Below are 72,089 nucleotides of genomic sequence, written 5' to 3'. Positions count from 1 at the left end.
CAGTTGGACAGAGGTGCTGTCATCACTGTGGGCCTCTTCTGTTGGTGGTGTGGACATGTGTGGACCCTCCTGTCCGGTGACGTTGGGTAGGGGTCCTGCAGGGGTATAAAAGGATGGTTATTACATCTGTATGTGTCATGGTGTGCAATGGGTGGGTGACTGTGTACCCCAGTGCTTGCATTCCTGTGTGGGAGCTTGTGTGATGGTGGTTTAGGGGATTGTATGGGTATGTGCAGTGGTCATGCTTTAGTGATGGGTGTCCATGCTTTGTTGTTGCATGCAGGGCTTGGTGTTGGGATGGGTGGTTTGTGATGTTGGGACATATGTGAGGAGTTGGGGTGCTGGGGGTGAGGGTGGTGGTATGTGATAGCATGCAGGTAGGGTGGGGGATGTAATAGTTAAGATTTGACTTACCAGAGTCCATTCCTCCACCTACTCCTGCGAGGCCCTCAGGATGCAGAATCGCCAAGACCTGCTCCTCCCATGTTGTTAGTTGTGGGGGAGGAAGTGGGGGTCCGCCGCCAGTCCGCTGAACCGCCTGGTGGTGTCTTGAGACCACGGAACGCACCTTCCCCCGTAGGTCGTTCCACCTCTTCCTGATGTCCTCCTGATTTCTTGGGTGCTGTCCCACTGCGTTGACCCTGTCCACTATTCTTCGCCATAGCTCCATCTTCCTTGCAATTGAGGTGTGCTGCACCTGTGATCCGAATAGCTGTGGCTCTACCCGGACGATTTCCTCCACCATGACCCTGAGCTCCTCCTCCAAGAACCTGGGGTGTCTTTGCCGTGCCATGGGGTGGTGTAGGTGATGTGTGGGGTGGATTGTGTGGTGATAAGTGTGCTGATATGTAGTGGTGTGTTGTGTGAGGTGCGTGGAAGTTGTGTGGGTGATGGTGTTGTGTGCCTGTGGATGCTGTTGTTCTCGCTGGTGGTGTCTCTCTCTGGCCTTCTCTCAGAATTTTTTGTCATGGGGGTTTGTGGGTGATGTCGGTGTGTGTTTTATATTGTAATGGGTGTGTGGGAGTGGTGTGTGTATGTGTATCAGGTGTGTGTTTTTAAAATTGTCCAATGTGGTAGTGTTTTGTAAATGTATGTGTATTTTGAGCGCAGCGGTGTGTACCGCCAATGGAATACCGCAGTTGAAAGACCACCGCATGGATTCGTGTGTCGTGATAGTGTGGGCGTATTTCTGTTGGCGTGACGGTGGAGGATTTGTTTTCGCCAGTTTATCACTGACCTTTGGTGTGGCGGACTTGTGTGGGTGCCTGAATTTTGGCGGATTCTGAAATGTGGGTCATAATAGCTGTGGCGGTTTTCCGCGGCGGTGTATTGGCGGTCTTCTGCACGGCGGTAAGCGGCTTTTACCGCCAATGTTGTAATGAGGGCCATATTGTTGCCAGAACTGAAGCAGCAGGGAACTGTGTGCACCAGAACCTATTCTAATTTAATCTATTTTTTAATTGGCTTAACATGTTGGTCCCACATTTAGCAAGGAAGGGATCTGAACTAAAATAAGGTGATGTGGGGAGTGCCAGATGTTTTCCCCACACCTTAGAGAAAGGTGAGATTGATAGCATTCTCAGCTTACTATCACAATGGGTATGTGGGCTGTAGTAGAAAGCTCACCTCACAAGATTCCTTGTAATAGTTGTAGATGACCACCTGTTAGAACTAACAGCCTTTGGGTGCTCTTCCCCCAATTTTTTGTCACCTCCCTCCATTTTTCTGATCTCATTTGTGCTGGTTTTAGGACTCTGCACACTTTGCCACTGCTGACCAAAGCGTTCTCTCCCCTAAACATGGTAACATTGGCTCATACCCAATTGCCTTATTTAATTTACTTATATATCCCTAATAAAGTGCATTACATATGCCCAAGGCAGAACATATACTTGTATGTTTTACATGTCCTGGTAGTGAAAAACACTCAAAGTTGTTTTTTACTTCTGTGAAGCCTGCTCCTCGCATAGGCCAGCAACGAAAATTCCCTTATACACTTTTAAGTGGTCATTTCTGATCTGAGAGAAGTGGAATTGTCATGTTTGGTATGGTTAGAATGGAAGTTAGAAATCCTGCTTACTGGGGAAGTTGGATTCAATATTACTACTTTAGAAATGCCTCCACATTTTTGCCTGTCTCCCTCCATTTTTCTGATCTCATTTTTGCTGGTTTTAGGACACACTTTACCACTTCTTACCAGTACTAAAGTACGTGTGCTCTCTCCCCTAAACATGGTAACTTTGGCTCTTATCCATTTGGCATATTTAATTTACGTATAAGTCCCTACTAAAGTGTACTATGTGTGCTCAGGGCCTGTAAATTAACTGCTACTAGTAGGCCTGCAGCACTGATTGTGCCACCCACATAAGTAGCCCCTTAACCATGTCTCAGGACTGCCATTGCAAGGCCTGTATGTGCAGTTTCATTGCCACTTCGATTTGACATTTAAAACCACTTGCCAAGCCTTAAATTCCCCATTATTACATAATAAGCCACCCCTAAGGTAGGCCCTCAGTAGCCCATAGGAAAGGGTGCTATGTAATTAAAAGCCAGGACATGTACTTGTACGTATTACATGTATTAGTAGTGAAAAACATCCAAAGTTATTTTTCACTATTGTGCAGCCTGCTGCTTAAATAGGCCAGCATTTGAAATTCCCTAATATACTTTTAAGTGGTAATTTTGTTAACACTACTATTTAAGAAATGTCACTTTTATAAAGTAGGCATTTCTCTGCCCTTGCTCTCTGTGCCTTACAGCCTGTCTCCAATCCACGTCTCGTCTGTGCTGGTTGACAGCTCCCCTTGTGCATTCCACCTAGACAGTCATAAACGCAGGCCAATCACCTGCATCATCTTTCATCTGCAAATTGATGGGTCTTCCTTCAAAGGCTAGTGGACGGACCTCACACAAAGGATTGATAACCCCCTCAGATCTTGTGGCAGTCAGGACTGCGTTGAAAGGGTACCTGGTGCACTGCAAGACCACAGGCTGAAGTTTTCCTCCACTTCAAATGCACATTTGGGTATATGTACTGGGTCTGTGACTCCCTAAAATCAGACACATCTGGACCTACAACTGGACTCTGTCAGTGTCAGAGGGACAGCCATTCTGCCCAAGGGACTCATCACAATTGCTTTTCTGGAAGGACTGCTCTCCTGCTTGTTGCCCTGCTGCCTGCTGCCCCGTCTCTGCTGGAAGGACTCTGCCTTCCCCACAAGTGGTCACCAAGGACTGAGCCCTGTTCCGAAGTCTCAGGATCATCAAAGACTTCATCTGGAGAAGAAAATCCACAGCGCTTGAGAAAATGACAACGCCTACAAAATGTGACACAACGCCTACAGAATCAACGCAGCACCTGTCTTGCGGCTAACAAATCACTGCATCTCCTGCTGGATTGAGAAAGCACCATTTATAATTTTACGCACATTGTCCCTGGTTGTCAAAATATCCCCGCATCGCAATGAGGAATCAAGACTGCGCTCCCAGAAATCAACACATCATCTTGCTGTGTGGAAAGAAACAACACATCACCTTTGCCGCACCAGTAAAAATAACACATTGCTTTACTTTCCGAGGCATCCCCTCCTCTGCTGCCCTCTGCATCATTGTTTTTGACCCAGCCCAGGTACTGTGTGTTAAAGGGATACGACCACTGATTCTTAAGGATTGAGACTCATCTAAACCTTTAGAAAGTAATGTCTTGATTTGTGCATATTGAATTTTTGTTGTTTTGCTCTTATTGCATTCAGATCAATATAATCTATTTTCCTACACTGGTGTGGAGTACTTTTTGTGGCGTTTTCACTGTGTTACTGTATGAGTTATTGCACAAATACTTCACCCATTGCCTTCTAAGTTAAGCCTGCCTGCTCTGTGCCAAGCTACCTAAGGGTGTGCACAGGATATTTTAGGCTGTGTTGTGAGTTACCCTGATCAGGATTGTGGTCCCTACTTGGACAGGGTCTATATCTCTGTCAACTAGAAACCCATTTACTAACACCAAACCAAGTCTTAGCTCAACGATGATAGTGTAGGGTTCAGTGGGGTACAACACAGTAATTACAGTTTTAAAAAAAAGAGAATTTTCAGCTAAAGGCTTATAATTATAATACTTTCTTAATATGTAAATATATGTACTTTAAAAACAAATGTCAAGTAGTGAAACACATACAACAAATACACAACAAAAAGGTAAAGAAGTAACAATACAGTGGCAAATCACCGCAGCTAGATATAGGTGGTCATTCTGACCTCGGCGGTAAAAGGCGCCTACCGCCGGTCAGAAATCCTCCATAATTCCGCCGCGGTCGCGGTAACCCGCCACGGTCATTCTGACCCGCAGCAGCCAAACCTCCGAAAATCCGACAGCCACAACAGACCGCCAGACCAGCGGTCGGCGGAAAAGTGGAGGTGACCAAACCTCCACCGTCACGCCAACAGAAATACGCCCATGCCATTACGACCCACGAATCCACGCGGCGGTCTTTCAAACGCGGTTTTCCATTGGCGGTACACACCGCCGCGGTCAGAATACACACAAACGAAAAAAACTCAGCCACATTGGCCGATTTGAATTCCACACACCTGATACACATACACACACCACTCCCACACACACAATACAATATAAAACACACACCCACATCACCCACAAACCCCTTCGACCAAAATACTAAAAGAAGCACTGAGAGACACATCAGCGATCACAGAATACCATCACACAGAGGCACACTACACCATCACCCACACAATATCCACACACAAAACAACACACACCACCACACTCAACACACTTAACTACACATACTCCACCCCACCCATCATACACACCACTCCATGGCACCCCAAAGACACCCCCGCTTCTCAGACGAAGAACTCAGGGTCATGGTGGAGGAAATCGTTCGGGTAGAGCCCCAGCTCTTCGGCACACAGATCCAATACACCAGCATTGCCCGGAGGACGGAGCTATGGCAGAGGATTGTCGACAGGGTCAACGCTGTGGGACAGCACCCCAGAAATCGGGAAGACATCAGGAAGCGATGGAACGACCTACGGGGGAAGGTGCGTTCCATGGTATCCAGGCACAACATCGCCGTGCAGAAGACTGGCGGAGGACCCCCACCTCAACCCCCACAATTTACAACATGGGAGGAGGAAGTCTTGAACATCCTGCATCCTGACGGCCTCGCAGGAGTCGGCGGAGGAATGGATTCTGGTAAGCTGAAGCTTCACTACTGCTTCCCCCCCACCTGCATGCCAAATCATACCCCAACCCTCACCCCCATCCTCGAACCCCACCCTCACCCCCACCCCCATCCCCATCCTCACCCCCACCCTCACCCCCACCACCAACCTCACCCCCACCACCATCCTCACCCCCACCACCATCCTCACCCCCACCCCCGGCACACCTATTCCCTGCCAATGTCTCACCATCACAACCCACACATCCCAAAACCTAGGCCTGCATGCGTCCACTAAGCATGGACACCCATCACCAAAGCATGCCCAATGCATATACACATCCCCCCCACAAGCCACCCTCACCAAAGCCCCCACACACGAATGCCAGCACTTGGGGACACGGGAACCCACAGATACACCCATATGCCACACATTGTAACTATAACCATACCTCTATACCCCTGCAGGACCCGACCGTCAACACACCGCCACGGAGGGCCCAGAATTCTCCACACCTCCCACCCAAGAGGCCGTCAGCGATGACAGCAGCTCTGTCGACCTGGACACTGATGACCAGCCCGGACCATCGGGGACCTCTGGACAGTCGGTTCCCCTCACACAGGCACAGGCCACTACAGACCCAAACCCCTCTGGGAACACCAGCACAGCTCCCACCCAGCGGGCCCATGCCTCTGTCTCCAGGGCGCGTCAATCTGCGGTGTGTCTACCACTACAGGGCACCCAGGATAACCCACCACCCCAACAACAACAGGGACCTGGGGGCAGTGGTAGTGGGCACACCGGCCAGGGGGCAGAGGCCCAGGGAAACAGGGCAACTCGGAGGGCAGCTGTGCGACAGGGGGGGGACGGGCCCAGGGAACCCACTCTCCACGAGGCCCTCACCACCATCATGGGAGCATACAACCGCTCCCAGGAGACGATGGCGACGGTACTGGCCCGGTTCCAGGAGATCCAGGTACTGCAGGAGGAACACTATCGGGGGTACAGGGAGGACATCAGAGCCCTCACCTCCACCCTGGTTACCATGGTAGGGCTGCTGCAGGAACTCATCAACACCAGGACGGACACTCAACAACAACAAAGGGCCCCTGCCACTAGCCTGGACCAAGAACAGCCAACCACCTCCGCCGGCGCTAGTGGACAGGAGGCCCCCGCACAACAGCAGCCCACCAGACCCCCACCTCCTGCAGGAGAAGAACCACCCCGCAAGAGGGCCCTGAGATCTCGCAAGAAGACAGAGTAGGATGTCAAGACCCCCGCCAGCAAAGGATACCACCTGATGTCATCCCACTGTCCCACATTGTCACCCTGTCCATCCTTGAACTGCCCATGCTCCATCTCTCCACAGGCCTATGGACAATGCACCTGTGTGACTGTTACTCTGGACTCTGCCATGGACATTCCTTCACCATAGCCCCCACCCACTTGAAACCACCCATCCCATTTTGAGCACTGAAATAAACACCTATTTTGCACAAAACTATCTGGAGTCTGGCTGTGATTTCAAAATATTGTAATTGACATGACAGTGCAAATATGTCCTTGTACATAGTGAAGTCAACAAACAGCTGCCACAAAGCTGTAGTCCATGGGGAAACGAAGCACAGGACTTGTAGTGGGGACCCCAGATCTGAAATAGGGAGAGAAAAGCCACAACTCAGTCATCATACACTGGGGCAAATAGACAGGCAGCAGAGATGCAGGAGAGTAGTTCACATTTACTAAATTATGTTTGAATTGTTACCTGTGTCCTATTGGAAGTACTGTTCAATGATTCTGTCCCTGTTGTCTGTTTCAGCCCCGTCGTCTTCCTCCTCGTCACTCTCCACAGGTTCCACAGCTGCCACAACACCACCGTCTCGACCATCCTCCTGCAGGAAAGGCACCTGGCGGCGCAAAGCCAGGTTGTGAAGCATGCAGCAGGCCACGATGATGTGACACACCTTCTTAGGTGAGTACATTAGGGATCCACCTGTCATATGCAGGCACCGAAACCTGGCCTTTAGGAGGCCGAAGGTGCGTTCGATCACCCTCCTAGTACGCCCATGGGCCTCATTGTACCGTTCCTCTGCCCTGGTCCGGGGATTCCTTACTGGGGTCAGTAGCCACGACAGGTTGGGGTACCCAGAGTCCCCCAATAGCCATACACGGTGTCTCTCTAGCTGTTCCATCACGTAAGGGATGCTGCTATTCCTTAGGATGTAGGCGTCATGCACTGACCCTGGGAATTTGGCATTTACATGCGAGATGTACTAGTCAGCCAAACACACCACCTGGATGTTCATGGAATGGTAACTTTTTCTGTTCCTGTACACCTGCTCCCTGTCTCTTGGGGGAACCAAAGCCACATGGGCCCCATCAATGGCACCAATGACGTTGGGAATATGTCCAAGGGCATAGAAATCACCCTTCACTGCAGCCAATTCGCCCACCTCAGGGAAAAGGATGTAGCTCCTCATGTATTTCATCAGGGCCGACAACACTCTGGATAACACCTTCGAAAACATGGGCTGAGACATCCCAGAAGCAATTCCCACTGTTGTCTGAAATGACCCACTTGCCAAGAAGTGGAGTACTGACAGGACCTGCACCAGAGGGGGAATCCCTGTGGGTTGGCGGATGGGGGACATCAGGTCGGGCTCCAGCTGGGCACACAGTTCATGTATAGTGGCACGGTCAAGCCGGTAGGTCAGGATAATGTGGCGTGCTTCCATTGTCGACAGGTCCACCAGCGGCCTGTACACGGGAGGATTCATCCGTCTCCTCGCCAAACCCAGCGGACGGTGCCTAGGAAGGACAACATGGAGCACACAGTCAAGCAACCCACAGGTACGTACTCACAGCTTGCACAGTAAACGATTCTCTATGCAGTGAATGGCGTGTCTGAGTGGCTATGCAAGGCCTAGGCCTGTGTGACGCAGTTGAAATTGAGCCATGTGGACCCTCGAAATGGCGGCTGCCTGACCTGTGAAGTGTGACAATGGGATGTGAGGTCAATGCGCTGGCGTGGCACACCGCGGCGGTCGGCGGTCGAAGACCGCGGCGCGAAGCCGCATTGGTTAACATTGAAGCCTATGGGTTGCAGGAGCCAATGGCGAAGGGCGCCGGCGGTGGCGGTACGCACCGCCGCGGTACGCACCGCCGCGGACGTGACCGCCATTTTCTATCTACTTATTCACTTGCGACTTGAACTTTCACAGGAGAGGACCTATACTGCAAGTGTTGCTGTGACCTCGGTCTGGAAGGGACAATGGCTGCTGCGCCTGGGGAAAGGGCCCCTGCCTTCACTGGAGAAGAGTTGGAGAAACTTGTGGATGGGGTCCTCCCCCAGTATGCGCTACTCTACGGTCCTCCAGACCAACAAGTGAGTTTAATTCAATATGGATTTGGGGCCACTGGCTGGCTTGGGGGCCTGGCGGGGATGGGGGGCATATTGGGCCTGGCGGGGGGCATGGCGGGGATGGGGGGCATGTTGGGCCTGGCGGGGGGCATGGCGGGGGGCCTGGCGGGGATGGGGGGCATGTTGGGCCTGGCGGGGGCATGGCGGGGGGCCTGGCGGGGATGGGGGGCATGTTGGGCCTGGCGGGGGGCATGGCGGGGGGCCTGGCGGGGATGGGGGGCATGTTGGGCCTGGCGGGGGGCATGGCGGGGGGCCTGGCGGGGATGGGGGGCATGTTGGGCCTGGCGGGGGGCATGGCGGGGGGCCTGGCGGGGATGGGGGGCATGTTGGGCCTGGCGGGGGCATGGCGGGGGGCCTGGCGGGGATGGGGGGCATGTTGGGCCTGGTGGGGGGCCTGGCGGGGGGCCTGGCGGGGATGGGGGGCGTTGGGCCACTGGCAACGAAAATGCAGACAAACTTGAACGTGGTATTTCTCACTCCCTGTACGTGTCACATAGGTCCGCGCCCATGAGAAGATCGGGATTTGGCGTGCCATCGCCAAGGAAGTCCGGACCCTGGGGGTCCACCATCGACGGGGCACCCACTGCCGCAAGAGGTGGGAGGACATCCGCCGCCGGACCAAGAAGACTGCCGAGTCTCTGCTGGGGATGGCCTCCCAACGTAGGCAGGGTGCCTGCCGTCAACTGACCCCCCTGATGTTCCGGATCCTGGCGGTGGCCTACCCTGATTTGGATGGGCGCGTGAGGGCAGCACAGCAGACACAAGGGGGTGAGTACAAGCATTATCTACTCTGTTGTCGCGCAGTGGAGGTGTCTGGGTGGGGGAGGAGGGCTGTGGGTCCCCCTAGGCCAGGGCGATATCTGTAGGCTGGGCACCCCCGTAAGCCCCTGTGTCCCCAGCCACCACCCTCAGTAGTGTGCCAGTACAGCCATCCCTGGGGCGTGTCATCCATGGGTGCAGTTGTCAACTCTAGGCGTGTAGGGCATGTTCCACGGAATGCGTAGGGGACCCCAAGTGCGCAACTTAGTGCAGGGGGCATCTGTGTCTGTCATGTCCGCTAACTGTACCGGTGATCCATGTACTCAAAATCTCTTTATTTCTCTCCCCCCACCCCTTTTTGTTTGTCTTTCTGTGCTTGTGTGCATCAGCATCATCAGGCGGAGGAGAAGTGGCATCGGGGCAGGAGGGAGCTGCATCTCACATGGCCCAGGAGGGCCATGCCACAGAGTCTGACTGGACCAGTGAGATGGAAGGCGAGGGGAGCTCCACAACGGGGACGACTGGACCCTGCAGCGACACGGACACGTCCTCGGAAGGGAGCTCCCTTGCGGGGGTGGCACCATCCGTGCACCCCGCCATTACAGGTACAGCCGCCCTCCCAGCAGCCCCTCAGCGTTCGCCCCGTGCCCGCTCTGCCAGGAAGCCGGGCATCTCCTTCGCCCCAGGCACCTCAGGCCCTGCCCCTGTTACCCCCGCTGCCCTCAGTGAGGAGGTCATTGACCTCCTCCGAACGCTCATTGTTGGGCAGACTACCCTTTTGAATGCCATCCAGGGGGTGGAGAGGGAGGTTCATCGCAGCAATGCGTACCTGGAGGGCATTCATTCGGGTCAGGCTGCCCATCAGCGATCGTTCCAGGCTCTGGCCTCAGCACTGACGGCAGCCATTGTCCCTGTCTCCTGCCTCCCTCTACTAACTCCCTCCTCCCAGTCTCCTGTTCCTCTGCCTGTCCCACCCACACCATCAGACCAGCCTGCACACACCTCAACACCCAAGAGCAGCTCATCCAAACATAAGCACCACAGATCACGCAGACATTCACACAAGCAACATTCCGATGCAGACATGCCAACAGTCACTACCACCTCTGTGACCCCCACCTCCTCGTCTCCCTCCTCCCTCCCTATGACGTCTACACTCACACCTTCATTCACCTCACCATCAGCCAGTGTTTCCATCACCAGCACACCCTCCAGTCCAGTCCGCACATGTGCAGTCACCACCCCCACTGCCATTTACACGTCCCCTGTGTCCTCTCCCACTGTGTCTGTCACCCCCTCTTCCACACCACACAAACGCAGCCACCCACCCACCCAACAGCCATCCACCTCACGACAGCCTCCCGCTCCTGCACCTGCACCCAAAGACAGCAAACTTGTCTCACCTACAACCACATCCTCTCCCTCCACTCCCATTCCCACTGTACCTACCACTATCCATTGTCCCAGGAAAATCTATCTCTCTACTGCTACCTTCTTTCCTGACCCTGAGCCCCCCCTCCTTCTCGTCGGGGTAAGAAGAGCACCTCAGCCACCACCAGCCCTGCAGCCCCCTTGACAAGGGTGCAGGGGTATTGGAGCCCACCAGCCCGCAGGTCTGGATCTTCGCCCAGCAGCAAGGGGACAGCCAGCCCACCCCCTGGGAAGAGGAGCAGAAGGCGGAAGGGCCGCCGCCGGAGCCCGGGTTCTATATCCCCCCAGGACACTAGCCAGCCACCGTCAACAGCCACAGCTCCAAAGGGAGGAAAGGGCCACAGACTCCCGACTAAGGAGGGCAAGGGCAGCAAGGCGGAGAAGTCAGGCAGCAGGCCTGCTGCCCATGGAGGACCCGTCACAGCTGCCCAGGAGGAGCCCGCAACCCCCATAGCCGCTGCCCAGGGAGGAACCGGCACAGCTGCCCCGGGAGAGCCCACCACCCCCATAGCCGCTGCCCAGGGAGGACCCAGCCCAGCTGGCCAGGAGGGCCCCACCACCCACAGCCCAGGTGGGCATTGAAGGAGCACCATCCCCGCTGCCCAAGAGGGCACCACCAGGCAATGAGCAGTTGGCCATAGAATGGCCGCCGTCTCAGCACTGCTCCGCTGGGGACCGCCGTCTCAAGAACCGCTGAACTGGGCCCTTCAAGGCAAGTACCGCTGAACTGGGCCCCGCCGTCTCCAGCACCGCTCCGCTGGGGACCGCCGTCTCAAGAACCGCTGAACTGGGCCCTTCAAGGCAAGAACCGCTGAACTGGACCACACCGTCTCCAGCACCGCTCCGCTGGGGACCGCCATCTCAAGAACCGCTGAACTGGGCCCCGCCGTCTCCAGCACCGCTCCGCTGGGGACCGCCGTCTCAAGAACCGCTGAACTGGGCCCCGCCGTCTCCAGCACCGCTCCGCTGGGGACCGCCGTCTCAAGAACCGCTGAACTGGGCCCTTCAAGGCAAGGACTGCTGAACTGGGCCCTTCAAGGCAAGGACCGCTGAACTGGGCCCTTCAAGGCAAGGACCGCTGAACTGGGCCCTTCAAGGCAAGAACCGCTGAACTGGGCCCTTCAAGGCAAGAACCGCTGAACTGGACCTCGCCGTCTCCAGCACCGCTCCGCTGGGGACCGCCGTCTCAAGAACCGCTGAACTGGGCCCTTCAAGGCAAGAACCGCTGAACTGGGCCCTTCCAGGCAGGAACCGCTGGCCCTTTGGCAGACGTGGCAGGGCAGGATCTGTCTCGGGCAGGGCTGCAGGATGTCCTCTGGCCAACATGCCTCCTCCAGTGGCAGTGGAGTCTGTTATGGACTGTTTGGACTGTGGCTTTGCACTCCCCAGGATGGCCCAGTGGGCAGGCCACCCACTGTATGGACTGTATGGACTGTGGCTTTGCTCTCCCCAGGATGGCCCAGTGGGCAGGCCACCCACTGTATGGACTGTTTGGACTGTGGCTTTGCTCTCCCCAGGATGGCCCAGTGGGCAGGCCACCCACTGTATGGACTGTTTGGACTGTGGCTTTGCTCTCCCCAGGATGGCCCAGTGGGCAGGCCACCCACTGTATGGACTGTTTGGACTGTGGCTTTGCTCTCCCCAGGATGGCCCAGTGGGCAGGCCACCCACTGTATGGACTGTATGGACTGTGGCTTTGCTCTCCCCAGGATGGCCCAGTGGGCAGGCCACCCACTGTATGGACTGTATGGACTGTGGCTTTGCTCTCCCCAGGATGGCCCAGTGGGCAGGCCACCCACTGTATGGACTGTATGGACTGTGGCTTTGCACTCCCCAGGATGGCCCAGTGGGCAGGCCACCCACTGTATGGACTGTGGCTTTGCTCTCCCCAGGATGGCCCAGTGGGCAGGCCACCCACTGTATGGACTGTTTGGACTATGGCTTTGCTCTCCCCAGGATGGCCCAGTGGGCAGGCCACCCACTGTATGGACTGTATGGACTGTGGCTTTGCTCTCCCCAGGATGGCCCTGTGGGCAGGCCCCCCACTGTATGGACTGTATGGACTGTGGCTTTGCTCTCCCCAGGATGGCCCAGTGGGCAGGCCACCCACTGTATGGACTGTTTGGACTGTGGCTTTGCTCTCCCCAGGATGGCCCAGTGGGCAGGCCACCCACTGTATGGACTGTATGGACTGTGGCTTTGCTCTCCCCAGGATGGCCCAGTGGGCAGGCCACCCACTGTATGGACTGTGGCTTTGCTCTCCCCAGGATGGGCCAGTGGTCATGGAGTCCCCTCGTGGATCTGGCGTTGTGTACTCAAGTGGCTGAGGTGCCCCTCCTTCCCTTCCCCCTGAGGTGCCTGTCCTTTTTTCTTTCTGATGCCCCTGCAGTGTTCTCTCCGTGGAGTTCTTGTCGTGGGACTGGGCCTTGCCCCTTTGCTCAGGACCCCTGTGGTCCACGGACAGTGGTTGGACTACATTTAGTAGATGTATATATTTTGTACATAGTTTATTTATTTATTGGGATTACTGCTGTCCATTTTTCAATATATCTGCCCGTTTAAGATCTCTTCTTTTGGTCTTTGCATTATTTCGGAGGGGGGGGTTTGTGGGTTGTGACAGTGATCTGTGGGAATGCATTGATGTGTGTGTTGTAGTGGGTGTGGGTGGGTGTGTGCCGGTAATCTTTTCCCTCCCCTGTGTCGTAGGTGCAGTACTCACCGATGTCTTCCGCGCCGCCGGGCGTGCTCCTGGTACAGGAGCAGGTATAGGAGTGCGGGGATGACCTGCAACTCGGGTTCCATACTGCCGGAATCTCGCGTGGAGTATGTGGAGGTGAGCGTTTTCCCGTTCGTAGTCTGTTTCCGCCGTGTTTTTATCGGCGGTGCTCCCGCCCCGGAAAAGGTGGCGGATTGGTGGGTCGTGATAGGGTGGGCGGTACATTGTCTGCCGCCTGGCTGTTGGCGGGGACCACCGCGCTGTTTGTTTGTTCCGCCGTGGCGGGCGGAGTGTTAATGCGGCGGGCTGTGTTGGCGGTTCCCGCCAGGGTCAGAATTGCATATTTTGGACCGCCGGCCTGTTGGCGGGTTGGCCGCCGCTTTATCACCGACCGCCAGGGTCAGAATGAGGGCCATAATCTCTATATGCCATTTAAGATCACTTGATCTTGAAAACTGAAACATTCCTGAAATATAACACAATATTTCACAATGCAGTTAATCAAAAGATGGTTCATACAGGGTCTGATTCACAAAGGTAAACGTAGACCTTTGCATAAGTGTTCTCTTTTTCGATATTCACAAACTGTGATTTATTAGTAACTTGAGTGAGGAGACTCTGCATTCAGGACAGAGAACTCTGCACATAAAAAGATAGGCCAGGCCTATTGTTTTATGTGTGGAGTTCTCCACCCAAACTGCAGGCCCACTGCGTTCACAAACACATACCACTTATAATTGTGAAAAGGTGGATGCCAGTTCTGCCAAAACCTGTTTATTTTTCTGTGTGGTTTATCAATACTTATCCTTTTTGATCCTGCTAATCATAAATCGTTAAAACTAGCTAGAAACAGCATTATGGGTAGAATTAAGAAGTTACTTCAACACAAGCATTCCATGCTAAACGTTATGCCATTACTTTAGCTCAAAGTATTAAATAGCTGATCTAGACTTTGACAGACCACATGCCATATTTAGAGCTATCTATGTGCTTCGCTGGGATCTCTGTGCCTAAAGTGCACCCACAGTGTGACAGAGGTACTATTGACACAGCTGCATGCCAAGTGTGCACCCTTTTTTTTTGGTTCACTCTATATTCTCCAACAGCTTTTCTTAGTTTTCCTTGGTAAGTTTGGCAATACCTCACTTAACTAGAGCGATGTAAAATGCCACTGTGATGCAGTAGCGGTGTGGCAGATGAGCTGCTACATCAAAGGGTCCCCTTAGCGGCACTAGCTGGATCTAGCTGAAATTGTTCTGGAAGAAACCCATCAAATTCCACCCTCTAAATCAGGTGTCTCCAATGAGTAGCTTGTGAGCTACTGGTAGCTCTCTACCTACCTATAAGTAGCTCGCCTGTGTGCAAACCAGCCTACGAAATTACAAACGTTTGCTTGGCTAAAATAAGATAGGTGTTCTAAAATTGAAACATGTTTAGTTGAACTAACAAGTAAGTATTTGCAGAACTCATAAGCTGGTGTTTCTAGAAAAATGGTTACATTTCTAAAATATATTTAAATCTGATATTTGAGTGGTAAATCATGCTGGGTTTTGGAAGCCTCATTATTTATAGTATTATCTTGGCCCTGGGGAATTGCAGCTATGGTTATGCCTTACACACGTAGAGGCATTCCATAATGACAAAGCCTTTATACATTACTGATGGTAATTTTGCCTTCTGAACTGAGGTGATCACTGCTGGTAATCTTGCATATGGTAAGCCACTAATGCCATTTATCTGAAGTGGCCTCTATTACAACACTAATAATATTATCAGGATGATTTACATTGAATATAATAGTTTTCATCACAGAAATGGTTGGAGACTCCTGCTCTAAATGGTCTGCAGGAACTGCAAGCTGGAGCTCTAATTCTGCTTAATCAAGCGATTACAGAATACTATTTTGAGTTAGTAATTAAGCCAAAACCTCATAAATATTATTATTCCTGGTTGAAGTACTAACTGGCTGTAGTAAATGCCTTTTATTCCGAGTTTGTTGATGGAAGTGAGCGGAATCAGTACTTATCCCCCGTCTTCCACTTTCTATATATTTTGCATTTTTCTAGCACCTATTGGTTATAAAAATATCAAGAGTATTGAAGGACAAAGTATCAAGGGTACATTTCCAAACATTACATATGCCTATTTCCCCTTGTATGTATCTTGGTGATATAAATACCTTCAAAGTATGTAGACGTGGAGTTAAGAATAGCAAATCCTTACCTCCCTCTGTGCGCTTCGACATTGTTGAAGCACACACCAACATGTGTTAGAAAAATAAATAATGATATCCTGTCACGTCGATATTCCGCATTCAATATTATCTACTACAATCCACATGTTCTATTGATAAATTTAGCTGGATTTCTCCCATCAAAATTTGTCAGGGGAACATTATCAGGGTCTGGCATTTACAATAAAACTCACAATTTGCACAGGGATCAGAATTAAATGGCTTTCTTGATATTGAGGTCTTCAGTGCTCATTCCGAATTTGGTGGTAACAGAACCGCCACGCCGATGGCGGTCTTGTGACCGCCAGCAGGGTGGCAGTGCAGACCACCAAATAACGAGTAAGGTGGTGAATCCAATGCAATACAGACAGCTCACTGCCAGCCCCGCCATTGCCGACGAGCAGCATCCGCTGGCAAAAGACAACTTAAGGCAGGAGGCAGCCAATGTCCTGCGCTCCATATTCCGAGTAACCACTCCACCAGGATATCCGGTGGGGCCATACTGCCATCAAAAACCTGGCGGAAACAGAAATTATAACTGGAAACACCCACCTCCAGACACAGAGACACCGCCGCTGCCGCCATGGCAAATGAACTGCTAGTCTTCCCAGCATTGTATCTCGCATTACACCTTCAGGACCACCGACCACGACGAAGACGACAACAGTAAGTATACCTAGCACAGAGGGGAGGGAAATGGCAGTGATATACTCCCACACAGAACACACACACCCCACACACACCGAAGGCCACGCACACGCAACATATACATCAATGCCAAATACCCAATACACACACAAAGCCATGCGGATACATGCCAAAGATACAGCACAACACACAACAACAACACCAACATACCCCACAACCACACAATGACAACTACCCCACAAACACCTCAACAATGGCATAGACGGGCACGTTGTGTGACACCACACATACATACACACCACGAACTCCATGTAGAAATAACACACAATCAATAGCTGTGAACACACATCCAGATAATCATACAGGTGACACAACACGTACAACCGAAAATCAAGGAAATACACTCATCCAGCACTAGACAAACAAACGCACACAACACCCCATACAAACAAACAAGCAAGCAAACACACACATCACAACATCACCATGGCCCAAACCATCTACCAAGCGCATGCAACAACACGGACACAATCCACACACAGACACCGCACACCTTTGTATACAGATGTCATACCACAATGTAGAAGGAAACCAGGACGAGCATCTCATCCTGCCAACCACAGCAATGTGGGCAGTTGTATTGAAACAATCAACTATATACAAATGTACCAATGGCAAGTTCAAATGTCCAATTTTTCAGGACACATTGTTCATCAAGAATGGCCCACCGTGACTCCTGACTGAAGCTAGGCCTCCAATTCATAGGGGCAGCAATGGGACAGGCAGACACCTCAGGGGTGTGGGGGTGTTGGGGAGGCTTGGAAGTGGAAGAGGCATGTTTTGGCTTGGGCTTGGGAGGGATGACCTTGGCACTGGGAGGGGTGGATGTTTCTCTGGGTGGAGGAGGCGGGGAAACACTAGAGGGAGTACGCAAGGAATGGGAGGTTGTAGGGCCTGAGAGGGGCAGAGGGACACACTGTTTACAGGGAAGACGGGGTGGGAGAGGAGTAGGGAAGAGGGCAATGAAGACTCTCTTAGGTACACGGGGCGGTCACATGATTGAGGGAGAGGAGTGGAGGAAGAGGGAGTGGTCGTCTGACATGTCTATGTGCTGTACGTGGATGCTGGTGTGTGCAGTGTCTGGATGTGTATGGTGGCTGAATGTTGGGTAGGTGAGTGGGTATGTATCCATTTCTTGGGAGGGGCAGAGATGCAGGGAGAGGGAATGGGTGATGTGTGCGTGAATGTTGAGGTGGTGTGTGCAAGTGAGGTGGATGTGCTGCAGGTGGTAGATACGGTAGTCGCTGTGAGTGCCGATGTGGTGTGTGGGGTGTGTGAATGTGAGTCTGCTGTTATGGTGTTTGTGGGGATGACAGGAATGACAGCAGGAACAGTGTGTGATGATGCTGTGCTGGCAGGTATGAGTGGAGATGTGACTGTACGGGAGGAGGTGGTGGGAGAAGTGTCTGTTGTTTTGTCTGCAGCTGAGTGTTTTGTGTCTGCATGCCTGTGTGAACGTTTGTGATGCCCATGTCTGTCTTTGTGCACCTTGTCTGTTGTACTGGGTGTATGCATGTGTGTTGGTGTGCCATGGATGGGTGTAGAGAGAGGGCTTGTGGATTAGGAACAGGTAGCTGGAGGGGGGATGGAAAACGAAGGGACACAGGCTGCCATAAGCAAGGAGGCCAGAGCCTGAAACAATCACTGGAAGCCAGACAAGGCACAATGAATGCCAGGAACAATGCCAGGAGCACAGGATGCCCGTCCCTGGATGGCATTCATGATCGTTGTCTGCCCCACAGAGATGGATCTCAGGAGGTCCTCCTCATTGAGGGCAACAGGGCTGATTGGGGCAGGGCAGAGGTGCCTGTGGCAAAGGAGACCCCCACCCTCCTGGGTGAGCGGGCACGGGCAACTGGGTGGGGTGCTAAAGGGAGGGCAGTGCTAGAAAGGTTGGTGGTGGACAATAATGGTGTTGGTGTGGCACCAGAAGGGTCCGCCACTCCCAGGGAGCCACCATCGGAGGAGGATTCTGAGTCAGATGTTGTGGTAGCTCCAGTCTCCACCGTGGTGCTCCCCTCACCCTTTGTCTCACTGGTCCATTTGGCTTCACTGTTGGTCGCCACCTGGGTCCCGTGGTCTGCAGCATCCCCAGACACAGGTGCCCTTCCTCCCTCTCCAGATGATGCTAATGCACACATAGACAGAGGAGGATAGAGAAAATGAGGGTGGCAGAAATAGAAAGGGAGGAAAATATTAGAACCCACACATCCACTTCACATACAAACAATGCAGATAACAGTCCCTATCTGCCAAACATTGTACAATTTAGCAGTGTTTGCCAAAAAGAGTCATGCAAGCTATGTCCGAACCCATTACAACCCTGCAGACCAAACTCCTGCATGAAGGCACCTACATGCCCATCAATGCCAAAATGACTACTCCTAGAATCAAGCCCTGGACTATAACCAATCACATATCATGCACTTCAGGATGATATAAATCTAAGCAGAGAGGGACTCAGGACACTAACTAACTGATAGGAATGTGAGGAGTACATATTGTACAGAGGATCCATTGATGTAGGAAGTGATGCAACTGCAACCCTCATGTAACATGGCTGTCATTACCCATATACTGTGCCATCATGACCACTTCAAACTACTACAGTACACACAGTGATGGAGGATGCAGCCATTGACATGATAACAGACTTGAGAGACCCATACCTACAGCTGAACATATGTCACTGTTCCACCACTACTCACCCTACATGGCTCAACATAGCGTCCATCACACACTCCTACCTGATGGGTGTGGCAACAAGGACTGTACATTCCCTATATCACATCTGACTACATTCATTCCAAGTCCAAGGAGTGTGACAATGCACAACTATGCAGTAGTGACCTGACAGTCAACACTTGGGGCCAGATGTAGGAACCGTTTTGCATGGCGCAAACTGTGAAATTCGCAGTTTGCGTCATGCAAAACGGGCATCACGAAGCACATTCCTATTTTGCGAGTCGGTAGCAGCTCGCAAAATGGGAATGTGAATCGCAAATAGGAAGGGGTGTTCCCTTCCTATTTGCGATTCGCACCGCAATGCAGAATTGCAAGCGCGGTCACAAAGCAATTTGCAGTTAGCATCCATTTTAAATCCCTTTAAGGAAAACAGGCTGCAATACAAAAAAAAACTGCTTTATTAAAAAAGCAGTCACAGACATGGAGGTCTGCTGTCTCCAGCAGGCCACCATCCCTGTGAGTGCAGGGAATCGCAAGGGGGTCGCAAATTGCGACCCACCTCATTAACATTAATGAGGTGGGTCTTTGCAACCTCCTTGCGATTCGCAGAGGGTGTCATGTACACCATTCTGCATATGATTTTGTAACTCGCAAAGTGCGAGTCGCTCCGACTCGCAATTTCCAAGTCGCAAAATCATATATACCTACATCTGGCACTTACCCCCTTGTGGCTGCTGTGCTGCCTTCAAGAACCCATCCAAATCAGGCTATTTGACTGCCAGTATGCGGGCCATTAGTGGGGTCAGGGTCCAATGTGCACCCCTCCCACGTTGGTAGGCCATCCCAAGCTGGGCTTCTGCGGTTTTCCGTGCCCAGCAACACAGGTCCTCCCACCGCTTCCTGCAGTGGGTGATCCGCCAGCAATGGACCCCCAAGGTCTGCACTTCCTTGGCGATGGCTCGCCACAGCCCTTTCTTCTGGTGGGCGCTGACCTGATTGGGAAACAATGAGAAAATGGGGGAGCATGATGTAAATGATGACAATCCAGCAGTGAGTATAGGCGACGCACAACGAACACTGCTCATGCACACTGGCAATGTCACACACATATCATGTGCATGCTACACACCTGGTCAGTCATGACATGTGAATGAGCACACACATGCATCGTCAAACAACATACAACTTGTGGGACCATGGATGTTGTACTGACCTGTTGTCCTGGAGCTCCATACAGCCGCTCATCTAGGGGTAGGACCCCTTCCACCAGTTTTTCCAGTTCCTCTGTTGAGAAAGCTGGGGCCCTTTCCCCTGCAGTGTGTGCCATAGTTGCTCCAAGAGACAGGACACAGCAGTTCACAAAGTGGAGGTCTGTATCGCCCGAATGCCAGGAGTCAAGTGAGCTGTCTCACACAGAATGGCAGTTACGACCGCAGCGGTCATGACCGTCACCGTCATGATTCCTACATCCTGAGGAACTGCAGTATCCCTGCAATAATGTCTCAGCTACAGGGCGAAAGGGCCTGGCTCATAGGTATGTGTACTGCTCTCCATGTCAGACGTCTATACCCCTCATGACACAATCAGCACTCCGCCTAACAATGTTACCCATGGCCATGTTTCCTTTCCCACACACGTGACTCTAGATACCCCAACCTGTCCTGGCTCCTGACACCTGTGAGACATACAACTATATTAGGGGAGAACAGGTACAATGAGGCACATGGCCGGATTAGGCATGTGATTGAAAGCCAGATTTCGTTGTCTCCATGTGTCGGGTAGTGTACTACAGTACGATCCAGCGAATGTCTGCAAGATCATTGTTGCATGCTGCATGCTCCATAATCTGGCCGTCAGAAGGCACATCCCACTGTTGGAGGAGGGGGATGTTACTGCTGGAGCTGTGTTTGTGGCCCGTGACTCTGCTGCTGAGGGGGAGGCAGATGAGGATGAGGCACATGACAACAGGACAGAAATGATTTGTCACTACTTTCCTTGATATACAGGGATGTCTGCATTACATATCATCTGCGCATGGGAGATGTATTGTTGAAGGCAGTCTGTAGGCAGTATTTGCATGCATCAATGTATGTGTGGGGACTGGAACCTTACATATTGGTTAACGACCTTGAAGGGTACGTGATTTACCATGAGAGGTAGTGGAAATGCAAAGCTGCTAAGTTCATTTGTGGTATGCTGGTGCTATTGCAGTACAGCCTTCAAGTTGTTGAGACGGTTTGGGGACCTCAGTCTGCCTATTTGAGCTTATGTTTGGGGGACTTCTCACTCTTGTCCTGCTGCGTAGGCATATCATGCTTTGACATCTGCTAGGTGTCAGGTACCGGTTCATGACTACTCAGGGAGTTGTGCAATTGAGGATGTTACCTATGTATCATCTTTTCTGTACCACACGTGTGTGAATGCCAATGCAGTCCCTTACTTATGGTGCAACATAGCTGCTGGGACACTCATCCTGTGTTTGTGGTCAACTGCTATTGATGTATGACTGTAGATTACATTCCTTACCACCTTGTACCTCATTCCATTTATTTATCCCTCTTCAGGTGACATCTCTGTTTGCAGTCTGCTTGCTGATTTGTCTGTTGGTGTAGTTGACAGTGGATGGTAAAACAACATAGCGGTACTCACACACCTGCTGGAGTTTCACAATACATATATAACTTGGACATCTGTGTTTTGTAGACCCTTGTATTACTTTGTTGTTCTTCAACATATTTTCCAATACTAACAATAAAGAGACATGCACCATGACTCGTGATTATAGGTGTTTATTTAGTGTAGCATTTCACAGTCCAGAGGAGTGGGGTAGTGGTCTAGGTGATTAACAGAGTGGGTGGTCCAGCTGTTAGGTTCATAGGTCCTGTGACCATTAGCCTCGGAATTATGTGACCTTGGTGTTGGACAGGCAACAGGGTGTTACAGTGGCACACAAGGGTGACATTTCAGACGATGGTTCACTTCCTCGTGGGGGGATTGGTCTTGGCCTGGGGTCCTGCAGGATGTCTGGATAGGCGACCTCTTTTACAGCGGGGTTCCTCATCTGCAGGGGTAGGCATGCTGTTGTCCTGTGGGTCCTCCTGCTGTGCCTCCATTCCAGGAGCAGGTGCTGATGTTGAGGGCAGTGGTGTTGACTGACTTCTGGATGGGGCCTGCTGTTGGGTGGAGAATGACAGAAGGATGCAGTTGAGTTCCTTGAACTCCCCTAATATGGAGGCCATGGTGGCATTGTGTGCCTGCCACTGCTGTCTGGCCTCCTGGTGGTATTCCTCCTGCAGCCTTTGTGTGTCTTGCATGGTGGTGAGTATCTGGCCCAACTGGTCCTGGGTTTGCTGGTAGGCTCCCAGGACCCTGGAGACGGCCTCCTGGCCAGTCGTGTCCTGGACCTGCCTCATCCCTTGTCAAACGATTGTCCTCCCACTGGCCCTTGCCCCCTGTGCCCCTGGTGCAATGTGCCCCCGCCGACTGACACCAGAACCGTCACTGTCTTGGGTTTGCACCGTTGATTCCTGCTCCTGTCCTGTGGGGCACACTGATGATTGATGTGACCTTGGGACACAGGTATGGGAAGGTGGGCTCTGCTATGCACTGGCTGCCAACGGGGAGATGGTTTGAGTTGTGGGCAGGGTGAGGCTGGTGGTGGTGGACAGACCACTCATGCCTGATGGGCCAGGTTCATTGTCTGAATCCAGACTTGCATGTGGATCCTCCCCTATTGGTGCTACAACCAGGCCTGGGCTTCGTGTCACTGGGCTCCACTGTTGTGTGTCAGTACTTGGGAGACCTGTGAGATGAGAGGTATTGTGTCAGATGATGTTATTTGTGCGGTGACACACATTGTTGTATGCCGTCATTTACTGTATTTGAAGGGAAGTAATGTCATTGACAGATTCCTGTCCACTGCTTGTGTTCCCATCAGTGGAAGGTTGCAATGGCCCTAATTTGCAGTACAGTTTACATTTGTCTTGCTACTGTCATTGCCATGTACTGATGTGCATTCCTACCACATATTGGTGATGGGGAGTGCCATGGTTTAACTTGCAATTGCAGAGATGTGATATGGACGTAGCAGTCATGCAAGGGTATGGAGTGTTGTATTGTGGTAGTTGTGGTACTTTCTACTGTGTGAGGCATACATTCACTAGGTTGGGCTGTGAGGGAATGGCGTCAGTGGGGAGATGTGACATGCAAGTGTGGGTATAGGGCCAATGATGGGATTGTGCACATTCGGATGGTTTGAGGGGGTTAGAAGTTGGTGGGGGTACATGCTGTGCACAGTGACATGGTGGCCAGTTAGTACAGTGGACTTACCAGTGTCCAATCCAGAGCAATTCCTGTCAGCCCTTCCAGGTGTAGTATGGCCAGGACGATCTCATCTCATGCTGCCATTTCTGGGGGAGGTGGTGGTGGTCCGCCACCAGTCATCATGAAGGTCAATTGGTGCCTGGAAGCCATGGCCCGTACCTTTCTCTTAAGGTCCTTCCACCTCTCACTAATGTCCTCCCTTGTGTGTGAATGGTTCCCCACTGCATTCACCGTGTTGACTATCCTCTGCCATAAGTCGTTCTTCCAGGCTCTGGATGTCTGCTGGACCAGTGCTCCAAACAGTCTCTGCTCCACTTTGACAATTTCTTCGACCATTACCCTGATCTCCTCTTCTGTGAATCTGGGTTTTTTTGTGGTGCCATGGTGGTTGTGTAGTGGGTCGGGGTGTATGGTGTGAAGGGATTGTGGGTGTGCTGATTGTAGTTGTGAATATGCGTAATGATATATGTGTGTGCTCTGTGGTGTTTGTGTGCAGTGGTGTGTTGTGTGCTTTGTGCTTAGTATGAGTTGCTGTGGTATCTAGATGCAGTGCCTCCTTTTGGTGTGTCCCTCTCTTGCTCTGTCAGGGTTTCGTTCGTTCTGGGTATGTGTGGGAGGGTGTTGTAGTGCTGTGGATAGGTGTGTGTATGTGTTTCAGGTGATGCTATTGATGTTATGTTAACTGGTGCAGTGTTGCTGCGGTAGTGGCTACATATTTTCCCGCCACGGTTTGGACCGCCAATGGATTACTGCTGTGATGGTTTCCGCATTGCTGATTTGTGCATTGGAATTTGGCAGGGGTCATTTTCTCGGCGTGGCGGTGGTGCAACCGCCTCCTTCTTTCCGTTGTTTGGGCCGACGGTGTTGTTTTTACGATCAAAATTTGGCAGTGTTGTGTTGGTCACTCGTAATGCGGCGGTCTTCACTCTGCCATCGCTGGCAGTGTATCGGCGGCCTTTTGCACAGCTGTCTTTGGGTATGACTGCCAAACTCAGAATGAGCACCTTTGTGTCTTGAACATAACACAATTAAAAGTTGTTCTGTTATTCAAGAAAATCACATGCTTAGCTACCACACATAATAAAATAACTAATGGTGATATGTAAAAAAACACACTGCGGGCCTGATTCTAACTTTGGAGGACGGTGTTAAACCGTCCCAAAAGTGGCGGATATACCACCTACCGTATTACGAGTTCCATAGGATATAATGGACTCGTAATACGGTAGGTGGTATATCCGCCACTTTTGGGACGGTTTAACACCGTCCTCCAAAGTTAGAATCAGGCCCTGCGTCTCAAAGAAAATCACAGATTAGCTATGTTTCTAGTTTAGGGACAGTAGTGCTCAGTTCCACAAACGTGAATATTTTCTGAGCTTGGGGCATAAAATAAATCTGGGTCAATGGCTCGACTTTTAGGGGAGAACTAAAAATTTATGATGAATGTAGGCAGACCCAAATCTGACCTGCATGTACTCAGGAGTATATTTATGAGCCCCATGCGCCACCGAAGCGTCACTTTTTTTGATGCTCCAGCAGCACAGAGAACATAACAATATCTATGAGGCCACGGAAAGCCACTTTGATTGATTTTGCTTGGCCTCATGCATATGAAGTAAGTCAAGGTGGTGCAAGTCACTCCGTTGCCTTAGTCTGCACCAGGGAGGCACGCTCCTTGGGCACTGCAGTGGGTTTTCCCGCCAACATCCATGGATTTTAATGATGCCTCAGATTTACAAAATCACATAAACCTGGGGAAGTGCCAAAACCTTACAATCCTGCAGGCAACGGGGGCACCCTAGGTTGCTTGTCTTAGCGCTAGTCTGCTGAAAAGGCACCAGGACAGGGGAGAAGGACAGGAATGCACCCTATTGCATAAATAAGGTGATTTCCTGCCCTTTCACTTTGACATAGGGTAGCGCATTAAGATGGCGTGCTGTGCTACCCTATGGGAAATCCCCATTATTTTGCTCCCCAATTTGCAAGTCTACAAGGATCAAAGGGTAAAAACTGGGACATTTCAGCCATTCTGAATCTGACTAGTATGCAGGATGACATGGCAGTACTTAGTCAAAATTCTGAGTTGTAAATATTGAGAGACAGAAATATTAAAAAATTAAATATTGTGATACAAAAATAACGTGATGAAGAAATATTGTTATTAAGAAAATCATCTTTTAAGAAAAGTAATACTGTTAAGAGTAATGTTGTGGTTAATATCGTTTTCAATAACATAGTTGTACAAATAATCATCCTGTAATTATTTTAATGTGTTTTCATTCCTCTACTAACTTTCTGTGTTAGTACTGTTTGTAAAATTAATATTTCTTTATATAGTTTGTATTTTAAGTGATTTAGAAACTTAATGTAATTGCTAATAGTAATTTATAGTGTGGTGCCGGTTGTTCGGTATGTAGGGGTATCAGATGGGAAGTTAATTAAGTAATAATTAATTATTAATTATCAATTTTAAAGTAAGTATGTGATCGATTTTTATTATGCACATTTTGTAATACTGATTTACTCTACTCATATTTTAGGTGTGGGTTGCTACATTTGTAGGGATACTGGGTGAGAAGTTAAGTAGGAAATAATTCATTAATGATTGATGTTTAATTTATTATTAATTATTTGATTAATAACTTTCTTCATTGTGTAATGGTCATATATTTTAGTTATATTTTAGGCATGTGCTGCTGTGTTTGTAGGGGTATTCGATAGGAAGTTAAGTAATAGTTAAATAATTATTAATTTATCATCATTATTGAATTGATTATGAATTATCTATATTATGTAATACTGACTTATTTTAGGTATATTTTAGTTGTGGGTTGCTTGGTTTCTAGGGGTATAGACTGGGAAGTAATAACTGAAAAATAATAATTATTAATGCACAATTAAATATTTGTTTATTAATTATGTAATAATTATGTATTTGTTATATTTTAGGTGTGGGCTGTTGGGTTTGTGAGGTTATACGGTGGGAAGTTAATTGAGTAATAATTAACAATTACCTATTAACTGGTAATTAATTATGTAATTGATTATAAATTATATAAATTGTGTTAAACTTGCTTGTTTTAGGTGTATTTTAGGCATGGGTTACGTTTGTAGGGGTTTAGGGTGGCAAGTTAATTAAGTAATAATTAAATAACCATTATTGCTTAACTGTTGTAATTGAAAATGAATTATGACATCATTCATGAATTTTGTAATTTTGAATTTTGTAATCATATATATAGTTTATGTTAAGGATTACAGATTAGATTAGAAGTTTTATATTTTCTCTAAATCAACAGTGCTATACAAACCTGAAATGTGTCTGATGTGAAGGACATTACCTACAGTTGCTTAGACTGGAATAGGAATAGTACATCTTACCGCACCGAAGGGCAACTCTTTCCCTACTGTTGAACAGCCTGGAGTGGGAATAGAAAATTGTACCCCACCAAAGTCCAACTCATTTCTTACTGTTGCCAGACTACAATGGTAATAGTAATTTTAAGCCTTCCAAAGTCCAATGCCTTCCCTACTGTAGCAGAGACTGGAGTGGGAATAGTAAATTGCACCTCTCCGAAGTCCAACGCTTTCCCTACTGTTGTGCTGTTTGGAGTGGGAAGAATATATTTAACCCCTCCGAAGTCCTACACTTTCTCTAGAGTTGCATAAATTGGAGTGGGAATAGTATATAATTCCCAGATTCATTACATTTCCTAAAATTGGTTGCGTATTGTTATCATTAATATTTGCTTATAATATTATTTTTATAGTATTTTTATAATGATATTTGTTGTAAAATGTTTATAATATTTTTTGGAAATGTTTTCTTTAGTTTTTTATTTAAAAAAAATATATATACACATTATCTATCTATCTACATCTATATCTATCTATCCATCTAACTTTATATATTATATACATATATATATATATATATATATATATAATATACTATAACTTACGTTCCCGCAATGCACTGCTTATGATCTCACATATTACATCACTCACGACATGGTCAGTGACATCACTGATGACATCTCAAATGTCTTCACTGATGACATCACTGATGACATCATCCATTGAACGTGTTTTATAAAAGTGTATGAAATTTAAAATTTATAATTAGCTACATTGAAATTGAAAGTACTTTTTTAAAAATTAAATGAATAGTAACTTTTTTGTATCACTGGTTAAAGGGATTTGTGAGTAGCTTTACAGGTTTGAAACTGGGTTTGTAAGTGGGTCTGTATGTATATTTCTGAATGTGTGAGTTACTGTATAGGTCTGTGAATGGTTGTGTGAGTAGTGTTTTAGGTGTGTGACTGCTGTGTCTATTGTTGTGTGAGTATGTCAGTGGATTTTTGATTGATGGCATGGGTGTGTGCATTGTTGCATGTATGTTTTTATGGGTGTACGAGTTGAGTATTAGTGCTCATGGGCATATGTAAGTATCATTATCAGTGTGTGAGTGGGTGTTTAAGTGTCTGAGTGGGTGTGTGATGAGGTGTGTAAGTGGTTGTACAAGTGTGTAAGTGGTTGTCTCAGTGGTTGTGTGAATGTGTGAGTGTGTCTGTAAGTGGCTCTATGGGTGTGTAAGTGGTTCTGTTAGGGGCTGTACTGGTGTGTGGATGAATGTGTTAGTGGTTGATTGGGTCTGGAAATGGATGTCTGAGTGCTGGTGCGGGTGTGTAAGTGGGTATTTGAGTGTTTATGTGTGTGTGTGTGTCACTTGCTTCATGGGTAGTTGTCTGTCTCAGTATTTGTGTTGGTATGTTATTAGGCATACAAGAGTTTGTGTTGGTTTGTCAGTGACTGTATGGGAGTGTGAGTAGGTTTGTTAGTGGTTGCATGTTTTTTTGAGTGTTTGTGCCAGTGGTACTGTGGATGATATCATCAGTGATGTCTTCACTGATGTCATTTGAGATGTCATCAATGATATCACTGACCATGTCACAAGTGATGTAATATGTGAGGGCATTAGCAGTGCATTGTGGGGGCATAAGTTATAGTTAGGTGAGGTAACTATAACTTTTGAAGTCCCTACTAACCTTGGGTTTTTCAGTGAATTCTAAAGATTTTTTAATTGTACTTCCTAACTATAACATCCATGTAACGTTTAGTTTTTTCAGTGAATTTCTATGTTTTTTAATGGTATTTGCTAACTTCGAAGTCCCTGTTACATACGTCTACATGGTACATTTTAAAGGCCACTCCTTAAAGATTACTTGTGAAACTTCCCATTAAAAAGAGTATATTGAAAGATTTTTTTAAACTAACACAATGGTAATTCTGTATTACCTGTTGATGCAGGACATTTGATTTTTTTTCTGGGACCATTAAGAATTTTGACATGGACTTATTTACCTACGTCAAGTTGTCTTCCTCAAACGCAAACTTTTAAGAAAACAGCACCCATCCACAGAAGCCCCCGGGTAAGCCGTCATAAATTAGAGAGGCCTGTCACACACATTAGGCAACCTAGGAGATGAGAAAGAGATGCATACTGGTGAGTAATGTTTGCAAGACACCTGCTTCACGGATTGATGTGAAGAGTTCAAAGCAGTGCGTCCTTACCGAGTCTGTCTGTGACACGTTTTTCAGAGGGGAAGTAGGCAATGGTCATATAAGCAAGTAATAGTGATTTATTTTGAGTTTTTTTTAGTAAATTTCTTTTGCATTCTTGGACCCATCACGACCCCTCCTATCACATATTTCTGGAGCCGCAGGAGGTTCGCAAATCTGGCATGTTCTTTTGCCAGTACCTAAAAACATAGAGAGACCTAATAACAATCGTTTGAGGTTAGTAGTTTACTTGAACGTATAAGATTCAAGTAAAAAAAACATTTTAAGGCTTGTTTAATACTTTTCCTGGATTCACGATGACGTCACAACATCATTGTGAAACCCATGTCACACAAAAACAGATGGCAAAAACAAATGGATTTTACTGGTTGAAACACTTCTCAATCAGTTTAACTGGAAGTACCCTCCTTCATTTTTCAGCATTTGGGTGTGGTTGTGATTTTTTACTCTTTTTTATACCCAGCTTCAGTTTTCTTGTTTTCTTGTTTTTTTACTTTGTTTTCTCTATTGCAGATTATGGCATCTGCTGCAGATAACCCTCCAACGTCTTCTGCAACTTAGAATCCTCCTCTGGTCGGTGATAGCTCTTCCTCTGATAAAGATCGTACGCCGAAAAAAGAAAGCATAGCATGGCAGTGTTTTCCCATTCCTTCAGGGGAAAAAGTACTGGCGCATATAGTAAAATTTATGCTGTGCAACAAGGTGTTATCTTAAGGAACTGTGAAGAAATACTCCTCCGGTACTTTGAGCATGTTAAAGACTTTAAAGACCATGCACCCCAGACACCTTGCTTGGACTGAGAGGATGCGTGACACCAGCAATGTACCATCATCTTCAGTGGGAGAAGCAGTTCCTGCTACTTTATCATCTGCGACAGTGCCATTTGATGTGCTGGCACAAGTACCACAGTTTGGCATGTTGGGCCAGTTTGGTTTGAAATGCAAAAAGGTTCTGAGTATAAGTCAATCCCTGCTCTTGTTGCAATGTAAGACAACCACAAATGTTAGTTTTTGTCATTGTTTCACCAGTTGCTGCACATTTTTCTGCTTTTTGTTTTGAAAGTCAATGTTTTTTAGTTTTTTTTTAAAAATTAAAAAAAATTTAAAATACAAAAAATACTCTTGAAAACACCACCTATTCAGGTTTAAGAAGGAAAAGATATATAGTTTGTAAAAATGTGAATACATTTTGTTATCTGTCTCTGTGTGATTGTGAGTAGATGAGTAAGTATATACTTCATTGTGTGCTGGTGTACCAGTGTATGTGTGAGTGTGTGCATGGGTGTGTCAGTGTATGTGCTGTGTTCCTGGTTGTGTCAGTGTATGTGTCAGAGTGTGCCACATATTTGAATGTATGCCTCAGTGAGTGAGTGCCTGGGTATGTCAATGTAAATATCAGTGAGTGCCTGGGCATGTCAGTGTATGCACGAGTGTCTGCCTCAGGGTGTTAATGTTTGCATGAGTGGGTGCCTGGGTGTGTCAGTGAATGCAACAGTGTGTACCTTGCTATGTCAGTCTGTGCATCAGTGTGAGCTTGGGTGTGTCAATATATGCATCAGTGTGAGCTTGGGTGTGTCAATATATGCATGAATGTGTGCCTGGGTATGTCAGTGTATGTGTCAGTGTGTGTCTGAGTATGTCAGTGCATGTTAGTGTGTATGCCTGGGTTTCAGTATATGCATCAATGTGTGTCTGGGTTTGTTAGTGTATGTATGAGTGTATGACTGGGTATGTTAGTGTCAGCATCAGTGTGTGCCTAGGTATGTCAGTGCATGCACGAGTGCGGGCTGTATGTGTCAGTGTATGCACCAATGTGTGACTGGGTGTGTTAGTGTCTGTACCAGTGTGTGCCTAGGTGTGACAGTGTATGTAGTAGTGTGTGCCTGGGTATGTGAGTGTATGCATAAGTGTGTCCCTGGGTATGTAAGTGCCTGTATCAGTGTGCGCCTGGGTGTGTCAATCTATGTGTCAATGTGTGCCTCAATGTGTCAGTGTCTGTATCAGAGTGTATGCTTGAGTGTGTATCTGGGTGTGTCTTTGTCTATATCAGTGTTTGTCTAGGTGTAATAATGTATATAGTAGTGTGTGCCTGGACATGTCAGTACCTGCATACATGTGTGTGTGTTTCTATCAGTGTGTGCATGGGAGGGTCCGTATATATTTCAGTGTGTTCCTGAATGTGCAAGTGTCTGTATCAGTGTGTGCATGGGTCTGTAAGTGCGTGCATCAGGGTATGCCAAGGTGTCTCAGTGCATGTATCAGTGTGTGTGGGGGAGGGTGTCAGAGTTTGTATGAGTGTGTGCCTGGGTATTTGAATATATGCATGACTACCTGTATGGGTGTGTCAGTATCTGTATCAGTGTGCGCTTGGGTCTCTCAGTCTATTTGTCAGTGTGTGCCTGGATGTGTCAGTGCTTGCATCAGTGTGTGCTTGGGTGTGTTAGTGTATGCATGAGTATGTGTCCGGGTATGTAAATGTATTGATGAGTATCTCCATGGGTGTGTCAGGATCTGTATCAGTGTGTGCCTGGATGTGTCAGTGCCTGTGTCTGTGAGTGCCTGGGAGTGATAGTGTTTGTGTTGGTTAGTGTGTGCCTGGGTATAAGAGCGTATGCATGAGAGTGTGCCTGGGTATGTTAGTGTACGCATGAGTGCATTCCTGGGTATGTCAGTGTGTATGTGAGTGTGCCTGGTTGTGTTAGTGTATGTGTCAGAGTGTGCCTGGATGTATGAGTGTCTGCATCAGTGTGTGCATGGGTGTGTCAGTACGTGCATTAGGGTTTGGTTGAGTCTCTTTCTGTGTGTCTCAGTGTATACCTAGGTATGAGTTAAATTCCTGTTTAGCTGGTTGTGTTTGTAGCTAAATCATTGTGTACCTGGGTGTGTCACTCCCTGCATCAGTGTGCTTGGGAGTGTTGGTGCCTGCATAAGTGCTTCACCAGGTGTATCGGTGTGTCCATTTGTATATTCATGAGTGTTTACTGGGTGTGTCAGTCTCTGTCTTGTTGTGCACGGGGTTATGTCAGTATCAGTGTTTGCATTGATTTGTCAGTGCCTGCATTAGTACCTGCCTGGGTGTCTCAGTAGCTGAAAATGTGTTTATGTGAGAGTGTCAGTGGCTGTATCAGTGTATACGTAGGTGTGTCAATGTCTTAATATCATTGATTGTGTCACTGCTTGTGTTGGTATGTTACTAGGTGTCTCAGTTGCTGCACCAGAGTATGCCTGTGTGCCAGTGGCTGAATTAGTGTTTGGCTGAATGTATCAGTATTGACATGAGAATGGGCATGAGTGTGTGATGTCTCCATTAGTGTTTGGATGTGTGTGTGAGTGTCTGCAGTAGTATCTGTTTCAGTATCCCACTAGCTCTATTAGTGTTTCGTGGGTGCGGCAGTAGCTGTATCAATGTATACCTTGGTGTGTCACTAACTGCATTAGTTTGTGTGTGCACTGGTGCCTTAGTGAATACATCAGTGTGTGCCTGGGTGTGTGAGTGTATGCATCACTGTGTATCTGGGTTTGTTAGTATATGCATAAGTGTCATTGGGTTGTTAGTAAATGTGTTACTGTGTGTCTGATAGTGTTAGTTTATGCATAAGAGTATGCTTGGGTATGTTAGTGTATTCTTCAGTATGTCTGCTTGTGTTGGCGATTGCATGAGTGGGTGTTTGAGTACATCAGAATATGCTTCAGTGTGCTTCTGGGTATCTCAGTGTAAGAATCAGTGTGTGCCTGGCTGCGTTTGTGTACACATGGCATGAGCGTCTTAGTGCACGCATCAGTATCTGTCTGGATGTGTCACTGTAGGCATCATTGTGTACTTGGCTCTGTTAGTGTATACATGAGTGTGTCCATGGGTCTGTTAGTCTATGTATAGGTATATGTCTGTGTGTGTTAGTGTGTGCATTAGTAAGTCCATGGGTTTGTCAGTGTAACCATCAGTGTGTGCCTGGGTGTGTCAGTGTATGCATCTGTGTGTCTGAGTGTATCAGCATATGCATCAGTATGTGACTGGGTATGTTACTGAATTCATAAATGTGCGCCTGGGTGTATCAGTGTGTGAATCATTGAGTGCCATGCTGTGCCATGCTGTCTGAGTGTATGCATCAATCTGTGCCTGGATATGTTAGTGTATATATCAGTGTATGCCTGGGTGTCTCAGTGTATGCATCAGAGTACATGTCGGTGTCTCAGTGTATAAATGATGGAATGTCTGGGTATGTTATCGAATGCATTAGCTTTTCAATGTTTGTGTCAGTGTCTGCATTGGTGTATGCCTGGGTGTTGTTACTCTCTGCAATTATTTTCCCTCCTTTACTGATCACTGTACTTTTCCTTATTTTCATTACACATCCTATTCGCCTCCATCCATCTTATATAAACTCATGCCTTTTCTAACACATTTTACCTAAACTACACCTTAATTTACATACCTGTTAAATGGTCTAACTTGTTTTCTCTCAGTATCTGCTAACAGAATGTCATAAGTTCACAACACTTTCTGAGAGCAGCATGCTAGCTTCTAAATCAACTGTAGCAAATGTGGTTGAGTGTTTGGAATTATAACCCTATCCCAAACACCATTACTTTTTGTTATTTCTCCAAAACTAATCAAATCTATACTTACTTTTCTATCACTACCTACTTTTAAGTCCTAGCATATTTAAAACACTCAATCAAATTTCTTCTTTCAAATTTTAGTTTCTAGGCTCCATTTCAACTGCCTTTCTTTTCAAATCAATCTCATTCAGTTGCAGCCTTCTCCTGTGTGGTACTTCAGTTTCCATCCAAAATGCTCAGAGTGTGGATTGTTGGTCATAGCTTTGTGTTTTGGGCCAGAGAGAGTGCTAGAAAGGGTGGCATTGACATGGACCTGGGTTTGCCTCATGTGGATATTACTTGGGTTGGCCAGAAAGGATTAAAGAGGGATCATTTGCTGCTCCTAGGTGAGACTGCCGGTTTACGGATGACAACACTTTTGTTTCTAGGCGACTAAGCCATTCTTACAACAAGTCACAACTGTCAGCCCAACCCTCCCGGCTCACAAGCAGTACCAACCCAAAAACCCAAACAGTAAAAGGTGATTTCTGGCAGTCTTACGCATGGACTCTAGAGTGTGACATCTTAGGGGAATCGTGGTGGATCAGAGCTTATCCTTTTCTCACGTTAACAATAAGTTACTGAAAAGGCTGTAATCTACAATAAAATGCATGAGCTGCACTTGTTAGGCTAATGCATAGTAAAAAAGAACATGATTGTAAATATTGGAGTCGTGAATACAAAGACCCCCACCATATTGAAATAAACATGAAATGTAAAATCCCTTCCACAAATAACCTAATCTCTAACCTAATTAGAGCTAGGTGTGATAAACCTAATCTGCCAGTACCATGTCCATGAGAAGCACCCCCACCTTGGAATGAGGTCTAAGTCGGACTTTGTGGTGACACGAAGGCTAAGTTGGCATCAAGGTGGCATGCAGCATAGATGGTGTCAATAGCATCTGGTAGGAATCCCTCTGATAACCTTGTCTGTGTGAGATGTATTTATACACATCTTGTAGGACTCCTGATACAGGTATGTTCCCAAACAATAGATACGGGGTCAGGCTTGTGGTGGCAGTTATGTAAACAATTCCCACAAAAAGTACATTATGTTACTGTCACTCATAAGTGGGAAAGGAACATGATGTGAATACCTATGTACATAATTTAATTTTGACGCTGATAGTGATGCCTTCACAGAGTGGCACAGATAACATACATCAAAACATTGCTCTAACTCTAAACAAAGGCAGCCATCTTAAAAGAAATAATACAATAAATAGGTTCAGACAGAGCAGGCTAAGTAGGTTAAACGTCACTAGGTGACGGGATCCACTACAGTTGAAAGCATCATGGATTGCCAACATCCAGACCTCATGATTGTGAACTGTGGTGGCAATTACCTGGGTAGGACTAGAAATCCATTTGGAAAATTAATGACAGTTTTCCCACATACTGAAGTGGAAGTTGTCTTGTGAATTCTGTCCACAGATAAGCAAACCCAGGAAACATGTAGATAAAACTTTTTCAAAGAAAGCACAATCAAATGTGACTGCTACAACAGAGAAGCCCAATTTTGATTCTCATTTCAAAAGAGCCTCCACTTGAGGTCTAGACACAGGGTGTTAGGCCACAGGGGTGTCAATCTTTTTATGAAAGAGGAAGGCTCACACAGCTAATAGTGTCATGCTTCATCATCAGCTTCCTCTCCCTATCCTTGTGAGACAATGCCACCAGGACAGACTCAACCACCTGATGGACCATGTGCAGGAGGGAGGTCTTAATTAGTAAACTACTGGATAAAAATTAGGATCCAGATGAACTAAAAATATCTTGTATAACTCCGTCTTTTCACCTTTATTAGTGGGGAACACAGGTATTGTTAAAAACAGCAAAAGGTGATAGCTCAAGAACTATGGTTCGAGTCACCTAATGTAAGGCCAACATGTTTCTGCCCATTTTTGTAAGCTCAGACAGGTCTCGGGCATTCTTCAGGGCCATGGATCCCTACTCAACCTTGCAGACTATTCTGCCTTATTTAATCTTATTTAGTGCAAGGAAACTATGTGCAAGAAAATCCTACCTGAATAAGGGCCTAATTATGAGTTTTGCGGTCGGACTGCCAGAACGCCATAGTGGCCGCTGCAAAAAGACCACCATGTTGGGGGTCACACAGACCCTCGTATCACTCGTATTACGAGTTACTCAGGCAGGTCCGACAACAGTCAGCTAAAAACTCAAGACCAGCAGTCCTGTGGAGGGTGTGAAATAGGTGGGCCGACCACCATCACCGACAGCATGTCAACCAACCACTGACCCTATTACAAGTCAAAAGTCGCAGAGGTGGTTCAGCCATGGCGGTCAACCAATGGTGGTCCGAACCACAGCAGTTCGCGGCCACCACAGTAATACACAACACCACATTGGATGGATTTGAAAACAACGCAGCTGACACACATTGCCACACTTAACACACCTACAAAGCACACTAAAAAATACAACCCCTCACACACCAGTATCCTTTGCATCTCCAATGCAACACACTGTAGGCAGAGTGCACACTAGAGAAAAAAAAGAATTAGAAAAAGCACCCCTGCAATTTCCCCACATCACATACCATACCCTTCACACATTATTTTTCCACGCAAATCCATTTGCACTTCCCAGCTTCACAAACTCACTGTCACCTGTCATCTTCAATCCATTTCCTTAGCACCACCATGTCACCCCAGAAAAATCTCTGTTTCACTGGTGATGACTTAAGAGTCATGGTCGATGAAATCATGAGTATAGCCACATTTATTTGGAGCATTAGTCCAGCACCGTAGCATTGCCAGACATTTGAATGAGATTTTTATAAGTGTATTCACCTGAGAGGATGATATTTGGATAGTGTGTGGGTAGTACAAGCAATTACAGGACTGCTAAGGCCAGGAGGCACTGCTATGGTCACTCCACCCAGCCACCACAGTGTCCTCTGCTGCAATGACCCTTGTCCCTAAACTCACCATTGAAGTGTACTCACCTGAGAGGTTGATATCTGTATAGTGTGTGGGTAGTACAATCACTGACAGGACTGCAAAGGCCAGGAGGCACTGCTACTGTCAACTCACTCAGCCACTTAAGTGTTCTCTGCTCAAATTACCTTTGTCCTGAACTCACCATTGAAGGGTACTCACCTGAGAGGTTGATATCTCTATAGTGTGTGAGTAGTACAAGCACCGACAGGACTGCTAAAGCAAGGAGGCACTGCTAATGTCACTTCACTAAGCCTACACTCTCTCCTCTGCTTCAATTACCCTGGTCCTTGAACTCACCATTGAAGTGCACTCACCTTAGAGGTTGATATCTGTATAGTGTGTGGGTAGTTTAAGCACTGGCAGGACTGCTAAGGCCAGGAGGCACTGCTACTGTCATTCCAATCAGCGACCACAGTGTTCTCGGCTCCAATGACCCTTGTCCCTGAACTCACCATTGAAGGGTACTCACCTGAGAGGTTGATTCCGCATAGTCTGTATTATGAGTAATGACAGGACTGATAAGGCCAGGAGGTACTGCCACTGTCAATACAAACACAAGAACAGTGTCCGCTTCCTCTCAAACAACAGTACATCAAAGCTCATATGTTGTGTACTCACTGGGGTAATTGGCAGCTGTCAGATATTGTGAAGCAGTGAGAGTGACAGGACTGCAACTCACAGCAGGCGCTGCTCCCCCGAAACAGGACTCCAAAACTGTGTCCTCCCCCAAAATACCACTGTGTACCAAATCATCACTGACGTGTACTCACCTGGGAGGAAACCATCAGTGTAGTTTGTGTAATACAGGGAGATACATGGCTGCAACTCACATGAGCCTCCCTTACTGTCACTCCAAACACCAGTCCAGTGTACACTTGCCAAAATACCTTCCTTCTGGAATTCACGTATGAAGTGCAATCATCTGGGGGGATGACATATAACAACTGCATGAAGTACAGGAAGGGACATGATTGCTAAGGCCAGGAGGCTCTGTCTCACAAAATCTAAACACAAGCCGAGTGTGCGTCTGCCTCAATATACATGTTTGTGAACTTGCATTTGAAGTGTACACACCTAGGGGGATAGTTTATGTATACTGTGTAGTACTTGGAGTAACATTACTATGTATTCCAGAAGGGCCAGTCCCTGTAACTCCAGTCACCAGGACACTGTACATATGTCACAATGCTTCTGTCTGTGGACTCACAAATGAATTTTTCTCACCTGGGAGGACCCAAGAGACAGATCATGGTACACTCTGTGATGTGGCTAAATGCCTATATCCATCTTGAACAGCGAAGTCAAGATTAAAGTATTGTGGACAGAAAGGACCAATACATTCTGCAGCTGGTTGACTGAAATGAAATTGGCATATCTCAGAAATGTCAAGTCTATACAATTGATAGCATTTGTACCAGTCACATAAGGAAAAGCTGTCAATCCAACTTGTACATTGAGTTGCCACTGGGAACACCGAGACTGCTGAAGAGGCTTTCATTACCCCTATGGACGAAGCCCTCAGTGACAACAACACTTCTGGATTTCTGGATGTTGAGGACAGCCAGGGCACACCTGGTCAGACAACACCAATGAGCCTCACCATGACCTCAAGTCGACTCCTCCCAGCCCACTGCATCTATATCTCAGGTAGCCATAAGCCCCCCAACCTGTGTCCCAAGGACAGTGACTACCATCTTTTGTACCCCAATCCAGGGCCCTGAGTCACAGCAACACACCGCCTTCAATGATGATTCTGAAACCAGTGGTAGGGGTTAAACTCTGCCAAGGGTGCAGACATGTGGGGGTGGGGTGCATGGGGGGGATGTTATGGGCCAGCAGCATGAGGGCACTGGGGATGGTCTTGGCCAGGACACCATCAGCCAAGTATTGGGAGCCTATCAACAATCCCAAGGCGTGATGGGCAAGCACTTGCTGAACTCAGTGAAATCGAGCAGCTGCAGAGGGACTTCCATCAAGTGTCATTGCAAAATTGGGAGGCCACAAACACCATCCTGGCCTTAATAACAGGGGTGATAAGGGAGATTAGCAGCACCCTGATCAGGGACCATGAGTAACACCACACCCCATCCTTTGGACCAGCAACACCAGGTCCTTCTACATTGGTGGCAGCCACTGAAAAGAAGGCCCTGTCAGGCGAAGTACCCGCCTCCTAAACCCCTGCCTCTGTAGCTGCAGAAACCCCTGCAAGCAGAGACATCCACCCAAAGCTCCAGGAGGTGCAGATGGCAAGACACCAACCACTGCCAGTAAGTAACCTCTTCCTGATTTCACTCCTTTGTGTTCCAAATATTCACTCTGTTGACTGTTCTGAAACCACGTTCTGTCTTCCATAGTAGTAGGATACTGGAATTCAGACACCAAATGGTGTGGCATCTACTAATATGATGACATCAACCATGACTAATCCCCTCACTTTCATCTTCTGAAGCATGTCCTGCACCTATGTAAATTAACTCACCAATCAGAAAAACATTGCCTACGTGCTTCTGTTCCACATGTTAAAATTTTGAGATGTAAGCCCTTGTGATGCACATGAGGAAGACACAATATGGTAATGGAAGGGGGGTATGTCACAGGTACTGTCATGCTGAGGATTGATAGCAACACAGTGGTACAAGCGTCTGGTCACACCAAACATTTTATTGCACTGTTCAGCACATAGGCTGTCAAAATGTCTGGAATGTCATAGTCAAAAATGTCTAAACCATATTGAATCAGGCTAAATATGCCAAAGTACCATCCCCCAGACCACAGAAGAAAGGGCTTTGTCAGACCTTGTCCTGTAGAATAGGCTAACAGATGATTGGATATTGTCACCAGCTCGAGCCTTATCACATACCAAAGCATGCTCTGCCAACTTTACATAAACCATGGCACAGACAGAGGGCAGTACAATAACCCCAGTAGTGGGTCCATCCCATTACAATGACAAAGTATCTGTGGGTATGATACAACCTATGTCAGTGTTGTGGCACAGACACTCTGGCTTACAATGAGGAAACACATCAAGAGCTACAAACAGGTGGTACAGGATCATTGTCAACACAATGTGAAGGGAGAATGCATGGGTCGCACTTACTTAGGATATATCTCAAGGCCATATGATCGCGCACAGGTGACAACTGGACCAACACACCACATCAAACCAGTTCATCTTGCCCTTCAGAGATCAGTCCACACACTGTCCAAGCTGCCTCATACACCCTAAATCTGTGACCAATATTACCTGGATCAATCCATGTCCTCTTCCAATGTCAGAACAACATCAGATACCAGCCAATGTTATGACTCTGAAATGCCCACATGAGGAGGGCATGGTGAAGGTACCTGTACAATGAATTATACAAGGATTTTGGCTTGGGAATGTATACCTTCATAAGCTCATATCAAACATCAGCTGCAATGAGTATGACACAAACCCTGCAGATAATCAAGGAAAGAATCAAGTCTGACTTAGCAAGCAAAGCTTGGATGTATACGGCAAAGCATAACATCCACATTCTGTAGGAAAAACACCCTAGTCCATACATCCTGACAATTACAGTTCCTCAAGCAGTCACAGTGATAACATAACAGTACTAATTTACACTCAGGTAAAGTAGTAATTGATGAGATCTGCCTGCAAGTTTTCAACGTCCCCCTCATCAGTGTCATCCTCTCTTGGCATTTCAGGATTCTCACCCAGTGGCTCTGTTGGCTTCCCCTCATCTGGGATGTATGGGACATTCCTCCACAAGGCAATATTGTGGAGCATGCAGCAGGCCACAATGATCTTACACACTTTTTTCGGGTGAGTAAAGGAGGGCTCCATCTGTCTTGTCCAGGCACCTAAATCTGGCCATCAGGAGCCCAGAAGCCCGCTCCACAACATGCTCTGTTCTTCCATGGTCATTGAAGCCGACTTCTCCTGGCATAGTTGGGTTCCTCACCGGCATCAACAACCATGGATGGTTTGGGTATGCAGAGTCCCTTGTTATGTAATGGAACGTATGTGCAACTATGAGTCCCTCTCATTGGATTTGTACAGCAGACATTGCACAACACACAAACAGGACTGATTTGACTTACCAACCAGCCAAGCCCTATCTGGGTACAGTTGTGACATCAGCTGGAGGATTGTGCTGTATCCCCATAATGAAGGCATTTTGGACTGAACCTAGGAAATAGGCTTGGGTGAAGTTTGTGTAGTTGAACTACATGGAACTCCGTGAAGAAGCAAGAAAACTCTGCTTCGCTACGCGGAAATCTGTGAGTGGGTGGGGTCTCTTGCTGCACCCGTTCGCGTGATGTTTAATGTCACTGGCAATGCTAAGTGCATTCTGGTACTGGAAATCTTGCGCGAACGACACCACGCATTAGCATGGGCGCGGCCATCTTGGTTTTTGCTTTCGTATGGTGCTGGGGCCTACTTTTATCCCTTTTTAATCTCTTTCATCTTAAGCTTATTAAACTAATTATCTTACCTTCTCTCTTTGCGTTTTAATATTTTTTGTTTTTTTCTATTTTTTGTATCTTTTCATAACTTTTGTATTTTTTAAACTTTACTTTATTATTTTTTGCATTCCTTCATTTTTCCTTTGTTCTATCTTCCCCCGAAGTGCCCAGTGCCATGGCAGAGCAGGGGAGCGGCAGTGCCAGGCCCTCCAAACCACCACGGCGACTGCTTTCCTTCCGGGAGGTGGCACCACGAAGAGGTGCAGTCCAGTGCCATTTTTTCTGAGGTGTAGGTGGCAGCACAAGTTTGTTATGTGCATTGCCACCTCCTCTCCACTCTGGCAGCAGGCGACAAGCCCTGGAGTGGGTACGGCATCCTTGAGCTCCGGCAGCGCTGGAAGAAGGTGCGCTGGGCTGTGCGCCACAGCTCTGGGGTCCGGCGTACCCAGCAACACTGACGAACTGGTGGGCTGACATCCTAGATCAGGAGACAGACCTGCTTGACCTGCTAGGCATGGAGGTTGAGGGGCTTGGTGAGTAATATTTAATTATTAGTTGTGTTCGATGCTAAAAAAAAATCCCAAATAGCAAGAATGCTGCTCACACGCAGATAAGTTAACTTTATGTTACAAATATTATGTGATTGTCATCTAGACAGATGCTCAGCATGACCCAATCGTACTTGTTGTTGGCGCTCACTTGGGCTGATTATTTAAGAAGTAATGCAGAGACTCCTCCTGTGTCCTGTCACTAAGATAGTGATAGCTATTAGTATTAGTGAGTTAGCACATTCTCTCACTTCTCTGTGCCTCTATTGTTTGTAGCTTGTACAGTGCCCAGCAATTTCCCAGTGATGTGTAGTAATGCCTGCATGCATCCATCGATGCATTAAAAAATGCAGAATGAGTTGACCCGCCAAAGGGTGTTGAGAGATTGAGAATGAGATGAGAAGCAAAAATCATTCATTGCAATTTATTAGTAATTCCAACATATAGTTTAGGAAATTTAGAATAGAGTTAGGGAATTTGGAATAGGATGGTCCATGATACTAGTACTATACAGATGCTCTGATATTGAACAGTTAAATGTTACTGCGTTTGCTTTTTCCTGTTAATAATTATTTTTGTAGAGATTATTATTAACTGTAGCACTACTCTTTTGTAATTGTTTTTCTCTATTTCTTACATCATTCAGCACATAGGGGCAAGAAGAGGGCTGGTCAAGTGGGTGAGGGAGCTGGAGGTACCCCCTCCACAAGTGCTGGGGTAGAGTCTCTGCTGGCCCCAGTAGGTCCTCCTGTTTTTAATATGAATATTTATTTCCTTAAGCTTTATCTTCACATTTAGAATTATGTTTTACCTTTTTACTGTGCCTATCTCCTAATTTATTTCCAATTTCTCTCTGAGTTATCTGATTCCTAAATTCTTCTTAACTCTGCATTATCCTATTTACCTGTTGTCTATAATTAAAGTTTCTGAATTTTACTTCAAACTTTCTGTCTGTCTGTCTGTACTAGTTTGTCTATAGCTTCCTTTCTTCTGCTTTGTCCGTAGGCTTTCCCTCTCCCCTTATGTATCTTGTGGACTGGTGGTATTGCCAGGCCAAGAGAACCCATTCACTTTACTTTGAAGATTGCATATCAAAGCAAGGTATTCGATGCATGTTTGTTGAGAAGACCTTCTTTTTATTGATCCAGCTAAATCAGTAAAAAAAAAAAGAGTGTTTGGACATGGTCATGTAATTGGACCCTTCAATGTTGTGTCTGTATTATAGTATTTTATAGTATACCAGCAGTTGATGACTGTGCACCATGGTTGGAAGTATGAGGAGGACGACCCCATTGCATTTGCCAACCAAGACCATATGTCAATTCTTGCACCCTTTTATTTCTCTTCAAAAACTCAGATTCATCAGTAGTTCTGCTCCTCCATTACCAAATGTGTTTCTTTGGCTTGACTACCTTGTTTTTCAAAAATTCAACCAACAAAAGACCCACCTGATATTTTGATAGACAATAAGCTTGTAACCAAATTGTAGTGATGTATTGTGGTTTTATTTTGCTATAAAAAAAACAATAGGGGGAGGTGTATGTGGCATCTAAAATATGTAGTGTTTTTTCTAGCCGCAACAACCACCATTGACTGGGCAGGCAATGCCAGCACTAACAGAGATGCAACAGCAGCAGCGCCAGCGATCGAAGGGGGAGTCTCGGCGGCGGCAGTGGTGGGCGGCAGTAAGTCATATTGCTTGCTTATCGGCAATTAGTGATATACTCACTACAAGGGTGTACTAGTGTTGTTGACTCACTCGTGAACACCCCGCTTTAGGAGATACAGCAGGAGTTCAGTATTAATGGCCTCTTCCATCTGCAACTCAGGAGACAAAGGCTCATAATGAACTTCAACTATGATGGGTTTATGAAAAATTGAAAGAAGGATGGAAGGAGAAAGGAGCGGTGAAATATAATTTGAGTGAATGCATGTGTGGTTGAAAGTGTGCATAATAATCATAGAGGTGGGTGATAGGATGCATGGTTGGGAGAAGAATGGATAAAACGGTATACAGGTGAAAGGATGCCTGTCTGGATGAGTGAAAGGAATCCTCTGGTGGGTTGGATCTTGGATGAGTGAATGGGTGAAAGGATGCAGGCATGGGTATTGGGTAAATGGATGTTCGTGAAAGGTTGGCTGAGAGCCATGTTTGGAATTTGGATGGTTTTCAATGATGAAAGACTGGATGAGAGAATGTAAAGTGGTGTATATTAAAGGCAAGGGAGAAGAATAAGAATGCTAGAAGAACAATCAATAAATACTTGGAATGAAGAAACAAGGGAGCTCTTCTGGATAGGGGCGTCCTTCTCACCTACTTTACTTGGTTGGAATTCTTTTATCAAAGGTTTGATTCAAAGGATTGGGGTGGTATTTCAGACTATTCCCTTGCCTCACTGTATTTTTCAAGCAAGACAGATAATATGTGCCCCATAAGCATTAATCATCACCTCCCTCCCTACCTATGGCATTTCAGCAGTGCCACCCATGATGAACTAACAACTGCATGGCTCAATTTGGCAGAAGCGACACTGCAATGTTGGCTGTGCAATGTGCATGCTGCGGTTAGCGTGTCATTTATTTTCAAAGTTTTCAATGCATGGCAATGAAAAAACAAGGTGTGTTTCCCTTCCCTCCTAATGCCCACTCACTCAGTCACTTCCTGTCAGAGTCACCAGATCCTCGGGGTCTGTGCACGTTCCCAACACGTCCACCACTGAACTCTGATAGATAAATCACAGAGACTGAGAGAGTTCAAGAGGGGAAGAGGGGATTAGGAAGGGAACAGCTGGGAAGGAGACCTGTAGTAAGAAAAAGGTTAGAACACACAATATGAAAATTATGGGGGTCATTCTGACCCCGGCGGGGGGCGGGAGCCGCCCGCCTGGAGGGAACCGCCAGAATACCGCTGCGCGGTCAAAAGACCGCCGCGGGTATTCTGGGTTTCCCACTGGGCTGGCGGGCGACCGCCAAAAGGCCGCCCGCCAGCCCAGTGGGAAACACCCCTCCATGAGGATGCCGGCTCCGAATGTGGAGGATGTGGAGTAGCACCCGTTGCGAATTTCAGTGTCTGCTAAGCAGACACTGAAATTCAGGGTGGGGCCCTCTTACGGGATGGCGGTATGGGGGTCAGAATCCCCATGGCCATGGAGGATTCTACAGGGCAGCAGAAAACCGGCGGGAGACCACCGGTTTTCCCTTTCTGGCCGCGGCTGAACCGCCGCGGTCAGAATACCCTGGGGAGCACCGCCAGCCTGTTGGCGGTGCTCCCGCCGACCCCGGCCCCCGGCGGTCAATCAGGCCCTATATCTCCTGAAATCAATACTAGACTATGATTCTAAGCCTAGTCACTCTGAAAGCATGAACAATCTAAGAGTTAAGTTTAAAATGACTAAGTTTCAAGATGGCCGGATACCTGTAAGGGAATCAAGATTAATTAAATGAAAACTTTCTTATTCAAGTACTTTCCTTTACATGAGAATCAGAAAAAACATTCTGACTAAATTTTAAACCAGTCATATAAATCCTGTTTTGAGAATGTATCAACACAAATTGCGCATATTGCAGATATTTATATATATATATATATATATATATATATATATATATATATATAGTAAACACCATAAAAGGATTGTGCACCATGAATAACACAATATGGATTCAGGAAACAAATCACATAACTTGTCAACTCGAATATTACATAATAAATATCTTAGAATAGTGGCATACAATAAACAACATGAAATAAACTCGAGGAGAGAATCGTGCGTCTTGCCGATTCGAGTGTCATCATGTAAAATACCAAGAAATGGCAGCACGCAATGAATATCAAAGTCAAATCATCATTAATCGAATCGCGCGTCTTGCCGATTCGTAAAACACGATGTAAATGTCAAGAAATAACAGCTCACAATAAATAACAAGATCAAAGTATAATGAAACGAATCGCGCTTCTTTTGCCGATTCTTAAGCCACCATGTATATGTCAAGAAATGGTAGCGCGCAATGAACAACAAAGTTAAATCCTCATGAAACGAGTTGCGCTTCTTGCCAATTCGTAAAACATCATGTAAATGTCAAGAAATAGTAGCGCGCAATGGACAACAATGTTTAAACACCATAAAACGAATTGCGCATCTTGACGATTCTTAAGCCATCATGCCAATGTCAAGAAATGGTAGCACGCAATGAATAACAAAGTCAAACCTTTATGAAACAAATCGCGCGTCTTGCCTATTTGTAAACTACCATATAAATGTCAAGAAATGTCACACTACTAGCCAAACCTTGGGCACATGATGATGATGAATTGATTAGAAAAGCGTGTACTCTACCTACCCAGCCTAATCCTCTCTAACTTAACCTGAAGTAAAGCAACTTAACATTCCTTTCCTTACTGTCAAGCACTGTATTTTGTTGTAACAAAGTTATTATTACAAAGTGTGGTGAAGGAAGGTGATGAGGACAGGGAGCAAAGTGGGACTAGGTAAGTGCCTTGACTTTTGCAGATGGGATAGTTTGTGATGAGTGTGCCAAATACAGTCTATAGATCCCGTTCCTTAATCTTTTCCGTGTACTGTAGTACATCACTTTTCCCACTGTCTATAGGAAGTCTGCATGGTTGATTTTATTATAATACGTGGTGTGTATTATTCTTAGTATTCATCGGCCTTGTAGTCAGGATAAAATTTAAAGGCATTTTGGAGACGAGCAGGGTCATTGGAATAAGATAATTGCCTACTACAACTGCCCCAGCTGCAGACAGTAACGACTGCGACTAGGGCACCAGCTGAGCTAGCATGTCTCCATTAATTTAGCACAACAGGAGACAGAAGAATACTTGTACTCCATAGTGCACAATGGCTGTGACTCTAATCATGAATGGCCTGAGGTGACCAGCAAATGTACTGCTACTGTGCCACTACATGATTTCAAACAAGTGTTTTGCACAGAGCATTGCTTACAATTAGTCTTTTTTCTTTCTTAAAATAGCTATTCCTGCTGTTCACCTTCACAGTAGGAAATAACAGCTCGGCTGGGGCAGCAGATGCTGGAGGCTATCAGGGCTGAATATCAGCAACTGGTGGTCCTGGAGGAGGAGGAGGATGCAACAGTGTCAGCAGCCAATGCCCAGGGCTCCAGCCAGCCCCCATAGCCTCCAGCCTATCAGTCTCAATACCGGCACTGAAGTTCACTGGCAGCCACCCACCACCATTCCATCACTGCTGACCCCCCCAGACAGCACTTTTCAATGCCACATCCTGCAAAGGCTAGTGCGAATCGAAGCCAGACAGCCATGCATGGAGGGGCTCCTTATACAACTCCTGGCCCGCCGTTAGTGCCCTCTTCTGCCCCTTTTTTAACCTTTGTTTTGGTGGGTGGGATTTGTTGTGGGTGGAGAGGGCAGGAATGGGATTTTGGGACTGGGTCCTAATTTATTTAATGTTATTTATGCCTCAAATCTTTGTTTGGGTGTTTTTCTTCACGCCACTGCCTTTTAGCGCAGTCTGTTTTTAAAATATGCTGATAGTGTATAACAATTAGTTATGCAGTTAGGTACCCTTGTCCTACTACTCTCCTAGGCTCTGCACTGCAGTCTGCAACTATATTTGACCCATAAGGAGTGCAGGGAGAGATTTGCCATTGTCTATGATATTGCCTAAAAGTATAATAATGCTCCATAGTTCTCTTCCCTGAATAGACGAAGCAAGGGCTGCATGGTTTCCAAGGTGCAATGGTGGTGGTAGAAGTGGCATGCTGGTGCACTAACAATGAAAGCATCAGAAGCGAGGTCCCACTGCCACCTAGGTGAAGTCAAATGAAGATCCTGCACACTGAGTTGGTGTTGCTTCCACCAAATCCGCTCCAGCAAGTATGTGACTAATTAATGGTGTGGGAATGGATGGGAAAAGTGCTATAGGGAAAGGTGTGACAAAAAGACAAACTCTACACAAACACAATATTCGTCTGGGCAATGATCAGTAGCCTGTTGTGAGAGGAATAGAAAGAAATTAGTATGACACAGTTAACGTAATGGATTGAAAACATTCCGTCTGCCCCAGGGAGACCCAAGTTATTATATATCTAAATGTTCTGTCACCAAGGTTTGCAAAACAGTAAATACAAATAATGTTGGAGTAAAGCTAACATACACAGTTCTAACAAAAGATTATTAAAAGAAAAATGATACTAGTCTGCATTGGCAAATTGGGTGGTGCATTTACATTCTTTTTGGATTGCCCCATCAATCTTGAGTGCCTGCCTGGCTGAAGCGGTCTCATAAGGTAAGCATGAGTGTTATGGGGCTTTTTCCTTGTGTGCAGGAGAAGAGAATGATTGTAAAACAGAAATTATTATCATGATATTGTAGAACCAAGAGGGATAGAATTGAAAGTAAGCTTCATGAGGAGTAGTTTACCAAGAAGACTCGGAGGAGGCAGTCCAAGGGCACAGTCCTTTGCAATCATTAATTTTATGAGATATGTGCAATCAACTGAGTGAGAACAATTACAACAACCAACAATTATAGACAAGTGGCTGCATGTAAATCATGATGATCAAACTTGCAACTGTCTTGATCATCATCATCACCATAATAACATTTAGCCTAGAGCATGTGCATAATGTGAAGATGTGACATCATTCATCACATCTCTGTCTCCTCAGTTACCTACAACAGACTCCCCACACCCAAACATATAGTTTCAAAGTTGAGCTAGCCAGCACACACATGCAGCATTTCATTCCTCAAATCAAGTAATCAAAAAGCCTCTCACCAGTAGTAGTTTAGTAGGCCTCATAACTCATTATCCATGTTGATTTCCATGAAGCTGATAACTTCCTTCTTCTGGCAGTTGTTGAACTTGTCAATTCACGTTTTGAATCCTTTCATCATCTTCCTGACTCTGATTAAAGATTATATCTAACTCCAGACCGACTCCTCCAGAGAGTCCCAGCCTCCCGACCCAACTGAGATAGAGCGACCTATAGCGCATAGCTGTGTTTAACAACAAGAGAAACATTGAGTAGTTTTAATGTGTAGACTAGTTTTGTGTTTGTTAGCTAAATGGACTGGTCGGGTCTTTGAGGAATGAGAACCAGAAACCAAAGCAGTGTGAAACCGGAAAACAAATCTTGCTAAGTGTCAAAGGTAAAAAAATCATCATCCATTAGGCCACCCACATTGTAAATCAATCACAAACACAATCATGCGTAATAATTATAGTTAAACAATAAACACCCACTCTCACTATCTGCCTCCACATGAATCATCTCAACATTGATACAAGAATCACTCATATCACTTGTTGGTGCATAGCATTACTTACCTGTTCCAATCGAGCATGGTGGTACATAGCTGATCCTCTTTGATTCACAAAACGAAACACACATTGGCCAGTCAGTTGTATATCAAATATCTGGTGCAGTCATGCTAGGGGATAAAAGAAAGAATAGGCATGAAGCAAGCACTGTCTCTCAAAAGTCCTTGAAGGGATTTTGATGGTGGGGAGGGGAGCTTATTCACTACATACTGGTCCAACTCCAATCTGCCCATACATGTGTCTAAAACAATGGTGGTTCATTAGTCAGTGAGACACAAACAAACAAAATAATAATGTTCTCCCAGTAAGCTATATTTTTTAAATCTTTTTTTGTCTTTTTTTTTCTCTAAGTAGTTTGTCGATAGAAAGAAGAAACTTCTATGATGGCCTGGATCTACTCAATAGTCAGTGAAGTAGAGTTCATCCTGAAACTCAGGTGGTTCGCCCAGAAGTTGGTCAGCTAACATACTACCATGACCTGAGTCTGACCAATCACCCTCATCCACCTCCTGTTGTACTTCAGGTGTGCTGTAATTCTGGAGTATAAAGTGCTCATTCATTGTGATCATGGTCAATCTCTTGATGTTTTGGAGTGAGAGATTGGTCCTTCTCACTGTGACAACTGCACCAGCTTCACTGAGCACACGCTCAGCAGATACACTGGCTACAGGGCAAGCCCTATACTTTATTGCTAGCCTACTGGGCACTGGCCATTGACGCCTCTTCCCATAACAATACACCAATGGGTTTTGATCCAGATAAACCTCCATTGGGTCATCCAGGTAGGCCTGGACCATCCTCTCAATAGTCATTGGTGCTCCACCTTGCTCAACATCTTTTGCCTGCTTCTCTGCACTTAAACCCTTTCTTGAGAAACCCAACGAAAACAGATTTGTGGGCTGCTCCTGTTCCTGTTGTTGTTTTTGGTGTTGGTTTTGGCTGCTGTGAGCCAATAGCACTGTCCTCAGGCTCTATTGAAGTTGTAGGCTACACCCCAGAACTTCTGCCAGTGAGTGGGCCTCTAATTCCCAGTCTTTCTTTTTCTAGGTTGCTGGTATGCTCAGCTATTCATGTCTTGTAGGTTGGAACATCCCTGTCTGAAAAAGGAATGAAAGTGGCCAGCAAGTGTTTGTACCATGGGTCAAGAATTGTGGCACAGATGTAATGTTTGGATAACACAAAGGGGGTGATTCTAACTTCGGCGGGCGGCGGAGGCCGCCCGCCGAAGTTCCCCCACCAAAATACCGCTCCGCGGTCGAAAGACCGCTTAGGGTATTTTGGGATTTGCCCTGGGCTGGCGGGCGGCCGCCAAAAGGCCGCCCGCCAGCCCAGGGCAAATCAGCCTTCCCACGAGGACGCCGGCTCAGAATTGAGCCGGCGTAGTGGGAAGGTGCGACGGGTGCAGTGGCACCCGTCGCGTATTTCAGTGTCTGCATAGCAGACACTGAAATACTTTGTGGGGCCCTCTTACAGGGGCCCCTGCAGTGCCCATGCCATTGGCATGGGCACTGCAGGGGCCCCCAGGGGCCCCGCGGCACCCCCTACCGCCATCCTGTTCCTGGCGGGAGTCCCGCCAGGAACAGGATGGCGGTAGGGGGTGTCAGAATCCCCATGGCGGCGGAGCCGCCCGCCAGCCCAGGGCAAATCAGCCTTCCCACGAGGACGCCGGCTCAGAATTGAGCCGGCGTCGTGGGAAGGTGCGACGGGTGCAGTGGCACTCGTCGCGTATTTCAGTGTCTGCATAGCAGACACTGAAATACTTTGTGGGGCCCTCTTACGGGGACCCCTGCAGTGCCCATGCCATTGGCATGGGCACTGCAGGGGCCCCCAGGGGCCCCGCGGCACCCCCTACCGCCATCCTGTTCCTGGCGGGAGTCCCGCCAGGAACAGGATGGCGGTAGGGGGTGTCAGAATCCCCATGGCGGCGGAGCGCGCTCCGCCGCCATGGAGGATTCTGCAGGGCAGCGGGAAACTGGCGGGAGACCGCCGGTTTCCCGAATCTGACCGCGGCCGAACCGCCGCGGTCAGAATGCCCTGCGGGGCACCGCCGGTCTCCCAGAATGACCCCCAATGTCTCTTTCCAGAGCAGTATTAACAGATAAGCGAAGGATTAAGCTCTCCATCAATGCACGCGCATCTGTTTTTTCAACCACACATTTCCAACACCTCTTTTAGCTGTTTCTGCAGCATATGCAACAATGGGATAGCTTTGCCCACAGTACAGTACTCCTTGCAGACTTCCCGTGTGAACATTTCAAAAGGAAGCTGCATCTCTGTCAGGTATTTGACCAGGCCCCATTGGTCCATCTCAATGATCATGCCTTTCGCAGTTGCATCCCCTCTTTGCATGACATAGTCATTGATCAGTCTATACTGCTCAAACAGATTTTGCAACATGTAATAAGAAGAATTTTAATGTGGTGGCACCTCCTGTATGAGTGCTTTAAATGGCTTTCTATTATCACGCTGAATAATCCTCAACAGCTTCTGGGCTTTACAAGAAAGGCTGAAATGAGTGCAGATTCTTCTGCGTGTGGACAGTAAGTTGCTGGCTCTGAGTTATTTTTTGAGAAAGTACTGTACAATGATGTTGATGCAGTGCACCAAACACAGGACCCTGAAATAGCCATCATCTGACATGGCCTTAACTATATTACTGCCATTTTCTGTGGCAACAAATCCAATGTTAAGCCCTCCTGGGTGCAGCCTTTCAAAAACCGTGTTGTTAAAGTCTTCCAAGATGTCTGCAGCTGTATGGGATTTCTCCATGGTGTGCATTGCTACCATTGCATGCTTCCAAGCACCATTAAAATTGTAAGCAGTGCCAACACCTGCAGATATAATTTCTCTAACCCCCACAAAAGAGATCCAGTGTGCAGTGATGCACATGTAATCAGTGGCTTGGCAACTGGTCCACATGTCTGTTATCAGGTGGATTGTGTGGACAGCACTCTGCTGCAAAGGTTGTTTAACCAATTCCACAACATCATGATGCAGCGCTGGAATAGCAACTCTGGCAAAATAGGCCCAGCTGGGAACCTTCCATTTCAGGCAGATGGCCGCTACAAATTCTAGAAAGTGCACTCCTTCCACAAAAGTAAAAGGGAGGAATCCAACGCTAACATTTTAGCCTGCTTCCCGTTGTACACACATGCTGTTGGGTGGTTGCATTCGGTTGGGTGGTTGCGACCCGCCTGCCTAAACATGCCAGTAATAGCCTGGATTTTTTCCTTACTGATGCCACTGATGCAGACAACTTCTTGAGAGCGGAAGTTGGTGGTAGGCTCAATGAGTGACTTAGCGGGGCAGCCACTATATGTTCTTGCCTTGGTGTCTCAACCTGACTCTGAGTCTTCTTGTGCCATTGAGGTGTTGCTGTTGGTGGCGACAATACTACTGCATTGCTGGGGACAGAGCTGATTTGTGTAACGAAAATGTCATCCTCTTCTTCACCTTCACCTTCTATCATGATCAGATCAGATTCCCTGCTCTCATCACCTTCACCAACACCACTTGCAGGTTTTTGGCCACTAAAGTGCACCTCCCAGCGGATTGCGTGGTGTTTTCTCAAATGGGCTGTTTGGCATCAGATACCATAGTCTGTACCAAGCTTACCCCCACTAACACTTGCTCAGCAAACAGAGCATATGGCAATTCGGCTCCTTTTCACTAATCATAAAGAAGTCCCAAACTGAGGAGGTCAACGTTTGTAACGCTAGTGCCACTGCCAATGTCAGAAAAAGTGGCAGTAGATGGGTGTTTTTTATGATGTGTGCCTCTCTGCAGTGCCTACTTCTACTGAGGTGGCTCTGGATGTAGGTCACAGCCGGGGCCTTGCTGTAAATATGGAAGCTGGCGGTGGTGGTGGTATATGTGCCACATGCCTCAGAGCAGGTTGAGAAGATAGGGTAATGTCAGAGCCTACTGGAGCTTGGCTAACATCCATGATGACTGGCTCGTTGTCAGACTCGTCATCCTAGTCTTCTTCATCCATAACTCCAAGGCTTTCAGGAACCTTCCTTTTTACTCCTTGCCTCTCCTGGCATGTCTCAGACTGATGTGGCATCCAAGTGGAGCTTGATCATCAGAAGGGGAGCTTGAAGAAGAAGATGGTGGAGATCTGGAAGGCAGAAGATCTTGTGAAAGGGGGGCTTCTCGACTTCCTCAGCATGAAGCTCAGTATCCTCCTGATGTGCTCCTACTTTGAGAGGAACTACTATTGCTGACTGCAGTTGCTGTTATCTACTGAGCTGAGTTTCCGGCAATGATTGGGTACTACTTTGAGAAAGAGGTAAGTCCAATTCAATGTCACTGCTCGTCGGCATTGCAGTGATTAGAGATGCCGCCTCTGTGTCAGACATGGACTTGGGCCTAATTTGGAGTGTGGCTACTGATGCGGGGGTGCTGCTCCCAGCTTGCTTCCCGGAGGCCGGTCTACAAGGCACGCATTTTTGCCCAAAAAAGGTCTGGGGTGACATACCAGTGGTAGGAAGCTCCTCCTTATCATTGGCCGCTTTCTTGGTAACACCTTCCTTTGGGGCCATCTTGAAGCTGTCAGTTGGCAGTAGCACTTAGCTTCACCAGCTGAAGAGATGTCCGTGTCACGTCATGCACTGGCAGTACTGTGGGTGATGTATTTTTCTCTTTGTGCACCTAAAAGCAAACATGCAAGAAGAACATCAGTGAAACATGGCATTGTTGCAGTTGAAATATAAGTAGAAACAATATAATTTAGTGGTTACTTAAATTATAAATAATTAACACTAAAGTGTATCCATTCATCAAACCAAACCAACTCTAACTTTCAACATCATGGACATTCAGGAAGGATATAAAAGAGCAACAACTACAACATACAGAATGTAACTGTTAGCTTTATGTGCATCAAGTTAGCATGTGGCACTCAGGGAGGTGCTGGTGACAAATGGAATAATCCTTAAATAATGTTGTGCAGCTGTGCGTCTATGGCAGACATGGTGCTTATGGGGAAAATGGTTAAAAAAAAAAGATTCTTAAAAAAACAAAAAACAATTGTAATTCATTTTATTTAAAAAAGTTAAGAGAAAATTAATTAATTAATTAATTAATAATTAAAATTATTAAATTAAATGTGACATTAATTATTTTAAAAAACATTTAATTGCTGATGTGGATTTGGAAGCCAAGGAGTGGTGCAGGTGAAAAATGCAAAAAAGTATAAAATATAATATAGAACACTGTTCATATAGTACATTTAGTAATGAACATTGATCTACTAGCCCTCATGCATAACACACAAAATAGCCTCAACCCACATGGCCAAAGAACAACCATCAAGGAGGCATGGCTAACACAAAGAAGAAGACATGCTGGCCCGCTGGCTGCCAGCACTTTGGCCACCAGCCACATGGACAAACAGCAACAACCAGCAAGGAGGCATGGCCACAACAAAGAACACATGCAGGCCTAAAAGCACACTGGCTGCCTACACAAAATGGGCGCTAGTCACATGGTCAAACAGCAACAACCAGCAAGAAGGCATGGCCGCAACACAGAACACATGCAGGCTTAAAAGCAAACTGGCTGCCTACACAAAATAGCTGCTAGCAACATGATCGAACAGCAACAACAACAAGCAAGGAGGCATGGCCGCAACAACAAAGAATGTGCAGGCCCATGGCAAAAGCACACTGCCTGCCTACACAAAATGCCTGCCAGCCACATGGTCAAATAACAAGCAGGATGAATAGAAAACAAAAAACACACATAGGACTATAATTGACTATACAAAAAAGGGTCACTGGCCACATGGCATGGGGAACAAAGATAAATAGTGGCCTATGGCAAACACTTACACACTGGCCAGACAAAGGAGGCATTGGTACAGGAGAAAAAAACAGCATTGAGTCAGCAATTCCAAAACCGAAAATTAACAACACACATCATACAAGGGCATCAAATATATTACCCCACCATACACTGTTTGCAAAAATAAAACATGAAATACTTCCAAACAACATTTTGTAATTATTTAATCCAATGCCATCTATGGTGTAAATGATGTTTCAGTTTAACGGACATCACAAACCGTTGTTTCATCATGCACCCATGCCTGGTACTGGGTTTACAGCTGCAACGCCTATTCCATCAGCAAACTAGGCCACAGAACATAACTTTCTATAAAGAAGAACAATTACAAGTAAAACAATAACTAGGCTCCTATTGAAACTGAAGGCCACCCACCACAAATTGAATAAAAGTAGAGCTAAATCCTAATGCTTGCCCTCTATCTAACAAACAAGTTGTACAACACCCTTATATAAGTGTTTTTGAAATTACTTGTGAAATCTCAAATATAACAAAGTCCTTAAATCCAATGATACATCCAGGAAACTAAAAGTGTGATGCTTCCAGCTCAAAACCCAAGTGAAAAGTGACCACAAGATGCTGGACAGGAACAGGAAGTTGGAGTCTCTGTGGCACTTCCTTTTGTTGAAAAAAAAAGTACTCCTTGCACAAAAAACCAATGCGAATGGTCCATCAGACAGGGCTTTCAACTCAAAATTGTCTTTTTGAGGAGATTTAGCTGCTTTAGCTTCTCCAGGTTACAGCCGCAGTCGATCGCGCTCACTCATGCATGCCACAAAAAGATGAGTCGAAAGTTGCTAGCGTGGCTGCAAAATCTCACAGGAACTCACAGGAGGGTAGAAAATCTCATTTGCGCTTGCAAGTGCCCAGCACATCTCTTGTTGTGCATCCTGGTCAACACAAAAAAGTATGGGGTTCACTAATACTATGAAGCTGCAATCACAAGAGATTATCCGTGGGCTCCTAGACCTCGCTGGGTGTAGAAAACGGGCGGTGTGGGTGCTATGTAGGGTGAGTGAGGGAAGGGGGTTTTCCTTTATGGACTAGGTGGTCTCACGCACTATATAGTGTCATGCTTCATCATTTTACCACCTAGCCCCACCCAGGTAGGACAATGCCACCCGGGCGGACTCAACCTAACCGTTAAAAGAACGGGAGGGAGTGCGTAAATATATTTTATCTGGAGATAATGGGATCCAGCTAAGCTAGGGGAATATAAAAACACCTAGGCAGTTACCTGTGTGTGATCTACACTTTTAATAGTGGTGTCTGCTGGTGTATTTAAAAACAAGGACGGGACACCTCGGTGATAATGAGGACTCACAGGGTCACCTATCTAAAAATTGGCCGACATGTTTCTGCCCTCTACTATGAGCCATGGAAGGTGTGGGGGCATTCTTCAGGGCCTAGGATCCCTAAACATCATGCAGAGTGCAGATAGATAAACCTCCCCTAATATGGGGGGGGGGATTTGGAACAAATGAGAGGGCCTACCTGTGGCAAGGAACTACCTCGCGGAGGCCTGAAGGAGTAAAAAATGAGGGTGACATTAACTCAACAGCACAACACAGCAAAACACACAATAATAAGGGGTGCCACAGCAAGCCAAAGTCATGCAGTACAAGCAGTGAAAACAAATATCTACAGATGAAAAGATACCTTACCCTAATATCTAAGGCTACTGGCCTCAGATTCCAGGAGGGGGAGTGTCCCCTTACTGTATAGTCACACTCTGGGGAGGAAGGGAAATGGAGACATAGACAACGTAGGGGTTATTTATCAGGAAATAAAATTCTCAGTCCGAGGAGATAACCCCTTTAGGCAGAGATTAATGCAGTTGAAAATGCCTGGGGGAAACAATTAGTGCCCTCCTAGCTCAAAGGAAACAGTAGGTAGCGGAATCTTAACCCTCTGGGAAGCTGGGGTCTGAGGTGAGTATCTCTAGTAAAATACACGAAGGAAATGTACTGCTGGGAGGAGGAATAAATACAACCTGGTTGCAGGAGTGAACAACACTAGCCAGAAAATGCAAATAAGCACATATTACTAATAGCAACACACACACTCTCTGTTTAGTCAACCAAACAAACAGTCTTATCTGTAGCGTGGCTGGAGGTCAAGGAGGAAGTCCACTAGGGAGAATGAATAGCCGCAGAGTAAGTGCTCCTGCACTTACTACGTCAAAGGAGGCGCTCACTGTGCGCCTAGACCGAGCCCTCGCTGGACCGCTTGAGGTATGTGGTCCAGCGCGGGGCAGCATAAGTAGTGTGGCTCCAAATGAGCGCACCTGTGTAACCTTTGCCGAACCGGCTGCAGCCAGAATCGGTACACAGGGCGCAGCTGAAGTGACGCGGCTGAGTGTCACAGACGCTGGGAAACTGTGTTCCCAGCATCCCTGTAGCTGCCGTGAATCGTGCGGCTGCGTGCCAGCGCTGGGGAGTCTGGGGAAGGTAGTCCCCAGGCTCCGGGAGGCTTGTAGACGTGTAGCGTTGCGCGGTGCCAAGCCGGCGCTGGGGAGGCTGGGGAACCGAGTCCCCAGTCTCCAGTGGGCTTAAAGACGAAACACTCTCTGGCCCCGGTGGAGGGGTGGGGAAGGGGCGGGGCGGTGGAAAAGAAGGGCAAGCCCAAGAAAGATAAGAAGAAAGGATAAAAAAAGGCCAACAGAAAGTAAAGAAAAACTAACGAGGGGGACAAGAGGAAAGAAGAAGACAGAGGAGTGGGCGGGGGGGTTTGGGTGTTTTTTGGAAGGGGGGCGAGGCGGGTAAACAAAAGGCTGAAAAAAGAAAGATAAGAGACAAAAGATGAGGAAAAAACGGAAAGCCAAGAAACAAAAAAGAGGGGGACAAGAGGGGGCAAAGGGGAAAGACCAAGACAGAGGAATGGAAGGGTAACAGAGGCAAGAACAAAGGAAAGGGGAGACAAAAGAGAGAAAGCAGTGGGAGGAGGGGTTAGAGGTGGGGATGGGGAGAGAACAGGGAAAGGGAGAGCTAGGAGGAATAGAAAGGACAAAAAGCAAGGGAAAACACATGGGGATGAGGAAGGGACAAGGTAGAGGAGGAGGGGCTGGATAGATGGGGATAGGGAGTGGTCACTTGTTGAGTGAAGACCAAGGGATGTCATCATTCAAACCGCTAGTGTCTGTGTGTAGTCTCCAGACCCAGCGTTGCTCATAATAGAGTAGCTTCTGTGGCATATTCTTGGTTGTAGGTGGCAGTTGTTCTAATACAGTCCATCTCATGTCGTCAGGGGAATGGTTTTTGGCGACATAGTGGCTTGTTAGTTTTGTGGCGTCCCGTTTGCATCTTATCGTACTCCTGTGATCACATATACATGTGCTGGCCTATCTTGTTGTCATCCCGATGTACTTGAGTTCACACTGGCACTTAATCATGTAGACCACATTTTTGCTGTTGCAATTTGTGAGTGCCTTTAATATCCATGGTGTCTTCAGACCGAGTTCTACAGTGGTGGACTTCTGAGTGAATCTATACACACTGCAGTTACTGCATGGGTGGTGGCTGGCTGGTGGTGGTAACTGCCAGGGGGTCAGTTGTCTCGTAGGGAGTTTATTAGTGGGCCTGGTGTGGACTACCATGTCACGTATGTTGGTGGCTCTTTTCAATGTGTGCAGTGGTTGTTGGAGAGGGAGACCACCTGATGTCAAGATCTCCCAATCATCTCTAATGATCTTTTGGATATTTATTAGATAGTGGATTGAATGTAGTCACGCACACTATCTGTTCCGTCTTGGGTTTACTGATCCTGCGTAGCAGTAGCTGGTCTCTGTTGTTATTTAGTGCTCTTTTATAAGCTCTCCTAATCAGGTATGGAAGGTACTCTCTTTCTTGTAGTTTTGTGGACAAGTTACTTGCATGTTTATTATAGTCTGAAATATTTGAGAAGTTCCATCGTAGTCGTAGAAATTGCCCCACGGGTAGATTCTCCTGCACATGCCAAATGACATCAAGCAATCACCAATGGGAAAAAAACTCCACTCCATTGCAGAGTGCAGAATCTATTGGTAATTATGTATTCTCTGCAGAATGAGGAGTTGCTGAATTCTGCAAACTCTGTGTGTGGAGCAGGGTTTTTAGTCCATCCCTACTGGGAAATGGGCATAGACTTGTGAAATGTAGAGATCACTCAAACAAACCACTTAGACATTGATGGAATGGTAGCTCTTTCTGTTGTGGTACACTCGTTCATTGCCGTGCAGTGGGACCAAGGCAACATGTGTACCATCAATGGTTCCCACTACATGTGTAATGTGTGCCAACCCATAGAAGTTAGCCTTCACATGGGCCATATCCTCACTTTGAGGAAAGCAGATATAGCTGTCCAAGTGTTTCAACACTGCTGAGAGTACATCCTTCAAAAATAGACTGAACATAGGCTGGGACATCCCAGCAGATAGGGCCCCTGTATTTTGAAAGGGCTCTGTGGCCAGAAAGTCCAAAACTGCCATAGCATGTGCAATGGGAGGAATGTTATTTGGATGATGAATGGCAGGCATCAGATCTGGCTCCAACTGACGATATAGGTCCACAATTGTTAGCCGATTCAGACAGAAGATCTGGATGATGTGTGGTGTTCTTACATGGTCTTAAGGTCTGGCCGTGGACAAAAGGCAAGAGGATGTCTGACCCTTCCCCTCCCTTGGTATCTAGGTATGACAAGACATGAGTATTGTCCCTTGCAACACACAGGATGCATGTCAATGTTAAAATGTAACAAGGCATGTATTGAGGTTTCGACATACACAGTACCCATCACAACTGTTATTCACAAAGAAATCACGTCACCCCCTTAGCTTTGACATACATGTGTACATATCATGTAAATGGTAATCAACAATTGTGCAACAAAACATGCCTGTCAAACAGCGACTTGATGTCCCAAGCATTAAAATTACCCTTGTCTGGAGGTTGAGGTGGGGGGGGCTGTGCCCCAATGCAAATCACCATATATGCCTATCAATGTACAACAATGGTATCTGAGTATTAGGAGCTACATGACAGGAAAAGACCAGCAGTTAATGATTCAAAATCCGACAATTTTAGAGGAGTGATGCACTTGTTCGAACCATATAATACACTTCAGGCCTCTAAAATGGTGGATGCCTGACCTACTCCACAGGACATTGGGAACCGCCTGTGACCACTGGCGGAAATTGTCATGGCGGTAGGCGGTTGTAACCTTGACGGAACAGCAATAGGCTAACGTTGATGCCAGTGGCGGTCGTAGGCCAATGGCTGTGTCCACCAGCGGTGAGGCCACGTACGTGGCAGAGGTGACCACCATGTTATGCAAAATCCCTCACTTGACTCATGATATAGCTGCCAGCAAGACCTCCACTACCTGAGCTCCTGTGTACCACCTCTGTGAGCAATCATGCCACGTCTAGCAGATGATAGCCCCCAGCCTTCTCAACAGGGGAGGTGGATAAGATAGCCTTTGAGGTTCTACCCATGTATAGACAGCTCTAAGGTGCACCAGAGGAGCAGGTAAGTGTCTCATGTGCACAGCTTTTTCTGTACTTCAACATATATTCCTTCCTCACAGGCTAGAGTGTGACTATGTGGGGCAGAATGTGAACTCTAAGCTCTGGAGGTGCAGTCAGTGTCCATCAATGGGCGAGTCAATCTGCATGTATTTATGTTCAGTGGCAGGTGTTGAGTTATGATACATTGTGATATGTGTGTATTGAGTGTACCTGGTGTTGGAGGCACATAACTAGGTGAGGTGATATAACAGCTATCCCCAGACATCTCTTACCTCATGAATGCTGTGAGAAAACAAATCTGATTGCAGAGGCCCCCTAAGTTTTTTACCCCATTTTTAACTTTTTGCTGGTGTTTTCCTGACTCTGATGGTGCCCTGGGTACTGCTAACCAGTCCCAGGGCCTGTGCTCTGTGTAAAATCAGTATGCAAATTAGGCTAATTATAATTGGCTAAGTCAACCTACCTATAAGTCCCTAGTATATGGTAGGGCATATAGGCTTAGGGACCCCAGCATAGGTAGTACACCCAAAGGTGCACTGCTGAGGTGCCCAATGTCATTTTAAAGGAAGGCCTGCCTTGCTGGCTGCTTTTAAATTAAAGTTACATGCAAATTCGACTTTGGAATTAAAAAAAGTTCCAAAGCTTTAAACAACCTTATTTTTACATATAAGTCATCCCTAAGGTGTGCCCTATGTGCCCCTAGGACTGGCTGCCATGTAACTATAAGCAGGGACCTTATAAAAATAGTTTTATAAGCCCTGGTGAGGTTAAACAGCCACATTCGTTTTTCCCTCATTGTAGTGAATGGCCTCCATAGGCTAGAATGGGGAAACTTTATTTTAATTTTAAAAGTCCCTTTAAGTAACAGATACCACACGTTTGGTATCAAATTAATTGTTATAATAAATCCCATAACTTCCAGTTGTTGGATTAATATAACTTGCTCAGGTAAAGAGTTTTAAACTTTACCTGAAAAGTTGCCAACTTCAGCCCTGCAGTGTTTTTGCTGCTTTGCTCTGATTGGCCAGCCTCTGGCAGCCTGGTCAGGCTGCCTTGATGAGGTGTGAAGTGGCCTGGCTCAACACAAAGAGATGTGCCTGAGGGAGGAGATCTTCCCTCAGCAGATGGAGAAGCAGGAAGGGGGAGGGCTGCCAAACTGGTCTTCAAAGGCAGGGAAGGACATTTGGAGCAACCCAGTGATACCCTCACATCCTGCAAACCCAGACAATTAGGTGCCATTATGTGTTCCTGATCAGTTTGTGCTGTGCTCTTCTTGTTGCACCATGTTCTGTTGTTTGCAGTATGTGAGTTTGTGGGCAGTGCTAGTGTCACCCGAGAGAATAGTATATGTTGTGTGTATAGGTACGCATGTGTAAATGCAATGTTGGTTTCATGGCATTGTGTAGTATTTGGTATGGTAAGTATTTCTTTTTGTGTTGTGCAATGTGGACATGTATGGTGTTCAACTAGTCCCCTCATACGTCTTATGTATCTGATATGTGTCATCTTGAGCTTTGTTTGTGCAGACATGGAGCGTGTTCAGTTGTGCTTGCTGTTTTCAAATTTGCATGTTCATGTGTCCATTTAGGTTTGTATCTCTTGCAGCTAGTTCCTGTAGGGGAACGTCCCATGCAGTAGGAGTTGTATGTGCTTGCTGACTTGCCCTTCCGCATATTGCATGACATTTGGGTTTAATATTGTTTGTCCCCGAGACCCATGTAGGGTAATTTCCTGCACAAATGTTGTTTGAGGTGATGTTAGAGTTGATGTATGTCCCAGTGTAGTCCCTTTCTTTGGGTGTCCCAGAAGCCCCCCATTTTTGCAGGTATAGTTGTCATGTTTTCTTTGTCTATTTGTGTCTCTATTTAGTGCATGCTGTTGTGCTTTCATTGTGCTGTGATGTGTATGTACATTGCAGGGTTGTTTCATGGTGGTGTTGTTTGTGTTCCATGCCACTTCAATACATATGTGTTGTATGTGTGAACAGTCCCTGGCCAATGGTGTGGCAAGGTTGTGTAGCATTCACTGTCCCTGTGCCTAAGCTGTGTGGCCAGTGTATTAGTATAGTGTTGAGGTATGTGCTGCCCAAAGGCGGTGCATAGTGACTGTGTGATCTATGTTTGGTGTGTTTGGTTTGAGACATATACCTGCTGCCCATGGCATGCCCCCAATGTGTAAGCAGCCGCAACACGATGTTTTTAAGGTTAATGATACAGGTAAGTGGGTGTACTTACAGTTGTTGGCGTCCACGGCAATGTGGATCTTGTTGTCTTTTGATGAGGACCCCCAGTGACAATTGTGAAGGGCTTCATGGTGGCACCGGATGTGTAAGTCTGCCTTCAGGTGAGTGTTTCCCTTTATACTGTCAGTTTCTGCCTTCTGATACATGGTGGTTGGACCGCTATGGTCACAATTGCGGTGTGCAACCTCGTAATGAGTCCGGTGGCAACACAAGCTCTGCAGGTCTGTTTGTGCTTCCTCGTGATTGTGGCTGTCTGTCCTAACTGGCGGTGCCAGCAGACCGCTGGCGGTTTTCTTTTAGTCCGACTGCCATACTCGTAATACGCGCGGTCCAACCACCAGATCGACGGCAGTCGGACTGCTAAACTTGTAATCAGGCCCTAAGTGCCAAGAATTGCTTGAGCCACCCTAGTTATAGGAGCTACCAGCTTCTTGGTCAAGGAGAGGGACAGCGCTCTTTGTAGTCACACTTATGCCAAAAGGTGCATTGTACTTTTCCATGCTTTTCCACCTAATCCGCTCCCTCTCGTTGCTCAGTTAAGCAATGAGAGGGAGTCGATTAGGTGGAAAAGCATGACTCACCTTTTGGCGTAACTGTGACTACAAAGGGCATTGTCCTTCTCTTTGACCAGAAAGCTGAGAGCCCTTATAGCTCAGAAATTATTCACACTTACTCAGGTAGGATTTTCCTGCGCGTAGTTTCCTTGCACTAAATAAGAATAAGACTGAATGAATAGTTGGCCAGGTTGAGTAGGGATCCATGGCCCTGAAAAATGTTTGAGATCCAGATAGGGTGTACAAAAATGGGCAGAAACATGTTGGGCGTATATTAGGTGACTCAAACCATGATTTTCGAATTATCACTTTTTACTGTTTTTAACAATACCTGTGTTCCCCACTAATAAAGGTGAAATGCTGGGGTAATAAAAGGTATTTTTTTTTAGTTTAGTTATCGGGATCTCAGTTTTTATCCAGTAGTTTACTTATTAAGAACTCCCTCCTGCGCTGACTCCATCAGGTGGCTGTGTCCGCCCTGGTAGCCTTGTCCTACAAGGGTGAGGAGAGGAAGTCGAAGATGAAGCATGACACTATTAGTGTACGTCTTGGTGTGTGAGTGGGTGTGGGAGAGTCGGTATTGGTATCAGAGTGGCTGTGAGAGTGTCTACTTCAGTGTGTGAGTGGGTGTGATAGTGTCTCTCTGGATGTGAGAGTGAGTTTGAGAGTGTGTGGATGTGAGAGTAGGTGCCAGTGTCTGTGTGGGTGTGAAAGAGTGTCTGTCTGGGTGAAAGAATGGGTGTGAGAGTGTCTGGGTATGAGAGTGTTTGGGTGTGAGTGTGTGTGTGGGAATGAGAATGAGTGTCAGATTGTCTGGGTGTGAGACTGATTGTGAGTGTGTCTGGGTATGAGTGAATGTGAGAGTGTCTTTGTGGGTGTGAGAGTATTGGGATGTGAGACTAGGTGTGAGAGTGTCTGCTTGGGTATGTGAGTGGGTATGATAGTGTCTCTCTGGATGCGATAGTGGGTGTGAGAGTGTCTATGTGGGAGTATATATATATATATATATATATATTTTTTGCATTTCCAGTGGGATCTGCAGATCTGTCGTTGACTTACACGGGGGCCACAATGGATCTGCAGGGCTCGCAATTGTTTATAAAAAAAACGTTTTCAATCATGTTGTTGCCCAATAATTTAGACTTTTCCCACATCTATAACTAACTCACTGGGTCAGGTAAGCTCTACCCTGACCCCTTCATTTATTTTACATGCTAGTTTTCAGACCTAGGGACCATTTCCCAATACATAAAATGGCAGCCTTTGGGGTTTTGAACACGTCTACAGCCTGAAGTGATAGACGGATTTACACCAAATTTGGCAGAAATTTAGCTCTTGGTCCAGAAAGTGCCCTTTTTGGTATTTGGTGTAAATCCATTCAGTAGTTTTCTAGAGAATAAACGAAAAATAAATGTGTCTATTTCAGCAGATTCTAAGCACAGATGTCATGGTGAGATCTTATTGGCTGTCAGCTCTTCAACCGGAAAGTGATGACAGCCATCTTGGGACCAATATACTTGAAAGCACCCTATTGAAATGAATTGTAGTGAATGGCAGGTTTTGAGGGTCACAAAAAGGAGAATGTACAAAGGATGATAAGGAAGTTTAGTTACAATATAAATCATTTGTTGACTTTAGGAATTGTAGTGCGTTTTAAGGTGATTTTAGCCTGCTGGGATTTCATGAATCATGTTTGAGAAAAAAATGCTTTCTCATGATTTTCCAGTAGAGGTTATTTCTCAAACATATGGGAATGAAGTCTGACATTCTCAGTAAAACATGTACTTCCAACAGGACCAGCCTGTCAGGTGATTCCCCTGTGTTCTGCTGCAGCCTCCCAGAGTGTTCTAAAGTACAACTAGAGTGTTAACAGTCTTATTTATAACAAAAATGTGGCACACCTGAAGCCATCTTGATTGAAACAGTTATTTCAAGTATCTATCACACATGCCCTAAGGTAACTATAACTCGCGGCTTTACCAGGCACTGCTAATTATCCCAGATATTACATCACTCATGATATCTTCTACACCATCATTGATAATGTCACTGTAGCATTTGTAGTAAAATTATTGATGAGAAAACTGTGCATGGCGGGGGCACGAGTTATAGTTACCTTAGGGCTGAAGTTATAGTTACTTGAAATAACTAACTATAACAGCTGAAATTCTATGGTTTTGTGAGTATAAAATCTGAACCTACGTATAACGTCCCTGTAACCTTGAGTTTTTTCAGTTACTATATATAATTCACAAACAAAGTGAAGCCCTCACACGGGAAAAGTGAAACAAACATTGTTTAATCTACACATCAGACACGTTTCAGTCCTGCCGGGCCCTGCGATCAAGGCCCAGCTGGGCTGAAGCGCATCTGATGTGTAGATTATATACTGTATATACTATTTGTTTCACTTTACCCATGTGAGCTTTTCACTTTGTTTGTAGACTACTGGAATTTTGGGCTGGTGTGCTCCGTCAGCCATTGTACTCCTCTCCTAAGTAGTCTGGGCATATTTGGGAGCTCGTTGATATATGTGGAGAGATTTACTTTATGTGACTAGAGATTTGAGCGCGAAGATGATTAATGATATTCAGATACATGAAGCTCAACTATATATGTAAACTAATATGACCAATGTGATATAACATTTCCATTTATGAAATTATGGATAAACTCATATGGAGGTGGTTTGATGTAAAAAGGTGCATATTTTGCAAACCAATGTATTAATTTGAAGATGGTGTAAATCTACTATGCAAAAATGAGGTGTTAGGGTGATTCAGAAAAAGAATTGTACAAAATATTGGAAAGAATTAACGAGTACACATTTTGTAATAGAATAGTCAGTTTTTAATGTTCACTGACAACTTTAGAAATTTAAATGAATATAATATTGCTGCCAAAATCTTGCGTGTAAAGAAATGCCTCCTTTTGCATGTTCACCCCCACATTTTTGGACTGATGCGGCTGGTTTTTCAACTCTGAGAGTGCATTGAGACCCGCTAACCAGACCTCAGTACCAGTGTTTTAACCCCATAAAAATTACATGTTGAATTGAATATACCCAATTGGCAAGGCCTGACTTACTTATAAATCCCTAGTATATGCTACACAGGGTAACCAGGGCATGTAAGACAGAGTGGCCACTCAGTAGTGCAGTACTGTTTGTGCCATCCTTCATGTGACAAGGTACAATATGGCTCCCAGCCTGCCAGTGCAGACTGAAAGGACAGAGTTTACACTGTCAGTTCGACTTTGCCATTTAAACCAAAAGCTAAGCCTCCTTATCCCTGTCTACCCTAAGGAAAGCCTATGGAGTCATCTGGCAGGGAGCTGAATTTTGTTAAGTATGACACATGTTTTTCAATATGTTTTAACAGCAACGCTTCCAAACTGTCCATTTGCTGCGGGCAAAGTTGGTTGCTCCACTGGCTAACACAGAGTTACCAGGTGACATCCCAACCCAGCAAACTTTTGACTGAAACTACCAAACTAGGTCCAGTAAGGTATCAAATTATCTGTGGAATTAAATGTGACCTGTTGGCCAGGACGGCATTAATGTCACTATTAAAGTCAGAACTCTGCACATCTACTAGCCTCACAAAGGCACACAGACAGACAGCTTTTTTGACTGCCTGGGAAGATGTTTGAATAGCTCTCAGGCTCTAGAACAAAGGCAGTGCCGTAGCAGCGAGGTGGCACGTCTTCTGCCAGGATGGTCACTCTGGGGGTTAGCCCAGAGGTGATCCTCAAAATAGAAGCCACATTTGATGGACCAGCACACCTTTGCAGGATGCCTTTTGTTCATGTAGACAATTTGGAGACAGGACCATAGAGGGGAAACTCACTCCCAAAACTGGTTTTACCATGGGCCTGTGGCCCTCAGGTAGCCACACCTGTAGGGTGGGCTACCAAGGTCCTGATGACGAAGAAAAGGCTGTACAATCTTCAAAGGGGCAAGAATGTGGCATTCTGGGATAGCCAGATGCCACACATCACAAGAACTTCATCACTAGTTAGGAGGTGACCCAGTAGCCCATTGGCTAGTGACCACGTGGTCCACTCAGGGCTCTTTCCTAGGATAAATATGGTACCCCGGCATCCTGACCTTCAGATCACACTAGAATTTGAGAGAGGACCAAAGAAGGATTTCTTAGCTGCCCTTGGTTCCCCACTAAGAGAGTCTGTACACTCAAAAGGACTGCACCTGCTACACTTTGGGCTACCAAAGATTGGACTGTGCCTACAGCTCCTGGCTCAGGAACACATTAATTCCCCACATCCAAAAACAGCGATTAATCCAAGGATCATTCAACTGATCTCCTGCAACCAGCTCCAGGGACACAAGAGCTGAAGTTGCTCAAATCGCAAAGTTGGTAGCCACCACAGACCTTTTGCCGCTAGCAGTCGCTGGGCACCCAAGAGCACAAGTCAGAGATATTCAAATCCTTCTCCCGTTCCTGCTGATCCTCATAGTGCTATCCAGGTGTGTGTTTATCTTATCGAAGGGACACTAGCCCTACCAATGGACTTGGCCACAACTGTGAGGCAGACTGACCAGTAGCCTTGCTTAGACTGGCCTGCTCCTGCAACGTAGAGGACTTGGAGATAGTCTGACCTCTATGGCCACGTTCGCCCCACTTCACCCGTGGACAAAGGAACCACCACAAGGGCCCCACCTCCCCTCCGGTTGACCACACCACAACCAGAGCATCCCCTGAGCATCTTTGTGCTTGAATTCCTCTAGAGGACCACTCTATTGATGTCTATGGAGGGTATCCTGTAAAGTTTAGATATTACTTTAAAAACACTCAGATGGACAGGTAACTGTTCAAAGTATCACTTCTGGCCCCCTAGACCTCTGTCCTGCCAGACTTGGTTGCCCAACTTGGGCCCTAGTTGCTACACTAACTTTTACAAATGTTTCAAAAGTTTTCAAACTGTTTGCGTTAGATATAAAAGTTATTTATTGCTTCTAAAATCTGTATCTCTAGAACCCTCTGGTAGATTTTGATGCTTAAGATCGCTAAAAATGCATAAAAATATCATCTGTTTGTATAAACTGGTATCTTGTTTGTTTTGTGTCATGTGACTTTTTTATTCTGTTGTTTGGTGCTGTTAAATGCTTTATACATTGCTCCTTTCTAAGCCTTACTGCTCTCAGCCACAGCTTCCTAGGGTTGAGCCTAAAGTTAAGTAAATGTACCTGACTGGACTCAAGATGCGATTTGCGAGTGTAATGGACGATAAGGTCTCCCAGTCATATCATATAGTACATCCGAATCTTCACACTGAGCAAGGCTGTAAAGCCAAAACACGTTGTCACTTGTCTTTGCACCTCTGCGCTATGCACTTTATAAAGATTCAAGCAGATATCTCCAGAGTGCTGTTTTCCTGACTTGATGGAGTGAGAAGAGTGATGTATGATGTACTGTATATATACAAATATTTATGTATTGCGCTTTTTGTATTAGTAAATTTAAAGAATTTAAAAAAATAATTAATTGTAAAATATTCTTAATAATTGTGTTACATTATTATAACATATATATATATATATATATATATATGTACATATATATATATATATATATATATACATACACACACATACATATTTATGTCTGTTTATATAAGTATATGTGGAGAAAGTAACGTGCCACCAAGACAAATTTGTTTCCGACTCAATTTAATAAAAACAAGGTTCGTCGTAAGGGAGCAACGCCAACTCATCATCCTCCAGCAACCACCCCGCAGCAACTGCTGCCCACAACATTCTCCCTGCCCGACATTCCATCCCCACATTCTACTCCCATTGTAGCTATCCAACATTCCGATCACTACACATCATCCCCCAAAACCCCCCCAAAAAAATAATAACTCTGACTAACACAAAATTACTAATGTTACCTTACATAGCAATATACAAATTTGCACTTCGCAGGAGCTACATTTCTTCATCTAACCAGATTAATAATATTCACATTACATTACTATTGCTCAATGTCCCATGACAAATTCTTGGAGATGCTGAGGTAAACTCTTTTCACTTTGACTTCGTCGAAGAGGTATACCATTGGTGGTAGAAACACACTTGTTTGCCTCATGACCAGAGTCAGCACATATATCAAAATGAATATCAGGAACCGCAACTAGTTGCAACTCGGAATCACTTCCCATCAAATACCCCTTGATTTCATTGTTATTTTCACACCTGTTGACTCCCTCACAGAGACTCACATGCCGCAGATTACATATCTTAACATCCTCAAGCTTGACATCTCCATCCAATACCTTTACTATCTTAATAGGACTTGACCAACAGGCTGACCCTTTTTCTATGAACCCAGGGTTCCTCACACGTACATACTGCCCTTCAACGAGTTTAGGCATGGTTCTCTACTCAGCACATGACCTTGGTGTTTTAGCACACATTGCCTAATTAGATTATCACTGTTGGTAAACCCCTGCTCCTTTTTTTTTGTTATTTAACCACCATGGAAGTAACTTGGAAGCCGGTTTCCTTCCCCTGAATAACTCAAATGGTGTTTTCCCTGTCACCGAATGGGGCGTATAATTCTATAAGATAGTAACATACTCTGAAGAGCCTTCTTCCGTGACAGGTTAGATTTCAGAGACAACTTTATAGCTTCCTTAACTACCCTATTGGACCTTTCGACTTGACCATTTCCCTCTGGATGATATAATGACACCTTTAGGTGATTCACACCATAATGTTTCAAGAACAATTTCATTTTACTGATGTGAGCTGCACACCATTATCCGATACTAGAGTCTCAGGAATCCCTTCTCTGGAAAACACATCTTTTAAAAAATCGATGACCACATCCATGGTCACACTGCCAAACATACGAACGTCTGGCCATAATAATCAATAAGGACAATGGCGCACCCCTCTCTGCATGGTAAGATGGCAAAAGGCCCCATAAAATCAATCGCTACCTTCCGCCAAGGTCCTTCAGGAATTCAACCATCTGCAGAGGTACTACCATTGGCTTGACTGACTTATCACTTGCCTCGCATGCATTGCTTTCCCTCACCCAACGGTCCACCATACTATCTACCCCTGGCTACCAAAAGCTTTCCTTAATTTTTCTTCTAGTACTTGCTATAACACATTCACTTCATGTCTTAACCTGACAATAAGTTCACGTATGCCATAAGGAGGTGCCATATTATCGCCCCTAAAGACGATGTTATTTCATATGGATAACTCATCCTTGATCTTCCAAAATGCCGCTCAGATGGCCACCCCTTCATAAGAAATTCCTTCACCTTTGCTAAGATTCCATCTTTTTGCATTTCCTTGATCCTCTTATCCTCGAAAAACTCTAATTCCATCCAATGATCTTCAATAAATACAACATTGTCCTACGTTGATGCCACATCACACTCCTTATCATCCACTTTCTCACAATTCTCATTCGTCAAAGGCAACCATGATAATCCATCCGCCACCTGATTATCTTTCCATGGCAAGTACATCATCTCATAATGGTACATTTGCAATTTTGAGGTGAGTCTGGCTAACCGGGGGGTAAGATTTCTCCCCCCTCCAGGACTTAAGATAATTATCAATGGTTTGTGGTCCTTATATATCTTACATTTGCAACCCCACACATACATCCTAAAACATTGCATAGACCAAGTTGCAGCTAATAATTCCCCTTCAATAATACAGTAGTTCCTCTCTGCTTGTATTAGACTATAGGATGCATATGCAACCACCCACTCACTCTCATTTCTTTTTTTAGATAAAACAGCACCAATGCCATACCCACTATCATCCACAGAAATGATACGATCATCAAATGATCTTAGGTATGATGCATTTACAATTTCTTTTTTAAGTGCTGCAAATTCTTCAGTATGTCTCTGTCCCCAGCAAAATGTATTTTTCCTTAACAGCGCTCTAAGATTCTCGACCTTGGATGTGTAATTTTCTACGAAACATGCATAAACTTCTGTCAACCCTAAGAAGGATACCAACTGTTCCTTGCTCTTGGGTTCTGGCGCATCGCAAATGGTTTCACATGGCTGATTTTCAGACGAATGCCATCCTCTGAAATTACATGACCCAAATATTCCACATTTTGTTTTAAAATTAGCATTTTTGTTCTTTCACAATTAATACATTGTCCATAATTGCTTGTAGAACTTCCCGCAATATGCAATTGTGTTCTTTTTTATCCTTCCCAAATACCAATATGTCATCCTGAAAAACTTTTGCTCCAGTTATATTTTCTTATACTCTAGAAAATTCCCTTTGAAACACAGCGGATGCACTGGCTAAACCAAATGTCATTCTGGCTGTGCAGTGCTTAGAGGTCGCATCCAGCAGAATTTGATAATAACCACTAGCTAAATTAATTGTCGAGACAATTTTAGCATCACCAATGGACGACATTAATTCTTGCAAATTTGGTAAAGGGAAGGCATCCGCCCAAATAGCATTGTTTAAAGAATGTAAGTCTACACAAAGGCAGTCATTATGAACATGGCGGGAAACACCGCCGACCGCCGTGGCGGCGGTGAACAGAATGCCGACATTGGCGGAGAATGGAAACCCGCCATATAATGAACGAAAATCCCAACCCCGCCAAAAAGCACCAGACCACCACTCCCCGCCATGACCCTGGTCGGCGGGAATCCCGGACCTTCCCACCCCGCCACCGCCAAGCACACCCACATCCCGCTCTCCAAATAATGATGCACAAATCACCTAGGCGGACAGTGGAGGCCAAACGACCATTGGCAGCTCCGATCGCCACGGGCAGCAAGTGGACTTTACAGCAAGAAGTGCACACATTGGATAAGCGTGTAACCCACACATCTGACACACATCCATAACCCCATAAAACACCCCCAGACATACCCCACAATCCTTTGCAATGAAACCAGGTCAAGAAGACGGAGAGCACCAGAGGCAGATATCGAATGCCAGCATACAGGAGACGCACACAGACCCACAGAAGAGCACCCTCA

The sequence above is a fragment of the Pleurodeles waltl genome, chromosome 7 (genome assembly GCF_031143425.1).
Source record: "Pleurodeles waltl isolate 20211129_DDA chromosome 7, aPleWal1.hap1.20221129, whole genome shotgun sequence".
In the NCBI taxonomy this organism is placed as follows: domain Eukaryota; kingdom Metazoa; phylum Chordata; class Amphibia; order Caudata; family Salamandridae; genus Pleurodeles; species Pleurodeles waltl.
Note: the sequence above shows the minus strand (reverse complement) of the source record.